Here is a 72,089-nt window from a genome sequence, read left to right on the forward strand (position 1 = left end):
ACAAAATCATAAGCATCTTCGTTCATGGTGGGCCAGTAGAATCCCGATTGCAATATCTTTTGAGTGGTCCTTTTTCCTTCAAATGTCCACCACACAGTGATGTGCGGCATCCTTGTAGATTATCATCTATCTTTTCTTCGGCTACGCATCTTCGGATCAGTTAATCTGCACACTATCGAAAAACATACAATTATTGCGAAATGTATTTTTTCAACTCATGTATAATCCTCTTCTTTTGTTGCCAAGAAAAATTTATTGGCAAGACCTGTAACAACCTTAACTCGTCTCCGTCATCGAATTAGGGTATAGCATTACAATACAATTCAAAACATTTAAATTCAAATAGAACCGATTATACGAATTAATTTATAACATTAAATAACTCATATAAATTAAGGTAGAAATACATTACTGGGCCCTAAAAGTAATTTGAAAACAATCAAGGGTCATTTTGAAACAAAACAAAAGAAATAGGAAAATTTGAAAACTAAGGGTCACACGACCTTGTGGCCTGGCCGTGTGATATAGCCCAGATCGTGTGAGTACTTGAAGTATGGACACATAACCATGTCCTAGCCCATGCGTTTACCCATGTGAATATTCTATCAATTTTCATTCATGTGGGGGATCGTTGGAAAAATTGTAATTTTTGGAAACTTTGAGGCATATTCTCAATTAGTAAAGATGGAAAGCTAAATCATAAACTTATGGTTTTATATTCTACTCCATGAGACCTTTACAATGGTATATCATATGCTCAAAGTAAGCTACTTGTGAATATTTGTTGAGGACAAGGAAAGCTTAGATCCCACATTGGTTAAATACCAAGTGTAAGATGCGTATATATATGAGAACCCACTTGAAGAATGATTGAATGACTAAGCTTGAAATCCTGCCTCGCGCAAAGGGGGTGCAGATCCAAACCCATCGGGATTGGGGCGAACCTGCATGACATGGGTGATGCGAAATGTATTGGTTGGGCTATTTTAGCCCAACATGAATTTTTTTTTCTCAACAAATATACAAAAATTTGATTTAAAAGGACTTATATCCTAATTTTATTTGATTCCAATCAATTTTATTTGATTTTAATCAAATTGATTTAATTGCTCATTTAATGCAGATTTTGTATCCTTATTCATGGATATTTCTAAAATTCCTCCATATTGAATGCCTATAAAAGCCTAAGAATTCTTCAGAATTTTTCGGACATACACACTCTCACATCAATTTTATTTTACTCTCCAAAATTCTTCTCTTTTCTTCTCCATATTTTCCAACGTTTCAGTGATAGAAAAAGGTAAGAGTTGTTCATTGATCACTTCAGAGGTGCTACTGCTTCGATCATCGTGTTGTTGTATCCTGGGATACAGTCAACCAACATTTCTCCAAGTACCATAGGAGTAACCAAATCTGTCTTAAGGAAACTATGTAAAACAGGCCTCAACATCTAGTAAAACTCGATTCTTCTTTTCGGTTTTTGGTCTCCATTATCTTATTTATTGGTTATTCATATATGATATTTTAAAAATAAATTATTCAATTTATTATTTTATTTTATTTTATATAAATATTTATTTATTTATATTTATATATTTATTCGCTAACGTGTTTTGTCTAACAAGAGTAGGTGGTGCACCATGAGCTATTGTAGATGCATTCCCAGATAGATTTGGATCTTGAACTTGAGAGCTAAGAGGTTGCAGTTAGTTAAAACAAAAATATTAGTATATAAAGTGCAATTAAAAAATTTGCACAAGTTAGTTGGATAAGTAGTACATATATAAAGTGCAATTAAAAAATTTGCACAAGTTAGTTGGATAAGTAGTACATTTGAAGTTTGATTTTGGGCTCAAAAATCTATTGGATCTTAGACTTGAGAGTTAAGAGGCTACAGGTGGTTAAAAAAAATACTAGTATATAAAGTGTAGTTACAAAAATTGCATGAGTTAGTTGAATAAGTAGTTACATTTGAAGTTTGACCTTGGACTTCAGAATTTGTTAGAATCTTAGATTTAAGAGTTGAGAGGTTGAATTTGTTTAAAACAAAAATATTAGTATATGAAGTGTAAAATTACAAAAATTGCATGAACTAGTTGAATAAGTAGTTACATTTGAAGTTGGATCTTGGACTTCAAAATGTGTTAAATTTTGGACTTGAAAATTGAGAGGCTGCACTTGGTTAAAATAAAAATTTTATAAATAGATTAAAGGTTTGACAAATGTATTATAGGGTGTAATAAAAAAATAAAAAATTAACTATATAAATAAATATGGCACTTGTCACACTCTCAACCTGCTTGTAGAATCTAAAAAACTCTACAGACAGTGTATTATTTAATTTTATATTTTATATAAGGATTAGTATTTAGTATATTAACATTGTATTTTTTTTATTTCACAAGTAACCTTAAAAAATTATCATGTGTCTTTTTTTAAAAATATTTTACTATACCTTATAGGACACTTGTCAATCCTCTAACCCTGTTTGTGGAGTCTAAAAATTCTACTGACAAAGTACCAAATATTATCCATTTATAAAATTTACCATAATCATTTTATTTTAACTTTGTATTCAGTTATTTTAAGATATTATTTTGTAAAATATATATTTAAATTATTTAGTATGAGTTTTTAAAAAAAATTATATTTCTTACCCACGTATTTTCTTTTTAGTATTTGATAGCTTTTATTTTAATTGAGTATTTAAAATAGCTGGCATGTACATTAACTCATAAGTTAATATAAAATTTTTATTCGACTAATTAGAAAAAAATTAAAAAAATAAAATTATTATTTTATATTAATTTTAAATATTATGTTTGAAATAAAAAAAATATTCAATCAATTTAAAAGTTATAACCTGGAGTCAATAATGTTCCAACTAAATTTTTTATTTAATATAATTTAATTTAAAATAGGTTTTTATTATTAATCAAATAAATTATAAAAACCCTAACGATAACAGGGTTTAAATACAAGCGAATAATGATAATATTAAGAGATAAGAGAATAAAAAAATATAAATTTTTAATATTTAAAAATATAAATTTCTAAATAATTTACTATTTAATTTATATTATTTTGAAATTTAAATGAATATTTTAAAATCTAAATACTTAAAGGCTAAAGGAAGGAATTCTTTTAAAATTAGACGCACCTTGATTCACGAGATTAATATGATGGTAGGAGTATTTTGATGGGGCAATAGGCGAAGGAAGCACATTGGTATGCGTTATGTGCGTGTGAGTTGGATGGACTTATGGCATAAACTATAAAAACTATTTCATTTTAAATTTATTTTAAATATTATCCAATTAAATTTTAAAATTATATTCTATTTTAAGTGCACATTAAATATTTAAATTTTACTTTAAATTTAATCATATATTAATTTAAAAATGAAATGCTTTAATTTATTTTTAGTTAAAATTAAAATATTATTATTTAGAAATAAATGGATTAAATAAAATTTTCTTTAATAATAAATTAAATTTTATTAATAATAAATATCACTGGAAAGGCTAAATTAGTAGTATATGCCCTTTTTTTTAATTAGCCTTTTAGATCTTTTTTTTTTAATTAGGGAAACAAGTCGATTTTGGAGAGAGGTGCTTTCACACTTTCTCTTCTCGGCCTTTTTTTTTTTAATTTTGTTAGGGTTAGGGTTAAGGTTTTTCTTAGGAATTAGGAATTAGGATTTTAGAAGTGAAATCGTGAAAGTTTATAGGTATATTTGAGGGGTTTGGATGCGATAACGCGTATCAGAACATATACATTTCATATGTCATGTCGGGATAAGACCATTACCTCAGAAACTCATCCTATAGAAGTCAAATTTCATGGTGATAGTGCTTCATACAATCACAGGTCGAAGTCTAAGTGGTTGCCCTAGTCGACAGTCGTGATGCGATTACAGGTTCGAGTATAATTGGGGGCCAGTTGACGGTCATTATGCGGTCGCAAGTTCAAGCTTTTTGGATACCCGCAAATGATGTCTTATACATACCATACATAAGATTGAGGCCATAATAATAGGGAAAAATGAGGGGATTTTTTATATGATCAATGTAATTTTTTTCTTTATTTCTAGGCGATTAGTATCTTTAACCTTTCATTATTATCCAAAGGTTAACACCGAGGTGGACACAAAAGGGCTTTTAGGTGGAGAGCAGATGTTCCGCAGAAGTAGAGGTTAAAACTGGGTCGATCTAGCAGCGGTTGTGGTTATTAATGGGTTATGGGTTATTTAATAACGACAACCATTGCCACCCCGAAATCAGCATCACCTTTACTCCAACGTCAGAATCGATGCCTGCTTGAGAGTTCTCCTACGTCCACGACAGTGCTAGCCTTCGAATAAGAAGGAAGGTTAAAGATACAGTTCGTATGGAAATGGAGAAAAAAATTTACGTTGATTATAGCGGGAAGCCTCACAGTTTTTCCTTATGATTATGCCATCAAACTTCTATATGGTATTTATAATGCAACATATTTGAGTATTCAAAAAGTTTGAGCTTGTGCCTGCATAACTACCGTCAATAGACTCCCCTGTTATACTCTGATCCATGACCTCATAACGGTCGTAGATCGAGACCTCTACGCAGACTTCCACTCGTGACCTTATAAAAAAACACCCTGGAACCCGACTTCCACAAGATAGGTTTCCTAGGTAGTGATCATATCTCAACAGGATATATGAAATGTGTGCGTCTCGAAGTGATATCGCATCACTGACAACTCAAGAATACCTAAAACAGGAAATTTTATTAGCGACAGAATTTTGTAACACTGAAGCAGGGAAGAAAACTGAGAGAAAGAAGTATTGTAAAGTGGAGGGATGGAGGCCGGGAGAGATGATGGGTTTAGGGATGATGAAGTATAGAGGGGGAACCCCCTTTTATAGGCGCGGGGGAGGGGTGAGTTTGCAAAGGAAAAAATCCTTGTGGTCGAAAATGCATAGCAAGACCAATGTTTTCATTGAATATCTTCAAAACGTACTTTAAATCTTACCTTGGACTCCCGAGATTAGTGTACTTTTTTGGCAAACTTTAGTGGAAATAGTAAGAAAACTCGTCCAACTGAGTGACCTTTCCTGCTGACATGGCAAGAAAGTGCGCCTAACTGGACGCGCTTTTTGAACACTTTCTTACCATTTCCACTAAAGGTCTATCAAAAATACCATGATCACGAGAATCTCGGTAAGATTTGAAGCACGTTTTAAAGCACTAAATACCCTTTGAAGCACGCGTCTGATGAAATTATTTGATATGTAAAATGTGTTTTTGAGCACTGAAGAGCGTTTCATTATTATTATTTGACGAAAACGCATATTTTGAAACACATTTTAAAGCACACATTCCCTCTCTCCTTGTTCTATTTTGTTATTAAAGTATTAAAATATTAGAACTTAGATGTGTAGTAAATTCATACCAAACATTGAAGAGTTGTACTGCAAGTGTCGTCTACATTTATTTGGATAACCATCTGAAGACCTTTTTTGTTCTAAATGTCTAATTCATTTTAAATTGAAATGAGTCGATTAGTGAAACCTAGCACTTACTACGACGATCAAATCTATAATACGAAAGTCAGGGTCGTATTTGCAAGAGCCCAATCCGTGGAATTGGCTTTCAATTGTACCATTCAATTGCTTGAGTTATACACTAGAATCAAGAGAAAAGTTGAGGGTTCAAACCGTGGAAGAATTTTGAGATTGTAATGTAGATATTTGGCATCGATTGGCCCCCTTTAAGTATGAGCTATTTGATGTGAAAGGCTGATGGAGCTTGTCCATCTTCAACTACTGTTGCAACTAATGTGGGAACCGATGCTGAAACAAAAAGCCTTACTACACAGTTGTCCGGTGGGTCTAGTTTGTTACAAAGCTCATATTATGATTTCCCCGAAGCATCAATAGGTAGACATTTTTTGGTTTCCAGCATCTTTAAACTTTGGCTGCCACTATTGTTTTGGGTGTGAGCGTAACCCTAACCTTGACACCCGGGCATGACATTCAATCAGTGCATTCAATTTTAACTTCGGTGGTTCGATATCCTATGGAGGAAGCATTTTTACCGATGGGTGATCAACTTATACCAATTCACAATTCAGTGCAGACTTTGTCGGGCACACAAGGTATAAAAGAACTGATGACCATCTCCCTATGATTGGATCCTGCAATGGTACATCAAACCCTTTGGTTGAAGATGACAATGAAGGCGTAGCTAAGGAAAAAGAGGTAGCGGATGTAGTTGACGGATCATAGTCAAACCTCGATCCAATTTGGTAGTCCAATCCAGATGGTTCAGAAGTAACACTTTTTTTTCTGAACCAGAATAGGTTCCAACTGAACCAGAACCTTACAGTTATGACAATGATGGTTTAAAAAATGCTTCTGATCCAGATCCGCAATTCAAGGGATATGAACTTTCACCCACATGACCAACATTAACCTTTACACCGTTGATGTTTTAGAGTTCTAATACCTACCGCACAGAATACCTAGCCATACAAGTTCTTCATCAGATGTTCGGGTACTAGAAGTTGGGATGGAATACCCCAAAAAAGATGATTTTCTTACTGTAATGAAGTATTACAGCTTTAAAAATGGCGTGAACTATCATGTCACAAAATCTCGTTCAAAAAAATTTGAGAAAAAGCGCTCAACACGCGATAGAAGGTGCAAATGAAAAATCATGGCATCTTTTTGGAAGAAGACAGGCTCTTGGATGATATATAAGTATTCCAGTCCACATACTTGTGTTGCAGTAGGTGCATGATACGATCACTCGATTTTCTAACATAATATGATGTAACCAGGGTCTTCATTTTTCTTCAAGAATGTAACTTTAAGTCATAATTTATAGGTGTAAGTCAGGATCATCCGAGGCTAGACTCCAACATGATATTTGACATTACTCTACCTATGGTGAAAGAAAGTTCCAAGATCCCATACCAGTGTTGATTGCGAACATCCATAGCCAGTATGATTACATACCATTGTACTACAAGGCATAGGTCGCAAAACAAAATATTATGGATAAGTTGCATCACGACTGGGACAAGTCGTACAACGATTTATGGCAATGGTGTTAGGTATTGGATGGTACGTATCAAGTTCCATAACTGATCTGGAAGCGTACCTAGCGTACTTCGACAATAATCTGGTCTTTAGGAAAAAAGTACTCCACCAATTCTTTTGGACCTTAGATCAATGTAGAGAAGTTTTTCGGCACTGTAAGCCTTTGGTGTAAATTGACGGTACTTGGTTGTACGAGAGGTATCAGCATTGATTGTTGATGGCCATAGCCTATGATGGTAATCAAAGGATTCTACTGATAGCATTTTCAATAACTCTCCTAAAACACAGATGATTAAGATTTCTTCCTTAATTGATAACGTCGTAGCGTTTTCTCGCAGCCTAACATATGTGTCATACATATGTGTCATATCCGTCAGGGAAACCAAAATCTTTTCTGCTATTGAGTAGCATGGTAGCTTTTGGGATCGCATCTACCATAGGTATTGTATAAGGCATGTTGGTTTCAACTACCACTAAAAATGGCCTTTGGAAAGTGAGATCAATTCATTGACATGGGTTACATAGTTTTCACTTTATCTGTTATCATGCTAAACCATATATCATCATATATTGTTTGCATTCATCGATATACTTTTCTCAACAAGGAATAAGCTCATCCAAACATTTTTTCTATGAGATGTTGGATGACTTGTGCGCCATCAATAGCGCCGGTGCGAACTACCTCGCCAACATACCCTTCAAACATTAGACACAATCATATGATGGGGGTTTATAGTATGGGCACATAACAACTAACCTAGCTGAATACGTCAATTTCATATTAAAGGTGATACGTCATTTGCTGATAACCTCGGTTGTCAAAGAAATATACTTTTGCCTGGTTGCCTTATTTCTAAAGTGGGCGGCGGAATAAGCTGGGCAGATAGTGGGCGGTCACATTTGGTGTGAAAATTTCATGAAAGAAATTATATGAATGCAGCAACAGTGAACACTATGTATGTAGTATGTCACTCGCATTGAAACTTGAGATTTTGGGTCACGAAGTATGCTAGGACCAACCAAGACATGTCAGGGGCATCATACCGTATTGACCTACTAGAAGGGACTTGCGATTGCAGGAGATTCCACTCACTTTGATTCTCATGCGCACATGTAATTGCCACATGTATGAATGTACAAATTGAGTACACGCCTTATATTAATGATGTGTTTAGACTGGAATGCATGCACAATATATAGATAACTGAATTCCCACTCATACCAGATAAGAGCATGTGGCCGCCACTATCCAATGCCCTATTTGAGTTTGCCCCAAACATGAACTTGCATCACGTCCCGGAAGGTCGTTCAACTTTCACTCGGGTATATACCAATATGGATGTTTGAGAGAGGGACAATCAATAGAGATTATACGGGTGTTGTAGAAATCTAGGGCATACAAAGACAACATGTTCTATATTGAATGATACATTGGGCCTTCAACGTCGCTAGCATTCAAATTTTTTTTTGCGAGATAAAATTGATTACAATGCTTCTTTTTTTTGTTTGAAATATGTTCATTTTTTTGTATTTCATTTGTATTTTCCACCATCTACTAACATTCATATAGTGGAAAATTTGCTACTTTAAGTGCTACTTTAAGTGCTAATTACAATTTCTCTGGCGATTGAAATTTTACCATTTTTACAATTTAGTCTCTGTATCTTTATTGATTCCTTTATTAATCAGAAGTTCAATAAAGGTACCTATCCAAAGTTACATATTTCATATCAAATATTAAATATGAAAAATTACGTATAATTTACATTAGAATTTAACAAAGACAATTATGAGTTGCAACAGAAATATAAAAAAATTGACCCATTTTTTTTTATTGATTTCATTTTCATTAACATCACAATAAGTAAATAAAAAATAAACCAACAACGTTGTCGGGCCAAACATGTGTCACAGGACAGTAGCTGACGGGTGCGTGTAGGACGTCGACATCAGGGTATAGTATATTGGGACGGAGGAGCCCCGAAAAAAGTACCTATGGAAGGTATAGATACAAGGTGCTACAATGGTGCATAGCGTGTTGCATAGTGTGGTGCTTGTGAAAAAAACACGGGGTTAGCGAATGAACAAGAATAAATGGAGTGAACTAACCAGGATGCGGTGTAGATATCGGTGGTGCTTGTTGGGTTAGACCCGAGGACGAACCCATCACGGCACCTCCTTCAGACTTATGCTACTGAGGAAGTTGGTGTGGCCTTTTTTGATGAAGTTGCCTACTCCTCGCCTCCACTGACAGTAGATATGACTTGTCGACGACTCTGAACCAAGGCATGTACTCCAAACTGGTAGTCGTGTTTGATGAGAAAAAGGTTCGTAGATGGGTAAAAATTTCATCCTACAATCCCAAATGTCGATAAAATCTTTGTGGTAATCTCGTCAATTTTCGTCAGTCTTCCCCCGCGGATCAAGCTTGTGCAGTGCTTTCATGTCTCGCGGTGGCGGTGAAATTTTTTGCCTCTACTCGAACTTTTGCATCACTCAATTTGATTTATGCATCTCCATCATTACATACATTATCAATGGCACCTTCGCATTCTACATATCAAGTAGGATACATTCTATGATATCTGAATCAACGTATGGCACCCATAAAAATTGCAATGCAGAATTATAAATTTTGTTATGTACGGAATTTTGAATTTTAAATAATTGTATAAATATTATAGGTTTGAAAAAATCAATTACTAACATTGGCTTTCGAGTGTTGATCTAACAAAAATCAGATATCTTCAAGCTGCTCTGATAGTACCACATAACTTGGCTCATAGTTCCACCTATTCAAGGGATATGTTAATTCAAACATATAATAAATAAATAACAGTTACTATATTAACTACATATTATTATCAAATTATTTTTACCATGTCACCAATGGAAACGTATAAGGGTCATTCACTCGAGGACGTAGAAATGGTAGCTGCCACCACGTCCATGACAGTAGTAAGAGTAGGCAACCACTAGTTAACATCTTATCCAATTTTGTTGCCCGACACAACTCCCGATACAACATGGCCAACACGGTCGATCCCTAAATCTGTCGTCTGCATTCTTTAAAGTTGACTAGTTGTAGTAGTCACCTTATGTATGCCAAATTTCAAGATTTATTAGGAATTAGAATACCTCCGATTAACTTCAGGATGAATGCTAGGGCATATTATTCTTTAACGACGTCGGGCACGTCATTAAGAATTTCTTTGAAATTATTCTCCAACCACTTCAATCTATTTGGCCACCTTGAAACTTGCTCGGCACTTTACCTAAAAACACCTTGCAAAGGTCTCTGTATTGAGAATGACCACTGACCCCGTAACGATTGGCCCATTAACCGATAAGCCGAGTTGTAAAACTACATCCTTGAGTGTGATTGTATACTCACTGTACAGAAGATAGAAAGTGTGTCTTGAGCCTCCATCTTTCCACCAATGCGCTGATAAGTGTAGGATCAAGTTTGCAGCCCTCGAGCATATGAAACGATGCAAGAATCCCTCGTCTTGCAAGTAACCACGAATTCCGGTGTCTGGGCTTTCTGAAAAATTATGTACGAACCCCTCCAGAACACGATCATCCACCTATTTATATTGAAAAAAATAAAACAATTAAATATTTTTTAAGATTTAAAAAAATTTAAATTTAAATTAATTGAAAATAAAAAAAAATTTAAATTTCTCCTTACCATTATCACTTGAGCGGCGGAAATGTGTTCGTTGTAAAACATAAAATCAAAAAGTTTGTCATTTGTGAAAATTTAATGGAAATGAATATACTAAATAATGAAATAAAACTATAATATATTTAAACAAGTGTATAGAAAAATTTTTAACAAAAATTGAGAAAATTGGTAAAGTTAAATTTGAGTGAAAAGAATGACAAATGACCTGATATTTATAGGAAAAAATTACCGTTGGGCCCTTTAAAAAATTTTATTGTTGCCAACATTTAAAAATCTGTGGAGAAAATAACTGTTGGAGGAAAGCACGTCTAAAAATTAAAATTCCTAATTTGTATTAAAAAATTGGCATATTTAGCTTATTTAGCCCATTGGAAAATATTAAACTAATAAAATTTGTATTTTATTTTGTGAGATAATTTCGAAATGTATTGTCACATTCCCGACAAACCTATTAATGTAAAATTTTCAAGATTTTAATTAGTATACATTCTTATGATTTTAAGATTTTACCATGCATACCACACATTGTAGTTTTATCTTCTTGAATTTCTGAAAATCATATTCTTTAAAATCTTATTATGGAATATTTATCAAATTGCAACTTAATTCCAAATAGATGTCCTTGCTTAAAAAAAAAACCTTCTATTTCTCTTATTGGAAGTCCATTTGTGTGCATTAATTCCAAAAAAAAATGAAGCAACAAATAATACTGACAACTGTAAATGGGTAAAAGAGAAGTAAAGAATCATCTATTTGGTTAGAATTTCTTCACCACATTATATAATAAGAGTAATACACGATACAAACAACCTTCTTCTACCTCTTCCACATCAATACCAAACTTACATCATAATTATCCCCCTCACCTTCTAATTGTATTTCTAGTACTACTCATCAAACCTTCCTAAATTATAAAATAACAATCACTAACATTACTACCAAAGCAAGTTAATGAGTAATATCAAAATGACAAAAAGTTTGTCCTTCTCAAAAGGGATGCTCAACTACTACACACTCTAAGTACTTATAAATTTTCCTTTTTGAGTATTCAATCCCATGCACTAGTAGTATCTGTGCAAATAGTGCCTCCGCTATACCACCTTCACTAATGTTGACACCCACCATACTAGTCTAAACCACCCCTGCTGAAAGATAACTCCCTTTGAAAGTCACGCCGACCAAATCGACCTCTCCAAGTCAATGATTCCTCCATCCAAATGGATGAGCTGCATATTGAATGAGCCAAGCAGGTACCTCTTGATTTGCTTCTTACATTAGGTCTACTAAGGACCTTGTTATAGAAACATTGTTATCATTAAAGAAGGTTATGGCTAACCCAGTTTTGCCTACTCACCATTTTCATCAAATTCGATGAACATAGTTATCAATTTCATTAGGAAGGTCAAAGTTCACCACATGTTCAATATGTGGTATATCAATACAATGGGCTACCACATTAGTTGCTACCAATGTAACACCCCTTACCCTTATTTGACGTCAGAACAGTGTACGAGGCATTACCGGACTTAAACCCAAACAAACATTCAAAATCGAGACACGAATTTCCTCTCAAATTTAAAACTTTTCATAAACAAACATTTCGTCCTTAAAAAAAGCCTACGAGGCTCAAAACATACTTTAGTGGTTCGGGACTAAACCGAGAACTTTAGAAAATTGTACAACATTTAGAAAATTTTTCACCAAAACAAGGGTCATACGCCCGTGTAGCTTGGGACACGCCCGTGTGGGCAGCCCGTGTGGGCAGCCCGTGTGGTCACACACACCTATGTCCCTAACTCGTATAACTCTCTATTTATAACGTCATCAACAAATTGAATTCACACAACCAAGACACACGCCCGTGTGCTTAGTATAACGCCCCCACGCCCGAGACCGTCGCTGGAGTTGAGTATGAGGTGTTACTAAGCTTAATTTAACATATTTAGAACTTTGGATTATTTATTTCTACATTCACAGCTTTTAAGCTACTTGCATCATAGTCACAAGAAAAATCATATCTCGAGTTACGAAACTCGAAATCAAGATCCGTAAATTTTTCCTAAATCTAGACTCATATATCTATCTACTAATTTTTTTCTAGAATTTTTGGTTGGGCCAATTAGTACAGTTTATTAGTTAAGTTACCCCTATTTGAGGACTTGATTGGTCTGACCTCTGTTTACCACGAACCACATTTCTCTCTATAAAAAATCTATATGACTATTAGGTTTATTTCTCCTGAAACTAGACTCAATAAGGATTCTGAGAATATAAAATACACTACCTAATTATATCTTTACAATTTATGGTGAATTTCTAAAGTTGGAACAGGGGATTCAGAAACTGCTATGACCCTGTTTCACTAAAATTCAAATATATTGTAACATATAATTCCTTTACCTGTTTCATTTGTTTCATGTGAAACTAGACATAATAAGCTTCAATTTGATATGTATTCCATCACCAAGTTCAATTTCTATGATTTTTAGTAAATTTTTAAACTCGCATCAGTGTTGCTGCAGTATTCTATTTATGGCAAATTTCATCCCTTTTATGAGTTTTTATGCACTAAGCATTTTAATAATTTTCCTTAACATCAAATATAATCTAAACTAACTATTTTCATAATTTATCATTATCAAGCATTTCCTCAACCATTCCATCACCATACCATAAGATCATTTACACAAAAAAGGTATATTGCTATACATGCCATACTTAAATTTACAAGCCATTACCAAAAGTCTTCCGGATAGTGTGACTGAGCCTTCGACCTATCCCGACTCCTGAGCTGGCTTGTCCAAAACTACAATGAGTAAGAAGGAGGGAGTAAGCATAAATGCTTAGTAAGTTCATATGCAAATAATAAGTAACATAACAAACAGTCATACCAATCAACATTAGCATGTATCACTAAAACACATATCACATTTTTAATCATTTTTTTTTATCATCTTATTACCTTATCGTGGTTGTATCAATACTCAACCCGAGGGTTAAATACATACCTGTCCAAAATATCCATTTCACATCACTTACCAATACGTCTCTTTACATCTCGAATATTCCTCCATTTGAGTAGAACTTTACCCGTTGAACACATCGGAATATAATTCGGATACACGGATAACTTGCACATAAGTGCCATATATGCAATCAAGCAATCATGTAACCCGCCCATAAGTGAACTCGGACTCAACTCAACGAGCTCGGGCGTTCGCATCCATAAGTGAACTCGGACTCAACTCAACGAGTTCGGATGCCTAGTTACATCTCACGAACTCGGACTCAACTCAACGAGTTCGGACATTCGCATCCATAAGTGAACTCGGACTCAACTCAACGAGTTCGGATGCTCAACCATCCTAGTGACATGTCACTTGTATCCTAATCTATTCCTAAGGTTCAAACGGGCTTTTTCCTCAAACACTTATCCTTGCCGTCTTCCGTAGAATGCCGAAATCAATACTCGGTAACAATTATATTTAACAAGTAGTTCACATAATTTACATATTATTTGAAATTAACCACAAAGCATACATTTCATAATAAAATTCAGCATAACATATAATTAACATCAATAACTTAAAAATAACCATTATGCTACATTATTTACACATGAACTTACCTTGGTACCAAAATACAAGGATTTTGCAATTTAGTCCACAATCTTTTCTTTTCCTCGATTGAGGTCGATTCCACGTCTTTCTTGATCTAAAATAACATATTTAGCTTATTTAATACTCACATTATCAAATTAATCCTTAACTCAAATTTTTGCAAAATTATAATTTTACCCCTAAACTTTTGCATATTTACATTTTTGCCCCTAGGCTCGGGATTAAACTTTATTCCTTATTCTTATGTTTTACAACATGCTGATCACTTTTCTCTTCTATGGCAACATCAAATTCTCACTCTAACATGTACTTGTGACTATTAGGTATTTTTACCGATTAAGCCCTTTTACTCGTTTTTGCTTAAAATCGAGTAGTACAAGTTGTCTAACATAATTTAAAACTTCATATTCTATCATAAAACATCAAAATACACAAATTTCACCTATGGGTATTTTTCCAAATATAAACCCTAGGTTAAATTATTGCTAACATAAGCTTTATCGAGTTATCGGGATCTCAAAAACGTAAAAATCATTAAAAACGGGGCTTGGAATCACTTACTATGGAGCTTGGAAGCTTGAAACAAACCCTAGTTATGGAGAACCCTTGAAATTTCGGCCTAATGAAGAAGATGGACAAAAATTGGCTTTTAATTTTGTTTTTAATTCATTTTAATAACTAAATGACCAAAATACCCTTACTACTAAACTTTCCAAAAATTCCTTCCATGTCCTAATTTTGTCCATGAACTTAAAATTGGTCAAATTTCTATTTAAGGCCTCCTCATTAATATTCCAAAACAATTTCATACTAAAAACTTCTAGAATGCAAGTTTTGCAACTTATTCGATTTAGTCCCTACTTTCAATTTAAGCACTTTAGGCATAGAATTTCATCACGAAATTTTCACACAATCATGCAATCATATCATAAACCTCAATATAATTATAAAATAATTATTTCTATCTCAGATTTATGGTCACGAAACCACTATTCCGATTAGGCCCTAATTCGGGATATTACACTTAGGCCGTGTGGTCGAATAAATTTTCATAGTTTTTCATAAAATAGGTGCAAACTTCACACGGCCAGGGCATACGCCAGTGTTCAAGGCCATGCCGTCCACAAGGCTGAGACACATGCCCGTGTCTCTGCCCATGTGCTCGATACTAGCATTCTGTTTTGCAACAATTAAGGTGTAGGAGACACACGGCTGGAACACACGCCCATAAGGCAAGCCGTGTGTCACACATGGCCTAGATACACGCCCGTGTGTCTATCCGTGTGGATAAAAATAAAGCTATTTACCAATCATTTTTGCCACCCTTCCATGCACAACCTACACAACAACATGTAATACCATTCTAAGTATAAACATACAACCAATTCAGCCATAACCAAGGGATCCACGCATCATTTACATACTTATTAACTCATACCATGCAATTTCCATATCCATGAAAGGTATCTTCATATGCATATAAATATAAACCAATGTAGCCAATTTCAATGGCCATTTACAAAATGTATCATCAACCATACTTGACACTTAAGAATTTGGACATACATTAACATCATACATGCACCACTTGAACATCCTTAGCCATTCCAATGGCTAAGTCACAAAATATTACTTACAAGCCTTCATCTATGCCAAGTAGCTTATACAAGCCATTATACCAAAATGAATCATTTAGCTATACCAAAAGGAGATTTGTGGATAGTTTGATCTTGCTCCGATCGAATCTTCCAACTTTTACGAGCTTTATGAGCATTATAAAACAAGGAAAAGTAAAACGGGGTAAGCATTTTCATGCCTAGTAAGTTCGCGTAATAGAAAGAAAACTTACCAGTCATAACTATTCAAATAAGCATACATACGCATTCATTCAATCAATAAATTTGACAAGTTACCTAAATACAATCACTCATTAAACAAGTTAGCCATACACATCATGAAGTATTCAAACCAACATAGATGAGCTCACTTTAACATAAACTTTCCTATTATTTCACAATTTTCATTTTTCAAGATATCTTTTAGTTGAACTATTGTAAATCTCGATGGAGACTCGGGTAGTATACTCGAGGTATACTTGTCAATCGTCTGTCAATTTACATTTAAAGTGTTCCTTGAGCACATATTCATAGAGCACACTCTCAAGCTGTATTTACATAAAAGGATTACCAGTCCAGTCTAAATACCGTCTTTTGCATTCACTCTCAAGAGCTTATTCAGGATTAGCAGTCTAGGCTAAATCCTTTTGATAACGTTAGCTCTAATGAGCATACTATGGATTACCTGTCCGGGCTAAATCAGTTCATAACATTTGCTCTAGAAAGTGTAGCTCAAGATTACCCATCCGAGCTAAATCCTTTCTACATCATTTTTGTTCAGTTCAAGGAAATTATTATAATCCGTCGAAATACAATGCTCAACCGGGACAATAACATTTTATTCATGTCCTCCATCTTATGGTTATTTCATAGTATATATTGTTACGTATATATTATCTCAATCACACACTTCAATTAAAACATAATAACATACCAAATTAAATTACACGAACTTACCTTGAGAATGGTTCGTATTCGAACTCAACTATTCCGAACCCTTTCGTTTTCCTCGATCTAGTTCTATAATCGATTGTTCTAGGTCTGAATGAGAAAATTCGACTATCAATTCATCATTTTACACGTACATTTACATTAATTTGCATCCTAAAAAAATTACCATTTTGTCCTTAATTTTTTAACATTTTACATTTTAGTCCCTAGGCTCGTAAAATGAAATTTGTTCAATTTCTATAACCCAAGCCTAGCCGAACCATATACATGCTCATATCAGCCCACATTTTCCATTAAATTATATTTTTACTACCCATTTTATAACTTTTTACAAATAGGTCCTTTTATGTATTTCCATCAAAAATCACCTAGTAAAAGTTGTTTATTATACCTTAAACATACCATATCTTCCTTCAAATATCAAAATACATGCATGTCACACATGCGTAAATTTTTAAACATGAACCCTACTTCAAAATAGTGGTAGAAATGGAAAGATCGGGTGAATACGACTTCAAAAACGTAAAGAGCATTAAAAACGGGGTTAGGGTACATTTACAATCAAGCTTGAAAGTTGAAGAAAACCCTAGCTATGGTGTCTTGAGAAATTCGGCCAATGAGAGAAGATAGACACCAAATTTTGACTTGATTTTCCCTTTTTATTATTTTATTTACCAAATGACCAAAATGCCCTTGAAGCCTTTTTTTAAAATTTTTCCTAAACATGTCTATTTTTGTCCACTAACTTAACAAATGGTCTAATTATCATATAAGGACCTCAAATTTAAAATCTCATAGCAATTGGACACCTTTAACATCTAAAATTCAAGTTTTGCACTTTTTATAATTTAGTCCTTAAAACTAAATTGAGTGCCCAAACGTCGAAATTTTCGAACAAGATTTTCACAGAATAGTTCCATAAAACTGTAAACCATAAAAATATAATAAAAATAAATCTTACTGCGTCAGATTTGTTGTCTCGAAACCACTATTCCGACTAAACCTAAAATCGAGATGTTACAACCAAGATTGGGGTAACAATAGTTTTAAATAAGCATAGCGGTTGCTCTCTTTCCTGCAATTGCACAATAATGGAGGAATTTTAATAACATGCCAATAATTGTAAGCCCAAATAACTAAAGTAATTCACCTGCCAAGAGTAGGAAGTAATAGGTAAAAATGCAGTAAGTTGCAAAAAGCAACATAAAGCACGGGTTGTTTTATGTATTACTTCTACAAATGTAAATGCTACTCATGTTTTTGCAAGGCCCCTTTCCTTCAGTGTACTCCTATATCATATTAAGTAGGGACCCATGCCAAAGACACGTTGATATGGCCCCTAAGGTGATTATTTAGCTTTCACAAAAAATACTTAAATAAAGAGTTTCGTTTTACCCATATGATAAGACTAAATAATTAGAGGATTCTCTAATTTTTAGATTATATTTAATCTTTAATAATACAAACATGTAACATAAGAACTGCTCAACAAAGCAAACTAACAAACATTAGGTTGGAAGCAACCTAACAATAATCCCAAAATAAGCTTTCATAATGACTGAAAATTTGACTCCTATATCTTAGATGATACGAAAGAAGCACTAATTTAAGAAAGATTCAAATGTTAAAACTTGTGAAAATATAAAATTATCAACCAAATGAGTGTTCTATAAGTGGCCTTAGTAAGACATCAAAAGGAAAACAGAACTTGAATAACCATTTAAAGGCAAGATGATGAAAAATATAAGTTTATAGCAACAATTTTTAAGACAAAAACAACCTCACAAAATTGGACAAATGGAAACTTAGGTTACCAAGAGAAAAATAAACTCTGTAATAGGGACCTTAATGCAATGCAACTATAGAAGAAAAACAAGCTATCTTGCAAGTATTTAAAAAGTCTTTCCCTGAGAAGAATCTGAAGTATCTTTGCAATTACTATCAACATTGCAAAAAGAAAAAGAGAACGAAACTACATGTTTTATTAGGTAGTTCACAAAGTTACCTAGAGAAAAACGGAAACTTATATTACCAAGAGAAAAGTAAACTTTGGTAATAGGGACCTTAAAGTAATACAACTATAGAAGAGAACAAACTATCTTGCAAATATTTAAAAAGTTCTCCCCTGATAATTATCTGAAGTATCTTGCAAATATTATAGTTTCATTCAGCAATTCACAAAGTTAAAGCATTTCTTAGCTAATAAGGCAACTGACAGAAATCCAAAAATCGAATGCAATAAATAGTGTACTCTATATAAATTTCATTCAATAGAAATTTAAAAAAAAAAAAACAATTTCTGCCATCATTTGCATGCATGAATAGTCAAATCGAGTTATGAACTTTCACTCGTTATTTAAATATGTTTTAAGATAATCCTTATGCATTAATTGAAAGAAAACCTAAAGGAGTTTGCCATTCTAGATTTTCTACAGTAACCGAACATAAGGAAGTCTGCGTTGACAATACCACCACACAGTACAGAGGCATGACAAACTAAAAGACTTACAAGATATATATAAAAATGGGTATCAATGTGGATAACTCTTAGGGGTATATTTGCAACAAAATATCATATCATTTCTCCCATATGAAGCATCTGAGAGAAATTGAAAGTGAGACCTAACCCAAAGGCTCACTATCCTCAAGATAGTTGATAACATAAGAATATCATTTGTATGAAAATAAAACCATCTCAAAATTTCTAAACTAGGAAAAGAACCATGTGTCAGACGTCAATTAATTATTAGATTAGTATATTATTTTATTAGTGAAAAATATTTTAGAGAAATATTAGGAGTCTTTCTTTATTTAGAGTCATTGTTTTAATTTATTTAGCTTATAAGTCTTTTATTCAAACAAGTAAACCCATGTAACCTCTAATTAAGATGTTGATTGCTAGAAATAAAATTAAGTCAAAATTTATTCCAATATTCAAAGGTTTAAGACTTTCTCTTAACAAGTTTGGAATTGCCTTTGATGAGTTTAACTTGTTCATTATAGGTTCATAGGTTCACGCAAAAGAAACAAAATAAGGGAAAAACCCAGCAAACGATTTTTCTACAAATCATTCAGTGACTTAATTCATAACTCAAGATTGTAACACCATGGTTTAAAAAACCCACAAGTGAAGATAAAAATAAGCAAGCTTAACCTTTTAAAACAATCACAAAACAAAAAAAAATGTCTATTACATAAGAAAGGTTATGAGCTTGCTCAGTAATCCTTTTTCTGTTCTGGCTAAGCCTTATCTTCCCTTCTAAGCATAGAAAAATGCAAAATTCCAACTCAGGCATCCGCAAAATCTTTACTTCCTTGGTTGAATGTTTTATGTAAGTTTAACCATTTATTTATTTACCATGCCATATCAGAAGCAACTTGTCCTAACTACAAATATAAAGGTAAGCAAACAGATAGCCAAAAGCAAATATTTTATGGCTTAAATACTCTTCTATCCATAAGACTCACAATTCAATGAAATATAAGTAGCGTGCATAAAGAATAGGAAAATAAAACAAAAATATGCATATTTAAATACAGGGTTCTATCACTGTGAATGGTAGTTGCAAGAAAACCATTTATGCATAGCCAATGTTCCAACAAAACAGCTCCCTTATTGTTTCAACAAAAACTAATATAAGAGCTTGCTGCAAGAATAAGATTAAAAAGTAAAAACAAAATGGAAACTATAGTCAAATTCACAAAACCATAGAGAAGACAAATGATTTACAAGTACATTTGATCTGAGTCATATAGGAATTTCCATTAACATCTTTAAAATGAATGTTAGAATTACAAATCAATAATATCTTACCCTAGACACCATTTGCTTTTTGAGCATAAAGAAGGTCCATACGGTGACTTCTTTCTTTAGGTTCAAGAACATATTCTACTCTATGCACAATGAAATCAGTACTAGATCCAACTCGGCTCATAGCCATGAAAATATATTTTGCAAGAAAATCAGAGGTCATTTTCTGCATGCACAAAAAATCGAAAGCCTGAATAGCAGTAGTCTAGACCCTAAAGTTAAGAGTGAACATAAAACATGATTGAAAACCAACAAACTAAAAAACAAAAGTATGCCAAAGAAATCAATTTTTTCCCTAAGAGCAAATAGAACATATAGTTTCACTCTGACCAGCAAAATTAGAGTGCAATATTTTTCTTGTCTGAGAGTTGATATTATGGCACTACTGTATTAGATAATTCTAATTAAAATAAAAAAATAATAATGAGGGGTAAAATGAAAGGAAATAGGAAGGATGGAAATGTACTTGTTGGTTAATAGGAGCACCTCCATAAACAACAACTACCATAACATCGATTTATAAGAGAACTTCTAGCCTTCATCATGTATCTGCAATAATAGTCATAAAACATAAATTCCAAGATATAAATAGAAGCACAAATTATCAATTTCAAAAATATGACACCTACTTGCATTGAGAGGCCTTTGATAGGAGAGAGAATAAGAGGTAGTAGGTATACTGTACGTGCCCCGGTAACAGTCTTTGAGGAACCTGGCCTCTCTTAATTCCACTAATAATTGGAAAACAAAAGGCGTATCTCTTTTCAGAAACAATCTGTGCACATGCCATTAAATCCCACCTTGCAAGTCAAATGGGGATGGCATACTGCAGAACAGGTGTTGGCTTCACATACATGCACCTTGGGATGTTTAGATTTAACGTTTCGCCCTAATCAATCCCCGCAAAATTATTGATAGGTGGCGGCACATTATCACTTCATGTTTCTACGAAAATGTCTTCAAAGGCATCAAAATTGATCCTGGTACTCTCTTGCTCACTAAATACCTGCTCTACATCGTCATCATTTCCAAATGAATTTGGCTTCCCTCCCTATACAACTCCTACCACCAATTCTGCCACCCCATCCACCAATTCGACTACCACCACTACCATTGTCATACCCTAATCGGTTGTTATAATCATCCCTTAGAGCAGTCCAAGGAGATTTATCATATCTAGGTCGATCATTACTTAAAGTAAGGCCAGATGAAATAGGAGCAGGTGGATTTGCAGAAGGTGGATGATTTCGAAGATGTGGAGGAACGTAAACAGGTCGACCACCAACGGAGGTGGTACCAACAGCTCCATTGCTAGCAAAAGAACCAACATCTACATTCTCAGCTGCAAAATCCACAGTCAAATCTACCTATGGTGTTCTTGTAGTCATCATAATTCACAAACACCAAGATTTCAAAAACTTTAACAAACCCCTTTTTTTGTCCAAATACAAGAATTCACTTCAATGTCCCATTAAAATCCACTAAAATATTTTCCAATATGGAAATTGTCAAACCTAATCAAATCATACAAATAAATTAAAAATAATCCATGATACAAATAATGATATCAAACTTACATCATCAGTCTCCCAAATGTAACATGTCAATCTAAAAAAAAATAGTCTTGTTATATTTAGTAGCATGATAAAATAGAATGTGGAATAAACAAATTAGTATGCGGAAAAAATGTTGATTTATTGCAACATTGATTGGCAAAAGACAAAACAATAGCCTATTTATCACATAATCAAACCAAAAAAAATCTCAAATGCAAAACTATGAAGAATATATATAACCCAAAAAGAACGGGGAAAAGAAAGAGATTTGATATGTTAAGACGAAAAACCAACAAAAGTAATGCTACTTCTCATAAAAGATTCAAATGAATTGATGAGTTGAAGTTTCATTTACAAAGAAAGTATGAAAAGGGACCAAAGCCTAAGCACGAGAAAAGCCTGAAATTTAATGTTAAACGAAGGAAGATCCCAACACCAACCAAGAAAAAAAACGACAGGGTGTAAAAAACACTCAAACTATTTAAAAAAAATCCTCAAATTTAAAAAAAAAGTAACTAAATTCATGCTTTTTTTTGTACTTAATTAGGTATTTGAACTGCCAAAATGCATAAAAAAAACTCTCAAAACTTTTTCAAAAAAAAACAATTTAACCTCTTCTTGTTTTTGTACTCAATTGCCAAAATACATAAAAAAATGTTCTTTGATCGTAAACTTTAACAGTTGATCATTAAAGTTAACTGCCCCTAAATTTTTTTGTTAAAGCCACCCCGTGTCACAACCACGACGTGAGATGTGGCAAAAAATTATAAAAAATAAAAATAAATAAAAGTTATTAAACTTTAATAAAAATTATAAAATATTTAAAATTTACTAAAAATTAAAAAACAATATAAAAATCATAAAAAATATAAAATAAAATAAAATTTTATAAAATCATAAAAAAATTATAATATGCATCAAAAATGCCTTTTAACCATTAACTTTAATCGTTGACTGTTAAAGTTAATGACCCCCCCAATTTTTTCCAATTAAAGCCATCACGTGTCGCAACACAGCGTGACATATGGCGAAAAATGATAAAAAATAAAAATCAATAAAAATTATAGAAAAATTATAAAATGTTTCTTTTGGTATGATAACTTTTATAATTCTTTTACGAATTTTATATTTCTTTATACTTTTATCATTTTCTTACGACTTTATAAATTCTTTATATTTTTTCTATATTTCTATATATTTTATAATTTTTTTACGATTTTTATAATTTTTTCTAATTTCTAATAAAAATTAATGTTGTAGGCCAATTTTAGCTCATTTACATCAAAACCCAATTTAGCCTTACCTAACCCACTAAAATTAAACCCAAAACCCAAAATCTTAACTACCCAAAGCCAAATTTACATCAAAACCCCAATGGCCCAAACCCTAAGCCCAAATCAAAATAAAAAAACCTAGCCCACAACTTAAACTTTTCTCAACTAGCCACACCTTTTCCACCACCAACTCCACTAGCCACTCTTTTTCCACCACCAACTCCACTAGCCACACCTTTTCCACCACCAACTCCACTAGCCACTCTTTTTCCACCACCAACTCCACTAGTCACACCTTCTCCACCACCACTTGTACCTACAAATGAAGACATAAACAATAAAAAAATATTTTGTAAATGGCTATATAAGCCTTCTCATATTTTGTATATGGGGGGAATTTTTTTTTAGAGAGTTTTTGGGAGAGAAAGTTATTGTAAAGGATTTTTGGAGAGGTTTCTTTTTAAAGTAATTAAGGAGAAGAGTTATTGTGAAGGCTAGTTTTTAGAGAAGCTAGTTTTTTTTTAAGATTAATCAAAGATCAAAGCAAAAGAGGTTTCTTTGTCTATTCTCATTTTAAGTTCTTTGTTTACTTATTGTTTTCCTTTCAATCTTATTTTGTTTCTTTTATACAAAAGTAAAAAATAAAATAAAAGGAGGAAGCTTACCCATTTTTACCGAAAAAGTTTTTTTGAGGTCCGGCTGCCGTGTACGGTGGCACTGGCGGCGGTCCGGCGACCGGACGATGGCCGACCTTGTGGCCGAAAATCATCCACCCTCTCCCTCTCTCTCCTTTTTTGTTATTATTATATTTCTTGATATTATATTATATATATTCTTTTAATATATTAGGTACATTTTAAATTCTATATTACGTGTATATATATATTTTATACTATTTTATGTATATATCTTTAATATTATATTATTTATATTTTTTTTTTTACATGTTATCTTATGTATATATCTTAACTATATTATCTATGTATTTTTAACACTATATTATGTACATTTTTATTTCTATTTTATTTTTTATTTGTCAATATTAATTATTATTATTCTAATATTTTGATATTTTAATATTTTATATTTTATATATTTTATTATTCACATCATTATTCGCATTTTTTTGACAATAATATTCTTGGATTTTTTTACTATCATTTTAAAAACTTTTTACATTTTAATTTTAAGAATAAGGCAATGTACCGATTTTAACATTAAGTCATCGATTTCATCGCTATGTTGGGTGAAATTAATCGGCTCGTGTTAAAAACGGGACGTCCTTCTAAAAAACAAAAAAACTTGCAACTTCTCATTTCCTTCAATCGGATCACACTTAAATGTCAAATTGAATTCGTATTTTTGAAAATCAAGACAACATGTGTTTAATAAGATACCAATTTTGGGCGTCACGAGGGTGCTAATACCTTCCTCGCGCGTAACCGACTCCCGAACCCTAAATTTTTTCTGGATTTTAACGTAGACCTAAACTCAACCTTTTATTTGTTTTAATAAGAGATCTAATAGGTGTCCGATCACACCTAGGAAAAAGGATCGGTGGCGACTCCCTGTTTATTTCAAAAATCAAACGTCAAATTTCAAACTTTTTTTCAATAAATCGCCACAATTAGCGACCAAGCTAAGCTAAAATTTTTACGTCGCTATAGCTGGCGACTCCACTGGGGACAGCCTTTTTGAGAGTCGTGTCTGGAATTAAACACGTTTTGTCAAAATTTTCAAATTTCCTTGTTCAAAGTAAATATTTGGTCGTGATCCGAAAATCTCGTTTTCAAAATTCATGCATTTGTATCGTGCTGTAAATATTTCTTCTAACTTGCTTATTTGGTTGTTTTTCAATTTTCAATTTTTATGGTTTTAATTTTGGTTTAGTTTCTTTAAGTGAAACGTAAAGGTTTATGAGTTGTTCCCCACACACCGTGCACTTACATTTTCGCATAACATGAGCTCTCTACCCAGGCTCCGTCCGTTTAAGTGAAAGTAAACGCTACGCCTTCGTGAGTTAACTCGTCCCTCCGCACAGGCTAGTGAATACTTTCGGGTTACATATGACTTATGCTTTCGTGAGTTAACTTGTCCCTCCGCATAGGCATAAGTAAATGTAATCCCTCGAATTGAACTCGTGAGCCTGTGATAGGCTATGACCGAGGCTCCGTGTTAATCTTAGCAGATGATAGTACGGGCAATTCGAGTACCTATCTAGAACCAAAACCGCATATAGTGAACCATACGAGCCATCCAACTAGAGCCATGCTGAACCTCCGTCCATTTAGTAGTCACCAAAATAAGTGCACGGGAGGAACGCCTCTTACCTTTTGCACTTTCGCTTTCTATGCAAGGGAATCGAGTCCATTGGAGAAAGTAGCTTAATTTGTTAGATTTTCCACAATTTTTCTCTGATCATATGTGTTTTGCTAACCAATGTTGTTTGTCTGTACTTCTATTTTTCATCATGCATCATAGACATCTTGTTAGGAAATGGTTGATTAGAGATTGGTTGCCAAAAAGGGGTTTTTGATAGAAGAGTCAATTACACGAGTGACCGAAACGTTGTGTAATAGACTCTTTTGATTAAGGAAATGCCTAAATAGGGGCTATCTTGAAATTAACACCAATTTCTTGCATTTCTTTCATGACTAACAGTCATTTGACATTCATGCATTCATTCATTCATTGCATATTCCATACTCATTCGCTGGGGTTAAAACATACAATTCGCTAGTTGTGCATACCATACGGGAAACCAGGGACATTCCACGAAAAACTGCCTAGCCTTTAAGAGAAGAGTTCAATGACTCATTGATGCAGGTATCCTACGATTCGATAGTGCCAGTAATGCAACTGGGAACCCATTCCCTAACCATATCGAAAGGGATGTGAGCATAGTGGGGAAAGTGGACGAATGGAAAGTCAGAAGATGTGTTTCGGAAATAAGGACGCCTCTGTAGAAAATCTGGAAGGTATTGGTTAAGAAAGGATTTCTTTGTCACCCCGATAGAATTCTCGGAGAAGAAGGTCAAAGTTTTTGCAATTTCCATGGAATTGTGGGACACGACATTCAGTCGTGTGAGGAATTTAAAAGGTTGCTTCAAGACCGGATGGATAATAAGGAGATTAAGATCCTTAACAAAAGGGAAGAGACCAATGAAAGAGAAGTATACGCCTCTGATAGCCAGTCATCAGGTCCCCCTTATAGCGCTGATCAACCGTTGGTAATTTATTACGATGCGACGAAAGAACCGGTGAAACCAAAAATGATAATCGAAGTACCATCTTCTTTCCCTTACAAGGACAATAAAGCAGTACCATGGAAATATGACGTTAATATCGTCACACCTGAAGATGAAAAACCCAAAGCCATGACTGGAAGCGTCGGGGAATTAGGTCATTTCACTCGTAGTGGAAGATGTTATTCGAAGGAGATAAAGAAGAACAGTGACTTGAAACAGAAAGGAAAAGCACCGATGCATGTGACCGATGATGAGCATGAAACTGCGCCTGAACAAGAAGCTAAAAATCCTGTGGACGAAGAGGAAGCACAGGAATTCTAAAATTTATCAAGCACAGTGAGTACAACGTGGTAGAACAATTGAGTAAGCAGCCAGCGCGAATCTCGGTATTATCTCTGCTGTTGAATTCAGAACCACACCGAAACGCTCTGCTGAAAGTGTTAAATCAAGCTTATGTGGCAAACAATGTATCCATTGAAAAATTGGATAGGTGGATGAACAACTTGAATGCGGATAATTTTATTTCTTTTAGTGATGATGAAATACCGCCCAATGGTAGAGGCTCAGTGAAAGCATTGCATATCACAACCCGTTGCAAGGGCTACATAATACCGAACGTGCTCATCGATAATGGTTCGGCACTCAACGTTATGCCTTTGGCCACGCTTTCCAGAATTTCGATGGATCTGTCCTATTTAAGGCCCTGTCATTCTACGGTAAGGACATTCGACAAGACAATGCGTGAAGTCATGGAAAAAATTGAGATCCCTCTGGAAGTGGGTCCCTACATATATGATGTCGAGTTCCAAGTTATGGATATTACATCCTCAATAACTGTCTTTTGGGAAGACCCTGGATCCATTCTGCTGGAGCGGTCCCATCATCCCTCCATCAAAAGGTGAAATTTATCATGGATAGCTGTTTGGCCACTGTCGAGGGAGAAGAAGACATTGTCGCATCTATCTCTGCTGATGCGCCATACCTTGAAGTGAGCAAGGACATAGTGGAATGCTCCTTCCGATCCCTTGAATTCGTCAATGCCACATTCTTCACTGAGGGAAATAAAATTCTTGTGCCTAAATTGTCGAGAAATTCTAGAATGGGTGTCAAGTTGACTGTAGGAAGGGGAGCTCGAGTGAGAAGAGGTTTAGGGAGATATCTGCAAGGAATAGTCAGGGCTCTAAAACCAGTGCATCATAAGGCCCGATACGGTTTGGGGTTCCAGCCGGACATGCGTCAAAGAAGAAGACAGTGGAAGAAAGATCAAGAAAGAAGGATCGCGAGAACCTTAGGCCGAGAACCAGAATGGGAGCCTATGGAATTCCCTCCTTTGTCAAGAACATTTACGTTTACGGAAATGATATACCCGAGGCAGGACAATGCACAAGGCACAATGTTAATGATCGAAAAGGGGTTTTCAGAACATCAGTATAAATGTCATTGACAAAGGAGCTGACACAAGTAAAGATGTCTCAAGGATACGCCTTTGTCCCCCTGGTTTCATGTTGAACAATTGGACTGCCGAGGACCTTCTTGTAGTTTATAAGTCTTCAGAGTAATGCTCAAACATTAACATTCTATTGTGTCCTTAGATATAATAGAATTCTTTTGTAGGAGCTTGCATTCGCTCTTTATCATTTAAGTGAATATCAATGAAGATGCATTTTGTCACGATTTTTCGCATTATCACTAATTTCATAATCATTTTCTCATTTCATAGCCTATCCTTACATTTGCCTCATTACCATGACATAACATTTTGTTTGTTGTTTCCAATACTTGGATGTCCCCCGATAGCTTCCTTTTCCATTCAACTTTCAGGTGCTCAGATATTGACGACATGAATAAGCCCGTTACGAATCTTGAAATTGATTTTGAGAAGGCTGTTTGCTTAGGAGAATTTGAAGCCGAAGAAAATGCTGAAGATTATGTCTCGTCTCCTGAATTGTTAATAATGGTGGAACAAGAGGATAAACAGGTTCTGCCTCATGAAGAATCTGTGGAAACAATAAATTTGGGCACTGAAGAGAGGAAACAAGAAGTGAAGATTGGGACTTCTATTTCAGAAAGTACCAGGCATAGTTTGATCACTTTACTCCGTGAATATAAAGATGTTTTCGCGTGGTCATACCAGGACATGCCAGGGCTAGATGAAGATTTAGTGGTCCATAAGCTCCCATTAAAGCCAGAATGCAAGCCCATCCAGCAAAAATTAAGACGGATGAGGCCCGAAATGCTGTTGAAAATAAAAGAGGAACTCAAGAAGCAATTTGACGCTGGCTTCCTACAAGCCTCCAAATATCCAGAATGGGTGGCTAACATAGTCCCGGTACCAAAGAAAGATGGAAAAGTACGAATGTGCGTGGATTACCGTGACCTGAATCGAGCAAGCCCAAAAGATAATTTTCCCTTGCCACATATTGACACGTTGGTGGACAACACAGCAAAACATTCATTGTTTTCTTTCATGGATGGATTCTCGGGGTATAATCAGATCAAGATGGCCCCTGAGGATATGGAGAAAACTACCTTCATAACAATGTGGGGAACGTTCTGTTACAAGGTGATGCCATTCGGGTTAAAGAATGCTGGGGCAACATATCAGAGGGCTATGGTAACGTTATTCCATGACATGATGCATAAAGAAATAGAGGTCTATGTCGACGATATGATTGCTAAATCCCGAGGGGAAGAAGAGCATGTAGTGAACCTGAAGAAATTATTCGACAGACTGAGAAAGTTCCAGCTAAAGCTCAATCCGGCTAAATGTACGTTTGGGGCTACCTCGGGAAAATTGCTGGGCTTCATTGTCAGTGAAAGAGGTATCGAAGTTGATCCAGATAAAATAAAAGTCATCCAAGAATTACCACCTCCGCGCACGCAAAAGGAAGTTAGAGGATTTTTAGGGAGATTAAACTACACCGCCCGATTTATCGCTCAACTTACCAACCAATGCGACCCAATCTTTCGGCTTCTTCGAAAACATAACCCGGGAGAATAGAACAAGGAATGCCAGGTGGCCTTTGATAAGATAAAACAATATTTGTCCAGTCCTCCAATGCTAATACCGCAAACTCCTGGAAGACCATTGATATTGTAATGGGTTGCGTACAGGGGCAACACGACGAGTCAGGAAAGAAAGAAAAATCGATCTACTACCTCAGCAAAAAGTTCACTGAATATGAGGCAAAATATTCGTCCATTGAGAAATATTGTTGCGCTCTAGTTTGGGTAGCTCGAAGACTCAGAAAATATATGTTGTATCACACGACATGGCTAATTTCAAAGCTCGACCCAATAAAATACATGATGGAATCGTCGACACTATCAGGAAGAATGGCACGATGGCAGATCCTCCTTTCGGAATATGACATTGCCTATGTAAGTCAGAAGTCGATAAAAGGGAGTGCAATAGCTGATTTCTTAGCAACTCGAACGACAGAAGAATATGAGCCTTTAAGATTCGATTTCCCAGACGAAGACTTAATGTGCATCACAAAAATAGAATCCGAGTCATCAAAAGAGAAGTCATGGAAGATGTGCTTTGATGGTGCGTCAAATGCTTTAGGGCATGGAATTGGAGCAATCCTGGTATCACCAGACGGGAATCATTATCCGTTCACTGCAAGACTGAACTTCTTCTGTACCAATAATATCACAGAATATGAGGCCTGTATCATGGGGCTTCGTGCAGCTATCGAACGAAACATCGAGATCTTGGAGGTGTACGGGGACTCAGCCCTAGTGATTTACCAAATCCGTGGAGAATGGGAAGTGAGGGACTCAAAATTGATTAAGTACAGCGATTTAGTGGCTGGATTGATCAAGGAATTCAAAGAAATAACTTTTCATTACTTCCCACGAGAAGAGAACCAACTGGCTGATGCCCTAGCCACTTTGGCTTCAATGTTCAAAGCAAGTAGAGAAGCAGAAATAATGCCCCTCAAAATGAGCATATATGAGGTCCCTGCACACTGTTGTAGCATTGAGAAAGAAGTAGATGGACGGCCTTGGTTCCATGATATCTTAGAATATATCAAGAATCAAAGGTATCCCGAACAAGCGAATGAGAACGATAAAAGAACAATTAGAAGAATGGCAGCGGGATTTGTTCTTGATGGGGATATCCTGTATAAAAGAGGAAAGGATCAGATGCTTTTGAGATGTGTGGATGATGTTGAAGCCAGAAAAATACTTGAAGATGTCCATGAGGGAATTTACGGAACGCATGCCAATGGTTTCAATATGGCCAGAAAGATCATGAGACTCGGTTATTATTGGCTGACAATGGAAAATGACTGCATCAATTTTGCCAGAAAATGCCACAAATGTCAAATCTACGGCGATAAAATTCATGTAGCCCCTTCACCCCTTCATGTCATGACTTCTCCGTGGCCTTTTTCTATGTGGGGCATGGATGTCATAGGGCCAACTTCTCCAAAAGCTTCAAATGGACATCGATTCATTTTTGTGGTTATCGATTACTTCACAAAATGGATTGAAGCCGCTTCGTTTGCCAACGTGACGAAGACTGCAGTGTGCAAGTTTTTGAAAAAGGAAATCATTTGCCGATATGGTTTGCCTAAAAGAATCATCTCAGATAATGCCACGAATCTGAACAATAAGATGATGAAAGAAGTGTGCGAGCAGTTCCAAATAAAGCATCATAATTCCTCGCCCTATCGCCCAAAGATGAACGGGGTTGTTGAAGCAGCTAACAAGAACATTAAGAGGATCATTGGGAAAATGACGAGACATATAAAGATTGGCACGAGAAACTTCTATTTGCTTTGTTTGCATATCGCACATCTGTGCGAACATCTATAGGAGCAACTCCTTTCTCTCTAGTCTATGGAATGGAAGCTGTGCTACCTATCGAGGTTGAGATCCCCTCTCTGCGAGTATTGATGGAATCAAAGTTAGAAGAAGCAGAATGGGTTCGAGCTCGATATGATCAGTTGAACCTCATTGAAGAAAAACGTCTAAGGGCAATTTGTCATGGGCAAATGTACCAAAAGAGAATGATCGCAGCCCATGACAAGAAGGTACGACCAAGAGAGTTCCATGAAGGAGAACTCGTTCTGAGAAAGATTCTCCTAATACAAAAAGACCTGCGAGGAAAATGGGCACCAAATTGGGAAGGACCATACGTTGTAAAAAAGGTATTCTCAGGAGGAGCTTTAATCCTTACCGAGATGGATGGGAAGGAGTTACCGAATCCGGTGAATTCAGATGCGGTGAAGAAATATTATGCTTAAGATGAAAACCCGAAAAGGGCATCTTAAAAAAAAGGGGATTAGGGCGAAAACCCGAAAATGGCGTCTTGATTAGTACAAAAAGATTAGGATGAAAACCCGAGAGGGCGTCCTAATGAAACAAACCTGGCGGTCGAACGATAGGTCAAGTAGTGAGACTACAGTATTTGAAACACTTCTGAAAGCTCGAAATTTTCTACGCAAGAAGCCATGCTCGAAAAGATTATTGATTGAGGAACGTGGAAGAGTTCATGTGTTGAATATCTAGAGCATTTGTATCCGTTGAATACGACCTTTTCTTTCTTTTTGACATTTTTACTCTCATTGGTTAACTTTCTTTGTTTGCCACATTTGAAATAAAGGAATATGAGATATCCTTTTTGTCCCTACCTGACCATTTTCATGCATCTCATTATGTGTTTATTTAATGATAAATAGTGAAATGACATACTCTAAACAAAAGAAATGTCAAGCATTACCCGGATAAGAATTTGATAAGTGCAAGATCTTCAAAGCAAGAACAAAGTTTAACCAAGGGCAAAAGGGTGATATCTGAGAAACGTCGATTACTCGTAAAGCTCGAAGACAGGTATGAGGCCTGAAGAGAAGGTCAAGAATCAAAGCAATGAACGCAGATCCTCAACAATCATGGCGAAAATGACATACGACCAATATGCTTAAGGAGCACTGCATAATCATGTAGGCATAAAGGCATTTAAGACAAACATGTGCATATCATGATGACATCATGCATGGCATATACAGGTAATCCAGTAAAGCAAGAAATCTTGAATGAAAGTCGCACTGAATCAAAGGAAAAGACACCCGAGTTCTACCAAAGGACTGGTTTTGGTATTTTGATGTTTAATATTCATGCTTTCCAAGGAAAATCAACTCATGTTGCGAGAGATGAGTTGAGCCTCAAGACACGTTGAGGTATTTTTAATTTTTTTTTAAAAAATCAACTCATATTGCGAGAAGTGAGTTGAGCCTCGGGGCACGCCGAGGTATTTTTAGTTTATGTTTTAAATTGACTCATATTGCGAGAGGTGAGTTAAGCCTTTTAATTTTTGTTTTTCAAAATCAACTCATATTGCTAGAGGTGAGTTGAGCCTCAGGACACGCTGAGGTAATTTCAATTTCTGTTTTCAAAATTCAACTTATATTGCGAGAAATGAGTTGAGCCTCAAGACACGTTGAGGTATTTTCAATTTCTGTTTTCAAAAAAAATTGACTCATATTGCGAGAGGTGAGTTAAGCCTTTTAATTTTTGTTTTTCAAAATCAACTCATATTGCTAGAGGTGAGTTGAGCCTCAGGACACGCTGAGGTAATTTCAATTTCTGTTGTTAAAAAAAAATCAACTCATATTGCGAGAAATGAGTTGAGCCTCAGGACACGCTGAGGTAATTTCAATTTCTGTTTTCAAAATTCAACTTATATTGCGAGAAATGAGTTGAGCCTCAGGACACGCTGAGGTAATTTCAATTTCTGTTTTCAAAATTCAACTTATATTGCGAGAAATGAGTTGAGCCTCAAGACACGTTGAGGTATTTTCAATTTCTGTTTTCAAAAAAAAATTCAACTTATATTGCGAGAAATGAGTTGAGCCTCAAGACACGTTGAGGTATTTTCAATTTCTGTTTTCAAAAAAAAATCAACTTATATTGCGAGAGGTGAGTTGAGCCTCGGTTCACATGCTGAGGTATTTTTAATTTCTGTTTTTAAAAAAAATCAACTCATATTTCGAGAGGTGAGTTGAGCTTCAGATTACACACTGTGGTATTTTTTTCAATTCATATTGCGAGAGGTGAATTGAGCCTCAGGACACGCTAAGCTATTTTCAATTTCTTCTTTTCAAAAAATCAACTCATATTGCGAGAGGTGAGTTGAGCCTCGGGTCACACGCTGAGGCGTTTTCAATTTCTACTTTTCAAAAATCAACTCATATTGCGAGATGTGAGTTGAGCCTTGGGTTTACATGTCGAGGTATTTTCAAAATCTACTTTTGCGAGAGGTGAGTTGAGCCTTGGCTCACGTGCTGAGCTATTTTCAATTTCTGTTTTTAATGTCTAGTTTTACAGAGTCAATTCATATTGCGAGAAATGAGTTGAGCTCAAGATCACATGCCGAGTAAAGAATCAATATTAGAGCTGATTGAAGACACCATATTTTGTCTCCCTGAAGTTGCAGTAGAGTTAATCGAGGATATCAGATCTTGCCTTTCTAAAGTGGCAGAAGAGAAGACCCAAAACATTATCTCACTGAAGCGATAGAAGAGCATATTGAATTACATTGGAACAGATTGAAGCTACAAGGCATATCTCCGAATTTGCAGTGGATTGAACCAAAGCTACAAGATGCGATGGACTGGAAAGAGACTACCTGGATGAGAAGAGCACCAAAGAAGTCCATACTTAGCAAGACCGGGCAAAATTGGCCTTTCTTTATATCTTTGCTCTATTCTCGTTACACGATAATAAGCAAAGAGGGGCAGCTGTTGTAGGCCAATTTTAGCCCATTTACATCAAAACCCAATTTAGCCTTACCTAACCCACTAAAAATAAACCCAAAACCCAAAATCTTAACTACCCAAAGCCAAATTTACATCAAAACCCCAATGGCCCAAACCCTAAGCCCAAATCAAAATAAAAAAACCTAGCCCACAACTTTAACTTTTCTCAACTAGCCACACCTTTTCCACCACCAACTCCACTAGCCACACCTTTTCCACCACCAACTCCACTAGCCACTCTTTTTCCACCACCAACTCCACTAGCCACACCTTTTCCACCACCAACTCCACTAGCCACTCTTTTTCCACCACCAACTCCACTAGCCACACCTTCTCCACCACCACTTGTACCTACAAATGAAGACATAAACAATAAAAAAATATTTTGTAAATGGCTATATAAGCCTTCTCATATTTTGTATATGGGGGAATTTTTTTTTAGAGAGTTTTTGGGAGAGAAAGTTATTGTAAAGGATTTTTGGAGAGGTTTCTTTTTAAAGTAATTAAGGAGAAGAGTTATTGTGAAGGCTAGTTTTTGGAGAAGCTAGTTTTTTTTTAAGATTAATCAAAGATCAAAGCAAAAGAGGTTTCTTTGTCTATTCTCATTTTAAGTTCTTTGTTTACTTATTGTTTTCCTTTCAATCTTATTTTGTTTCTTTTATACAAAAGTAAAAAAAAAATAAAAGGAGGAAGCTTACCCATTTTTACCGAAAAAGTTTTTTTGAGGTCCGGCTGCCGTGTACGGTGGCACTGGCGGCGGTCCGGCGACCGGACGATGGCCGACCTTGTGGCCGAAAATCATCCACCCTCTCCCTCTCTCTCCTTTTTTGTTATTATTATATTTCTTTATATTATATTATATATATTCTTTTAATATATTAGGTACATTTTAAATTCTATATTACGTGTATATATATATTTTATACTATTTTATGTATATATCTTTAATATTATATTATTTATATATATATATTTTTTTACATGTTATCTTATGTATATATCTTAACTATATTATGTATGTATTTTTAACACTATATTATGTACATTTTTATTTCTATTTTATTTTTTATTTGTCAATATTAATTATTATTATTCTAATATTTTGATATTTTAATATTTTATATTTTATATATTTTATTATTCACATCATTATTCGCATTTTTTTGACAATAATATTCTTGGATTTTTTTTACTATCATTTTAAAAACTTTTTACATTTTAATTTTAAGAATAAGGCAATGTACCGATTTTAACATTAAGTCATCGATTTCATCGCTATGTTGGGTGAAATTAATCGGCTCGTGTTAAAAACGGGACGTCCTTCTAAAAAACAAAAAAACTTGCAACTTCTCATTTCCTTCAATCGGATCACACTTAAATGTCAAATTGAATTCGTATTTTTGAAAATCAAGACAACATGTGTTTAATAAGATACCAATTTTGGGCGTCACGAGGGTGCTAATACCTTCCTCGCGCGTAACCGACTCCCGAACCCTAAATTTTCTCTGGATTTTAACGTAGACCTAAACTCAACCTTTTATTTGTTTTAATAAGAGATCTAATAGGTGTCCGATCACACCTAGGAAAAAGGATCGGTGGCGACTCTCTGTTTATTTCAAAAATCAAACGTCAAATTTCAAACTTTTTTTCAATAAATCGCCACAATTAGCGACCAAGCTAAGCTAAAATTTTTACGTCGTTATAGCTGGCGACTCCACTGGGGACAGCCTTTTTGAGAGTCGTGTCTGGAATTAAACACGTTTTGTCAAAATTTTCAAATTTCCTTGTTCAAAGTAAATATTTGGTCGTGATCCGAAAATCTCGTTTTCAAAATTCATGCATTTGTATCGTGCTGTAAATATTTCTTCTAACTTGCTTATTTGGTTGTTTTTCAATTTTCAATTTTTATGGTTTTAATTTTGGTTTAGTTTCTTTAAGTGAAACGTAAAGGTTTATGAGTTGTTCCCCACACACCGTGCACTTACATTTTCGCATAACATGAGCTCTCTACCCAGGCTCCGTCCGTTTAAGTGAAAGTAAACGCTACGCCTTCGTGAGTTAACTCGTCCCTCCGCACAGGCTAGTGAATACTTTCGGGTTACATATGACTTATGCTTTCGTGAGTTAACTTGTCCCTCCGCATAGGCATAAGTAAATGTAATCCCTCGAATTGAACTCGTGAGCCTGTGATAGGCTATGACCGAGGCTCCGTGTTAATCTTAGCAGATGATAGTACGGGCAATTCGAGTACCTATCTAGAACCAAAACCGCATATAGTGAACCATACGAGCCATCCAACTAGAGCCATGCTGAACCTCCGTCCGTTTAGTAGTCACCAAAATAAGTGCACGGGAGGAACGCCTCTTACCTTTTGCACTTTCGCTTTCTATGCAAGGGAATCGAGTCCATTGGAGAAAGTAGCTTAATTTGTTAGATTTTCCACAATTTTTCTCTGATCATATGTGTTTTGCTAACCAATGTTGTTTGTCTGTACTTCTATTTTTCATCATGCATCATAGACATCTTGTTAGGAAAGGGTTGATTAGAGATTGGTTTCCAAAAAGGGGTTTTTGATAGAAGAGTCAATTACACGAGTGACCAAAACGTTGTGTAATAGACTCTTTTGATTAAGGAAATGCCTAAATAGGGGCTATCTTGAAATTAACACCAATTTCTTGCATTTCTTTCATGACTAACAGTCATTTGACATTCATGCATTCATTCATTCATTGCATATTCCATACTCGTTCGCATATTCATTTTGATAATTGAGTGAAAAAAAAATACATGTGCTTTATTGTTTTTTTGTGAAAAAGTTTAAGGATCTTTTTTATGCATTTTGACAGTTCAAGTACTTAATTAAGTGCAAAAAAAAAGAGTATGGGCTTAATTACTTTTTTAAAAAAAATTTGAAGACCTTTTTGATGCATTTTAAAAGTTTAAGTATCCAATTAAATATAAAAAAAGACGATTTAATATATATATTTTAACTTTGAAAGCTTTTTACACCCTTAAAAAAAACTCTTTAATATTTTTCAGACAAGCTGATAATAAAATGAGGTGAAATATTGTTGTTTATAATAATACATATATCTATAATAAGAACTATTGTTAAAATCATTTATTAAGTATACACAAAGTTAATGGGATTTTTATTAATTGAGCGACTAAGGCTATATTTAATAGAGCTTTTTGAAGTACTTTTGAAGAAAAAAAAATGCTAAACAATGAATTTTTGAAAGAATTTTTTGGTTTTTCAAAAGCATTTTTCTTAGAGAAGTTATAATTTTTAACTTTTTTCTCCTAAAAATATTTTTGATAGTTTTATTACGTTTTCGTTTCTCCAACACATGATACTTTCCTTTCTTTGGTTAACTGCTTAAAGAACATTTAAAATTTATATTTTATATATTAAAATATTAACAACAAATTATAATAAATTATTTTTTATGTTCTTATTAAAATATTATAATATTAATTAATTTGAACATTATTTAAATGTTTATTTATTACTTTATAAATTATGTCTAAAATAGGTATTTTATTTTTCAAAAGTATTTTTTAACAGCAATACTAAATAACTAAATTTTAAACAAAATTTTTTAAAACTACTTCTTAAAATAACATTTTCAAAATACTTTTTATAAATATTTCTCAAAAACAATATTAAACTAGCCCTAACTACATGAAAGCAATAGTTGTCGTCACTTTATAATTTTCATTGTATTTGAACAAAAAAGGACCCTCTTCTGCGGTTATTTTCTTAACACGTGAAGTGTAATTATCATAATACATGCTGCTCAAGCCAAGCTCATTTTTATTGTTGAGTTTTAAAATGAAGAATAAATACAAACCCACAAGTCAAAAGGTGTCGACTAAAACTAAGTTTTGTGGTTTTAATGTTGGTAACAATCTCCCAATAATGAGAGATTAAATTAAGCAAGAAAGTTATAAACATCCCTTACAAAATTCAAAGTCCAAAACAAGATAAAATTTAGTTTAAAAACACAAAATTATAATAACTCCACTTAAAAATAACTTTAAAAATGCTACTCCCCTTTTTGGCAAAAATCAAAAGACGGTCTTCAAGGTTCTTCAATTTCTAAATCTCCAGTGTATTGTAGTAAGTCAACCTTCCTCTTGTTGATGCTGACAAGGAAGGAGTTCAGGAAGCCCAATTCAACATGAAGGTTCTTCGAGGTGCAAACTCTTTGTGCACGAGACAGAGTATTAATGACACCAAATGCGAGCACTTCAACCTCCTCTCCAGCTTCTTTAGCACCAGGAGCTTCAATTGGGATAGTGTCATCCATGTGTCTCCCAGTATCAATTTTGATATTATATTTTTTTTTATCAAAAAGGGAATTTCTAAGAGTAAAGCTGCATAATCAAATTGGTGACAGGGTAGGTGGGTACTCCAAATATTAAATAAAGAACAATAAACACATAAGACACAAGAAGATGATTACGTAATTTAGTTTTTCTACATCTGTGGAACTTAACTTAGTGAGAAATATACATTTTCTTCAATAATTACAAAGTGAATCTACTCAATCACATTTCCCGTGATCGTTTTCCTCACTCTTGCACTTCAAAGATACAATACCCTCACCACTATGATCACCCTTTGTGATCATAGCAAGTAAAACCACAACAAACCGTTTTACTATAAAAAATAACACTCTTACAAAATTATTCTCCTAAGAACAAATTAAGTGCCTAACTCTTATTACATTTTCTTAGGCAAGTCTCTCTCATACGATCCCAACAAAATAGTAAGAGCATAAGTAATACAATATAATAATAACATATTAATGAAAAATAGACTCAATGGTAGCTCATCAGAAGAATCACGATGCAATCCAAAGTTCATAATCCAAGGGGTTGCTTTGGGGGATTTCGATCCAAATCAGTTATCAATATTTATTTTCCCAAGCAATATAATCTTTCATAATAAGCTAGATATTCACCATGTAATCAGCATAGCCCAAATATAAGGTTCAATAAATTGCCAATACCTAAATATAAAAACTGTCTCCATACATATAAGCAGGGAAATGGGCACTCCCTCTGACACCAAATTGCTAGTGTAACAGCCCGAGTGGTACCAGTAACAGCAATTCTAAAACCTTGTATTCTGATGATTGAGTTAGTAACTTGAATCCGGTGATCAATTAGAGTGAGGAGTGTTATAATAAAACTCTCCACTATAATCTAAATTTATCTCTTGAATTAATTCCAATAACTATCACATAATAAAATCTTATCCACCAAGATAAATCGACAGCTTAATCACCAAGTAAATAGCTTAAAAGACAAGTATGAACGCTATGGGATAAGGCATATTGATCTCTAACTCTTCGATAGGCAAATTTGATAACCATTGTTACAGCGAGATAAAATACACTTTGCGAATCGTTTGCTTGTAAAGATAGCAATCATGAAGGTTAAAGTAAAAAATACCAACATCCAACTTGACTTGAGCTATCCAAGAGTCATGTCTAGACCGTTGCCTAAAGGTCTGTTTGGACATCTGTTTAAACATGCGAGTGAACACTAGTAGTTCAGCAAATTATTTTAACAAAAGTTGAAACATTAGCAATGAGACAAATAAAGTCCCAGCAATCTCCCCTTTGGCTTTTTTTTTCAAAACATTAGCAAATGATCAAAACTCCATTGTCATCATGCCATATAAACATATGAGATACTAAGAACAAATCAACATAAGTAACTCATAACAAATGTTGTCCAATACACCAGTAGTAAGAACATGGCAACAAAATCAAAAAACCCAACAGCAAGCATAAATCAACAAGCTCTCCTTAAAAAACATCAGTAGCAGGTAAACATCAACTTATCTCCCTTTTTCGTCAAAAGGCCAAAAGACTCCAAACACCATGTTGTACTTTGAAAGAAAATCACTCCCCTTAAGAGAATGCATCACAGTAGACAACCAGCAAGAGAAATTGGCAAAAATATTTTATGCTACCATTTTCTCACCTGATCTGTTCCAACAGCAGTTTGAACATCCATATCTGTCAAAACTGTTTCATGTATGAAATTACATTTTTACTACTTAATACTATTTTAATTATATTGATTAAGGTTGATATTAATGATTTTATAGTTTCATAATAATCTCTAATCTTGAAGGTCCAAGTGACGTTATTAGGTGTGGCAGCATGGATTTCGGTCCTCCATCAATTAACATAGCGGTGGGCAGCTAAATCCTCGTTTTGCATTTCCCTATTTTCGCATAAGACAATACGCTTTCAGGTGCATAGGATTAAGTAAATTAATTTTTGGTACTAAACGATTAGTAATTTATCCAACCAATTACTATATGTTATGTTAGTAAATAGTGTAGACTTAGAATAGACTGGCAGGCTATTGATGATTTTAATGTACTCATCCCATTAACCAATCAAATTACATAATTTTCTTCCTAAGAAGTATTGAAGTTTATGTATCGACCTCCTATTCATTTTATTAATAATAAATATTTTTTTAATTGGTATGCATATGCATCTGTAAAAGAATAATTACTCCGAATTTTTAGACTTTATATGTAGAATTGATAGAATAACACATGTTACTTTTTTTTAATTTTGTAGATAAAATAATTAACCTCTAGAAATAGGATTGAAACAGTGACATGTTTTCTTTTTTATATATTTAATTTTTGTACCCACATGTTATTCTCCTAATCCTACTTGTAACTCAAAAATATTATTATTTTTTTGGTACCAATTTAAAATTGTATTTATCTCATTTTTTTGGTTTTGACTTGAAAGTTTGATAAAATCTTTTAAGAATTTTTTTTTGTAAATTTTTTAGAATTTTTACATATATATTTTAAATTTTTAGAAATTTTTACTTTTAAATATATTTTAACATAATTTATTTTTATTTTTAAAATTTTTAAAATTTTTAGAATTATTATTAAGAAAAAAATTTTAAAAATCAAAATGATATTTTAGCTATAGTTTAGAGACCAAATTAGTAATTAACGTTTCACGTTATCATTTAAAAGAGGGGCTAATTTACACATTTCAAAATGTATAAAAGCTAATTTAGTCATTTTTTCAGTAGAGATGTCGAAATATAATCTGTCCCTAAGTATAGGTACTTTCCTAATAATTTTACCATTGTTATTATAATACTTCTACCAAATGTTGCATTAATTTAAAAAATTTCAATTATTTTTATTTTATTTCTTTTAATATTTAAAATTTTTAAAAAATCAAATTTATAAAATAATTAATTATATATTTTATTTTATTTTATTTTAAATAATATAATTAAATTTTATAATTTAGAGAAGATAATACCTCACATTTTATGGTCATTGTAGTAAAATATTGTATGGGTTATATGTTTGTACTACAGCTAGTATTGCCTTTTCTCTTTTATTGCACAGAAAGCATCCGAGCAGCTGAAAGGACAGAGAATCCAATTCCATTTATAATTCACACAAAAAAAAAGTGAAAAATAAATAAATCAATTTCAAAGAAGTTAATTAATAGTTGGACATTATTGTTACTTAGACAAAGCTGTAAATAATGGATGTATGTTTCAAAATCTTGCCCTTCCCTGCCTCTTTCTGATTTCACAAGCAAATTATATTATATATATATATATATATATTTAGTTTTTAATATATTTTATAAAGCATTGGTCATCATCTTAACCTTATTTACGAAGCTTAAAATTCTACTATTAATATATCAAATATTTTCCTTTAAAAAATTTATATCTAAAATTATATTATATTAACTAATTTCAATCCAATATCTTTAATAATGTTAAAAAACTAATTGACATGAGAGATAGTTAGAACATATCACGTGACACTTTTCAGCCAATTACAATATAACATACGGTTTCTTTGTTAATATATATAAATTTTCAAAAATTAAAAGAAAAAAAAGGAGGTTTTTATATAGAAAAATGTAAAATATATCAATATAATTTTTAAAAATTTTAAAAAAATATTGTTAAAATTTATAAAAATAAAAATTTTAGTTAAATTTTTAGAAAATTTCAAAGAAATACAAAATATTATAATTAAAAAAATTAGTTAAACTTTAGAAATTTGCAAGAAAATATATACACATATATAAACTCTAGAAAATTGTATTAATTTAATTTTTCGAAAGAAAAACCCAGAAATATACTCAATAATGCTAAAATTTTCATTCTCATCCAAATCAATTCTTAGCCTAATTAAAAGCGGAATAATACTAGAATCCCTAAAAAATTCTAATTCCAAAATTTAATATTTGTATTAATTTGGTTTTACGATAAATTAACGGGCTGTAATGGTTACCCAATAATTTTTATTAGAATATGTCAACGATTCAAAGATAAAAAAATAAAAGCTCCAAATTGTTTTTATCAAAATACGTCAACAAAATATGGTAGGTTATAATGGTTAACCAATACTTGAGTGACAGGTAATAAAATTTCACTTTGATCCTTTAATAAAATTAAAAATTATCAATTTAATCCCATGTAAATAATGACATTATATATTTATATATGGTATATTTGCATTTGAATCTTTAAATTAAAATTTTTTATTTTAAAAACAATAAAATTATAAATTCATTATATTTTTATCTCTTAAAATTTATAATTAAATTTCAACCTTAAAAATATTTATAAATTTGTCTGCTCTAGCTCTTGTGAATGACACTACCCCTTCAGTCAATAACAATCAAGGCTTGTTTTCGTAAAAATCAAACAAGTCCAGGAGTTTGAATTTAGGGCAATATCTTATATTCTTTTTCTAAATGCTTGTGAAGTCATGCTTTTCACAAAACCTGTAAGAACAATGCCGAATTTAGAAAAAAAATTTAAAAGGGATCGAAATTCTATCATAGAGATTAAAATATTAATTTATGATATTTTTTTTAAAAAATTTAAATAATTACTTTATTTAAAGAAATAAAGTATAATTTTATTATATATAAATTTATAACTTAAGGAAATTAAAATATATTTTTTTTATTTGTTAATTCAACCCCTCCACCCTTTGCAATCTCCCTTGGAAAGGCATTGAAATTATTTACCGACAATAATATAGAAATGTTCTCTTGCATTGACAACAATACTCATGACAATCAAGTTAACATTCAATTGACTAACTTCTTATAATTAATTAGACTTTTCAAAGATATAATTTTTTCTACCCGTAGATTGCAAAGATGGGCGGGAATTAAATAGGATGATTATTGTATTTGTAATATTTATGTTTATATTTTTTTTCATGCTTAAAATAGGTTATATTTATATAATTTTGTGTTATTTATATTATATATTAAATTATTGATCAAGTTAATATTACAATATAATTGGATATTAAATTAATTAAATAATGATTAGAATAATTTTTTTTAACCAAGTGAATTGTTATCATGTTTTTTTATCAAGTAAAGTTGACTTAATTTTTATATAATTTTTTTCATAAATATTTTTTCACTTGCATCATGGTATGCCATAATCTACTATGCAATAATATTATTTTTTTAGGTACACTATTTTCATGGTCATGAAACTATTAGTAAGTTTATATTTTGATTAATCAATTTTAAAAAAGTTACAAAATTATCAGTGAACTATTCGAAAGTTTTCATTCAAGTCATTGAGTTATTAATTTTTTTAAAGTCTGACTTTGTGAGCTTCAAGCTACGATTTGATAACCAGTACATTGGATCAGAATCCGTTAACAAGTAGAAGAATATTATTTAGATTCAAGTCAATCTATCAGTCAGTGTTGAAAATCGAAGAAGAAAACTATTTAAATTTTTGTTTACATATTCATGGTGTTCAAAATTGTTCCATGAAAAAAAAATTGAATTGTAGAATAGGAAAGGAAGGATAGCTTTCTATTGGTACATGCGGTGCGAATAGAAAAGACCATACAACATTGATTTTAACATCCTAGTGACTTAAATGAAAAGTTTTGAATAGTCCAATGACCATTTTGTAACTTTTTGAAGTTGACTGACTAAAATATAAAGTTCCTAATAATTTAGTAACCTTAGGTGGAATTTACCCTATTTATTTTTGGGTGATGTAATCACTTAAAAGATGCATTTGAATCACATTATCCAAAGAAATGGATATGATGCAGAGGTGGCAGAAGCTTAGTGGGAGGAAACATTGAGTTTCAGATAGTGAATATCAGATAATTCTCCAGAAAAAAAAAATGAAAATCCAATTCAATCAAAGCCTCTCAATCCAATCTTCCTTTCTTTCGTTTCACTTAAACTATGTATCTGCTGAACTTTTAACCTTTTTTCTATTTGCAACAAAGATTTGAATACATGGGTAGCTCCAGCATGGCATGATCAGTTGCTTCAAGGAACACAAGCTCAGCTTCTAAAAGCAACAACAATTCCAGGCTTGTTGTAGTAAAAAAAAAATCAAAGAAAATTGAAATTATTTTATGCATTTAATATGTATGATTATTTAATATAAATATATCCTTAAATAATTTATCATATATTCTAATTTAATGTACTTAAAAATTATTTTCTAAACTTAAATCCAAATGCTGTTAATTTTAAGCTAATTATTACAATATCACCAATTATGATAACTCCTTAAAATTTAATTTCACCGAACGTGAGGCCATACCATTCGAAATTACATATCCCCATCCAAGGGTAGGGATTTGGGCATGATTTTCCCTCATTAAACAATCAGCTTTACGTACAGGAGGAGAAGTCAGCTACCCCTTTCTTCATTGGATAGCTAGGAACACTCACATGTACAACCTCATTTCCCCACTCATTTTTGGGACCACACCATTTATCATTATTATTGTTGTTGTTTAAAATAATAATATGTATACCCTTCTCTAATTCATTTTTTATTCATTTGGGTGTTTTAAAATTTTGGTAAAATAATTTTTAGCTCAAAATAAAATTTAGGTATATTTTGAATTCATTAATCATATTCTGTAATATGTTAATTTTAAATATTTAATGTTCAAAATTTTAAAATATCATTGACAATTCAAGTTGACTTTTATTTATAACCACAAACAATTTAAATATTTGAGGTTTGATATCATTTTACATGATTAAAATTTATTTATAAAAATATAGTTGTAATAAGCTTCGGTAAATATTGAGGTTGTTTTAAATGTTTATAGCTTTTCTTTGGTTGTTTTTTTTTTTAACTTTTAAATAAAAAAATAAAATATATTTTAATATATTCAAATTTATGTAGCAACAATACCAATAATAATTGAGTTAAAATTTAATGGATATTTTAGATTTATTATTATTTAAATTTAGATATATTTTCTCCCAATCTGATCTGAGGGAGTAAAGGTGAACCTGATCTGACGGTCTTAGATATATTCAAATTTATGTAGCAATAATACTAATAATAATCAAGTTAAAATTCAGTCCATATTTTAGATCTATTACTGTTTAAATTTAGATATATTTTCTCCCAATCTGATCTGATGGTGAAAAGGTGAACCTGATCTGACGGTCTTGATCAAGGTGCACGTTCGTACTCCAGTTAACGAGTCAATTATTTTCTCTGAAAACATGTACGTGCAGCCGGTTTTAATTGTGGGGACTCTTTAACCTTTTCTTCTTTTTCTTTTTCAGTGCTAAAATTTACACAGAAAGAAGTAAAGAGAAGAGTCTAGTTATGGCTTACTCTTCTCCCAATCTTTCTTCAATTCCACACCTTCCTTCTTTCACTCTAAAACCTTCCCCGCCTCACTGTACGTTCTTTCTTTCCTTTCTATATATTTAGTTATGTATATTTGTGAAATAGATCTACGCCTTGTTTTTAATTTTTCATTTCCTTTCAGTGGAAGTTTTCACATATAATATTATGTTAATGGGGTTTTCTTTTTGTGCATTCAGCTAAACCTTTTTATCCAAATTCTGAAACTTTAGATAGTTATTAAAATTATTTCCATTTTGGGTCAGTTCCTTAAAGATATCTTATCCCTTTCTGTTAACTTTTAAAAAGATTAACAGTTGGTACATTGTTTATATGAATTAGCTGAGTAGCAAGTTGTGTAAGATGCTCAAGGATTAGAATATTGATTGTAATTAATCTTTTCTCTAAAGAATTTATGGAAAGTTTGTTGTAGAGATGATTTTTCTTTTCCAGTGAATTGGGTGCTGTTAAATGCTTTGAGTGCGGATGTAAAGGATGGCTCCATTTTAGCAACTGAAAATCAGATTAGAAGTCAAAGTAACTTCATAATATGAATTCTATGTTGAATTCCTGGATCAATTTATTTGGAAAGAAACATATTGAATTTATCTTGAGGTGTCGCACCTTTTGCTGCCAATGCATGTATTTTTGTTTTTATGGATTTTCTTTAACTATACAAGTGTTTTAAACCCTGCCTTTCATTGCTTTAACGACAGCAAGCTCAAGGTTGGTTTCAGCTCAGATAAGATCTAGTTTGGAGAATGAGAGCTGTACTGCTGGAGTTTCAAATGATTCATTAGAACCTGCTAAGAAGAAGGTTTCACTTATTTGTTTTCCAACATCTATTTTGTTAGTACTCTTCAAATTCACTACTCACACAGCATCTTTTAGTTGTTTCAGAAACCAAAAAGTCTAAAGCCATTTTACATGTCTGATTTGCACTAATTGGGTAGAATCTTCATTATTTGCTACCTTGTTTATAGTGTTGATAGGTTCCAAATTTTTCTGCAGGCAGGTGAGTTGCCAACATCGCGGCGTATGTGTCTTACATGCTTATGTTCAAGCCTGGCTTTAATCAGTAGTTCTAGCAGCTCTGCTTCTGCAGTATCAGCAATGGCTATGGATGGGAATGAAAGGGCTGTATGCCGGAATTGTTCAGGGAGTGGTGCTGTACTTTGTGAGTGACACTTTTGCAATTTCTTTTGTATGATACGTTGTTGTCTAACCAAGTGAACCACCCTTGTATGCATCTTATAATCTTTTTTGAGATTGTCCTTTACCCTGCTTTCTGACATTGGCGAAAGACATACGAACTCTTGTTTCTGATTTACGGGTTGCTTGTCTTGTATGATAAAAACATTAGTCTTCAATGGTGAAAAATTCCTCGCACCATTTATTGATTTCTATGTATTAGATAATAGCCACCTAACAAACCGGTTAGAGTAGTTTATTTTCTTTTTTGTCCTGCGGGGATTAGTTGTGCTGCATGGCTGACTGTCATGGGTCCCTTTTTTTCTAATCAAATTATATTGAACTTTTAGGGAAAGTGCTCGTTGAATGCAAGTATTTTGGCTTGATTTTAGCTTTTAGTTTTTTCCTCACATATAATTGTCTCTCTTGTTGTTGACATGTTAACATGCTCTTTCTGAAGTAGAAGAAGAAAAAACTTGCAGACATCAGTAGTGAAATTGTTAATCCTCCTTTTGATTCGCAAGATTTTAATCTGTTTTTTATTTAGGTGATATGTGTGGTGGTACAGGAAAATGGAAAGCTCTCAACAGGAAACGTGCTAAGGATGTTTACGAGTTTACTGAATGTCCAAACTGTTACGGTATGCAGTCTTCTTCCCCTAACATTACTTCTTAACTTGCTATATCACCAAATATTTTTAGTTTTTCTTGTTTTGGATTGCTATACAACTTGCCTTGAGCATGCACTTATCTGAAGATTATTCCATGTTATGGTTGATTGCCTAGGGGTTACTCTTAAAAGCAATGGGTAATCATGAACATGTGTTCATGTCAGTACCTCAGAATATAGCAGGAATTGCATTTCTTATGATACTTGATGACAAATAAGCTGAATACGCACCTTTCTGTGATCTAGTTGCTGTTATTGGCCAATTCTATTGAGTACAAACAAGGATGCATAAGCGTGTAGCATAGAAGATGTCTGTTTTTTGTTTAACATATACTGATTGTGTAGCTTGAGATTCTAAACTGTCATGAGATTTTCTTCTAAATTTTTATGTTCCTCTCCAAATTGTCCCTATACAAGAATTCTTTATGTAACTGATCACTGGCTGCTACTGTGTGCAGGTCGGGGGAAACTGGTGTGTCCTGTTTGTTTAGGTACCGGTTTACCGAATAACAAAGGTCTTCTAAGGAGGCCTGATGCACAGAAATTGCTTGACAAAATGTACAACGGTCGACTTTTGCCAAGTTCATAGACCCGTCATGCCCCTTGGACCTAGATGTTATTGTCATTGGCATCATGGTAATTTAGTTTACAAAACTTATCGGTTACTTTAGTGAAACTTGGAAAATATTTCCCGACCTAAATACTACAATCTGGTTTGTTTTGACAATACAATTTTGATCTTTGTAAGCAACTTATTGGCATTTTGTTTAATATGGAGAGGACAATAGACCACATTGTTAGATTCTATTTCTTCCTTTTGTTGTAATTTACATGTAATTGTTCAGTTCATAGCTAGCGAAGTTGCTAAGCATGATCAAGTAATAGATCAAAATATGAAGCAGAGCTGAAAATGAAAAGAAATCAAGGAGGACTTGAGAGAATTTTCCTCAGGAAATATTTGTTTGTTGAGAAAATATATGCTCTTCCGCTCAGAAAACAACCTTCAGTTGAACAGACTTCACACGTTAAGCTAACCTTGATCAGCTTAACTCCTATTTGTATTCCAATATTGATAGGGGCGGGGGAAATAAAGAGAAATACTGGAGTGATAAAATGGAAAATAAAGAATTCAAAATTTACTTGTAGGATCAGTCAGATTCGAGATGGACTACTCTCCCAAATAATACTTTTTAATAAAGACTCCTCTCCTATTAAAGAGTTTCCTAGGTTATTTATACTAACAATCCCAGGTAATAACCTCAACTAATAAGCTTAAATAAAGGAACATAAACTGTAACAGCCAAAGTGGTTCCTAATTTTCATATTAGTGTAACCAAGGTGGTTCCATGATTTCAGTTAACTGACTAAATGTGACTTCTTCCATATTTTTTTCATGTGCCCTAGATTTCCACCTTGAGTATATTTATAAGGGAGTTGCATCAATATTTCCCCCTCGTAAGATGACTTGTCCTCAAGGCGAAAGGATGGAAATTGTTCGACAAAGAGATCATAATTTTCCCCTGAAGCTTCTTCTAAAGGAATACTAGAGTGATAAAATGGAAAATAAAGAATTTAAAATTTACTTGTAGGATCAGTTCGATTCGAGATGGACCACTCTCCCAAATAATACTTTTTAATAAAAGGACTCCCTTCTTACTAAAGAGTTTCCTAGGTTATTTATACTAACAATCCCAGGTAATAACCTCAACTAATAAGCTTAAATAAAGGAACATAATCTGTAACAGCCAAAGTGGTTCCTAATTTTCATATTTGTGTAACCAAGGTGGTTCCATGATTTCAGTTAACTGACTAAATATGACTTCTTCCATATTTTTTCCATGTGCCCTAGATTTCCACCTTGAGTATATTTATAGGGGAGTTGCATCAATATTTCCCCCTCGTAAGATGACTTGTCCTTAAGGCGAAAGGATTGAAATTGTTCGACAAGGAGATCATAATTTTCCCCTGAAGCTTCTTCTAAAGGCCTCCCTTTCTATTCAATCAACAACTCCAAGGTAGGAACCCCAACTTCCCGGACCCACCGGTGAGATAATACTTTGGCAGGAGAAAGAATTATTTCCCAATCTGCCAAAATGGGCAAAGGAGCAGATGGTGAACAGGGCAGCTAGCCCGTGGCTAGTCGAAGTAATGATATGTGGAATATAGTATGAACTTGAGAAGAAGACAACAAGTTGAGTTCATACGCCACCTTACCAATGCGTCGCAAGATTTTATAAAGGCCAAAAAAATATGGAGACAGCTTTTCATACCATTTCTTGGCAAGTAATTTTTTTCAATAAGGTTGAAGACGTAGGAAAATAGAATCCCCAACCTCAAAAGAGAGGTCTCGACACTTAGAATCAGCTTGAGATTTCATATGAGACTGAGCTTTGAGCAAGTTACCTTTTAAAAGCTTCAGCATGTCATCCCATTAGATTAGGTGTTGATCCAATTCCTCAACTACAGTCTCGCCAAGAACATAAGGATAAAGCGGTGGCAGATCATGACCATAATCTGTCTTGAAATGAGTAGTATTTGCTACTGTGTGAAAACCAGTATTAAAAGAGAATTTAGCCCACGTAAAAAAATACTCCATCCGGTAGGTTGTTCTTGTGCAAAACAACGAAGGTAGGCTTCTAAACATTGATTGGCCACTTCTGTTTGGCCATCAGTTTAAGGGTGGTAACTTGTGCTCATCCGTAGTTTCGTTTTACTTAGTTTGAAAAGTTCTTGCCAAAAATTGTTGAGGAAAATAACATCTTGGTCAGATACAATCGAACGTGGAAAACCATGGAGTCTAACAATTTTCTTGCAAAAATTCACAGCAACTATCTTGACTGTAAAAGGATGAGCTAAGAGAATAAAGTGAGCATATTTACTCAAATGGTCTACCACCACAAGAATCATATCAAAGTGGTGTGACTTGGGAAAGCTCACAATGAAATCAATAGAGATGCCTTCCCAAATACGATCTAATATCAGTAAGGGTTGGAGGAGACTAGCTGGAGCCAAAGCTTGATATTTGTTTTGTTAGTACTGCAAACAGCTTTGGACATAGTGACGAACATCTTGTTTTAATTAAGGCCAAAAAAATTGTGCTGACAGCTATTTGAGAGTCTTCAAATATCCTCCATGGCCTGCGGTAGAAGTATTATGAGACTCAAAAAGAATCTTCTGCTTGAGGGTTGCATTATCAAGAATAACCAATCTGTTTTTACATTAGAATAGTTGCCTACAATAACAAAATCTAGGAAGGAAGCAGGATTAGACGCTATTGACAGCATAATATGGCTGGTGTAAGGATCCACTTTGAAGGCCTCTTGTAAATCCAACAAATCCAAGCTAAATGGAAGTGCTAGAGATAAAAAAAATACAGAATGTAGTCTACGGGAAAGTGCATTAGCTCCTTTGTTTTCTTTTCCTGCCTTGTAGATAATGGAAAAGTCAAATGGCATTAGTTTTATCAAGAATCGCTTTTGTTCAACTGTCGTAATACGATTTTCCAACAAGAACTTAAGTATATAATGGTCTGTTTTGACCAAAAAATGCCTCCCAATAGATAATGTTTCCATTTATGTAATGCCAACACCAAAGTAAGTAATTCTCGGTCATATGTTGATTCTATGATATTCGTAAAGGAACGCCCTTTATTAAAATTGGCTATTGGATGCTCAGCCTGCAATAGGATGGCACCTACTCATTCAATAATGCATTACATTCTACGGTGAATGGTTGTGAAAAATCCAGAAGGCGTAATATTGGGACTGTCGTTAATGCGCGCTTGAGGTTGTTGAATACTTATTCCACAATTGGGGACCATTGAAAACTATCTTTCTTAGTGAGTTGAGTAAGAGGACTTACTATCGGTCTATAGTTCCCGAAGAATTTGCGATAGTATCCTGTCAGGCCTAGAAATCCATGTAACTCCTTTAAATTGGTAAGAACAGGCTAAGACTAGACTACTTGGATTTTGGCCTGATCAGCCTATACACCTTGAGAATTTACCATATGTCCAAGAAAATTTATTTGTGGTTGGCCGAAGTGGCACTTGGAAGCTTTAGCATGATATATGTTATTGCGGAGTAGATCAAAAGATATAAAGAGGTGTTGTAAGTGTTGGTTCATATCATTGCTGTAAATAAGGATATCATCGAAGAAGACTAGGATAAATTTTCGCAAATAAGGCCTGAATAGATCATTCATAGTAGCTTGAAATGTTGATGGAGTGTTAGTGAGACCAAATAGCATGACTACAAATTCGTAATGCCCTGAATGCATCCTAAATGCTGTCTTAGCTATGTCTTCTAGCTTGACTCTAATGTGATGGTAGCTGGAACGCAAGTCGATCTTGGAAAAGATCATAGCCCCTTGTAATTCATCTAATAATTCATCAATATTGGGAATCGAATATTTATCGGGTATGGTGATTTTATTAAGTGCACGATAATCAAAACATATCCTCCAGGTACAGTCTTTCTTTTTTACTAAGAGTACCGGGCTAGCAAAGGGGCTGGTACTGGGTCGAATAAATCTAGTGATCAAAAGTTTAGCTACTTGTTCTTCTATTTTAGTTTTTTGGCTATAAAGGTAACGGTATGGTCGGATGATTAGAGGTTGGGTATTGGGTATAAGAGGAATAAAGTGAGTGTGAGACCAAAAGGGTGGTAAAGTACTCTGTTCTTAGAAAATAGCTTGGTATTTAGAAAGTAACGATTGCAGAGGGCTATATGATATCTGGGCATGGTTAACTTCAATAAAAAATACTGAAAAGTGGCAGTAACTGTAGTTTTCGAAGGCTCCCATTGTAGTTTATACTTTTTCCCGTCAATCGAAAAGATAAGGAACATTTCATTCCAATTTGCTTGCACCGTGTTGAGGGATGCCAACCACTAGATGCCTAAAACCATATCGACTCCTCTAATATTAAAAAGGTAGAAATCTTATATAATCTTCAACCCAGAAAGCTAGATCTCTACATTGTGACAAATATAATTACAGCATATGATGTCCCCATTGCCAATCTGGACCTTAAAAGATGGCATAATTTGTGTCTTCATATTCAATTCTTTGACAATGGTATTGACTATGAAATTGTGTGTAGAGCCATTATCAATAAGAATTAAAACTTCTTTCATAATGGTATCAACTATGAAATTGTGTGTAGACCCACTGTTAATAAAAATTAAAACTTGTATGGTCTTGATGTCCCCTTTAAGCTTCATAGTGGTGGTATTTGTCTTCCCCAATATAGCATGAAACTAAGTGTTGCTAAGTCATTTTGCTGAAGATTATTGACTTCCTCAGTCGAGTAAGTCTCTTGCTTATCACCTTCTTCATTAGCCTTCAAAAGTAAGAAAGATCCTATTTTACAATGATGGCCAGGACCATATTTTTCATTGCATCTAAAACAAATCCCCTTGGCTAATCTTGCTTGTCTTTCAGCATCCTAATTTCGACTGGGGTTGTTGAAGCGCGTATTCGCGACTAGTTAGGGTATGTTACCTTGTCCTTCTTGAGAGATGTGAGGATGAGATTGTTGTAGAGCGGGGTTGGGCTTCCTTGAATTGGACCAAGAGGTTCCTCTCGAACCACGTGTTGAGCCTAGTTTGGACTCATATTCAAGTTCCAGACTCATTACTTTGTAGACTGTCCGTGGTTTATAGATGCGTACATCAACCTTTAAATCTTCTCTCAATCCATTGAGAAAAACCTCAAACAGACAATGATCGGCCAATTTGTTACTCGAGCTGTCCTTTTTGCAAACTCCTGGCGATATTCGTAAACGGTCTGCTTGATATTGCAAAGATAGTTATCAGGATTCGAAATTCTGCTGGTCTGTAATTTTCATATAATGCCCGGACCAACTCGTCCCAATAAAAGATGCCTTGTTTAGAGTTGATCCACGAAAATAAATCAAGAGCATCACCTTCAAGGTATATTGTTGCTATGTCTACTTTAAGCTCTTCTAGAGTTTGATAATAGCAAAAATATTTTCCCGCTCTGAGAATCCACCCACGTGGGTCGCCACCATCAAATTTAGAGAATTCAATTTTTGTATAGGGACGGTGTACTAGATTTCTTTTCCACTAGGGTTGAGCACCGTCATCATCATTTGAAGGCTAATTATCGCGTCGTTACTCACGACTGCTCTGGTCCATCTTTCATCTTCCTTTGTCTCGAGAGTCAATTGTATTGGAAGCAGAAGGTTGATAAGTTTGGGATTGAATTTTCAAGGCTGCTACCTCTGCTTTAAGGGTTTCCACGACTTCCAGTTTGGATGCCATGGCGGCTAGTTGGGTGGCTATAGGGTTAGAAGTTTGGTTAGGTGATAATGAACCGTTTTCTTGTGTTTCATTGGAGGGATTAGAAGTACTTTGGGTGATAACTACCATCTTTATTTCTCGACAACTAAACCAAAATATGATAGGGGTAGGGAAATAAAGAGAAATACTGGAGTGATAAAATAGAAAATAAAGAATTGAAAATTTACTTGTAGAATTAGTCCGATTCGAGATGGACCACTTTCCCAAATAATACTTTTCAATAAAAAGAATCCCCTCCTACTAAAGAGTTTCCTAGGTTATTTATACTAACAATCCTAGGTAATAACCTCAACTAACAAGCTTAAATAAAGGAACATAATCTACAACAGCCAAAGTGGTTCCTAATTTCAAATTAGTGTAACCAAGGTGGTTCCATGATTTCAGCTAACTAACTAAATGTGACTTCTTCCATATTTTTTTCACGTGCCCTAGATTTTCGCCTCAAGTATACTTATAGGGAAGTTGCATCAAATATCCCCCAGTCACTTATCTCCTCTCGAATTGTTGTACACAATATTTGCCTGGTGATGTTCTGGAGAACATACCAGTATCCTGTTAAGGGTTTTGTAAAGATATCTGCAACTTGTTCCTTAGCTCGTACATTATTGACTCAAAAATTATCCTTGTACCAATTTCTCCCTAACAAAATGTACATCCAATTCCACATTCTCCATTGTAACATGCAATACTAGATTGGAAGCAATATGCATTACACTTGTATTCTGGCACCAAATCACAAGTGTTCCAATTAGTTTAAAGCTCAACACATGGTCACATCAGTTGTTGTGTTAGCTACTTGTGTACTTAGCTTCTAATATCGACTTGCACGTCTCATTCTCTTTCTTCAAAGACCAAAAAATAACTATTGTTTCACCGTTGGCTCTTGCATGAATTGATTCACTTTATCCATGCTATATATGATGTCAGATTGATTCAAAAAAACTTATGAAGAACTTTAACAGTACTTTTGTATTTCGTAGCTTCAGTTGGTGTTTTCATCACCTATGGCTATAAAGTACTAGTGTAGTAACCATTGGTGTCAATACTGATTTGCCCCAATACGACTTATTTTAATGCCAATAAATTAACTCAAGTCTTTTAGGTCTTTCTAGTCAAAGAATTATTTAATCAATCAAAACAGAATCATCTACATAAACAATCAAAAAGGCGCAAGAGTGTTGACCTCTTCTTACAAACAACAAAGAATTATCTATAGAGGTCTTAAATCCAAAAACAATAAAATTTCGCAATTTCTTGAATCAGGTTTAAGAGACCGTATAAGGTTTTATTTAACTTACAAATTAGAAGAGTATGCTTAGTTTATTAATAAAAGGCATTGCAATTATTACTTTCAGTCTCTATTCTTATATATTAAATAAATTGATTAATAATAAAATCCCAAGAATAATATGATTACTTTCAAAGCATCCTTAGTCGAATATTATTGTAAATTTTGACAATAATAATACATTGAGGCTAATATGTGGTTGATAGATGACAATGTGTTTTCATGGATATGAAATATCAAGTCAACGCATGAGTACATGTTAGAAAACAATGTAATGGACTGACCCACCATGAGAATACTTCTTGAATTATTATATATTAGTCACAACAATTCTCATAGTGATAACAGTGTGTATGATCCTTAAACTAAAGTCATCATAGTTCCAACAGCGGGAGTCGTATACTTTGACATAGTCTAATTTCTTCCATAAATGGTTGTACCATAAAGACTATTATTAGGTATACCACAAACTATGTGGTAAGATATGAATGGTTAATAAGCATTTTGTCTCTCTTACATAATGGAAGGATATCTCGGACTCGGACTCTTTGATTAAGTGAGACTAGAAATGCATGATCATGCTGAAATGAGTTAATATCTCAAATGAGTTGACATGAGATATCAAACTCATTTGTTTATCTTAGTCTACTTAAGATTCAAGAAATGAAATATTGGACTATACAAGTTTGATTGTTCTATGACTTGTAATTAATCTGGATATCATGGATAAAGGTTATGTCAGACATGACTATGACTTCCCTCAACTTGGACAAAAGGATATATACTATATCATGGATAAAGAGATATATAAAAATATTATCACAAAAAGGTTATGTCAGACCAGGACTTCTCTCAACTTAGGTAGCAATGATGCAATGTTAGATGACACACTCTTTGTAATATTAGGAATGTTTTAATATTATTGGAAACATTTATAGGATCCTATAAGGTTATACCCTACAGTTGTAACGGCAGAAACTAAAAAAAAATGTGACTATATTTAACCAATCACATAAGTTAAATTAATTATAGAAATGCTCTCATACTAAACTTAATTTGATAGAGTTAAAATTAAATATAGTATGTGCATATACTTGATGCATTTATATGGTGAGTCTAATTAAAATAATATGAATATGTTATATGAGCCTGATCACATCATGTATTAATTCGAGTAAGACTCATGAATAGGCCAAGGATCAACTTTCATTTGCAAACATGATTCGTTTTGGATCACTTTGGAAGAATGATGAAGATGATTTGGCCCATTGCGTAAAGCCCAATACTAAGATGAAACATTACTTTGGGTTAGCTATTTGGGCCCTAACACGTAGCCATTTAGCTTTTGGGTTCAAGACTTCATTGATTTAATTTATAATTGTTTTTAAAGAATGTCTTGTGTTTTTTGGTATCAAGTTTGTCTTTAATTTATGCCTTGTGTCATATTTAATTTTGTCCACAGCTTTTTTGTGTTCATAGCATTTATGTTGAGTCACATGTTTTTTTATTGTCCTCGTAAGATTAGCTTCCTGTTATGTTTTTTTAATTCTATAGCATGCATATTTCTATTTTGCATTATGTTTGATTTTTTATATATAGTGTCCTTAATTAATATTTGTTGTTTGTGATTTGTTTTGTAAATGAATTAATGGTCTCTATTTATAGTGTTTTGTAGGTATATGGCCGGTCATATAGGGTCCTATGACTGTTTGTATTTCTTTTCAAATTCATGCACATCCATTTCCTTAGTAAACAAGAGTTCATGCATTTCTTCAACCATCAAGTGACCATTTGAATTTTGTTCACAAATGCATTGTTCTTGTCAGATTCATGAATGGTCGAATTCATGCACTTGTCTCTTAAATGGATGGTTCATGAAGGGGAAAAGATGTGACTTTTGAAGCAAACATTGAATCTACAAGTTCATGTATAGTAAAAGGGGATTAAGATGTCCATTCATGGGTTTGTGCATTTCCCAAGTACATGCATGTCTAAGAGAGATGTTGTGACCTTTCAACTATTCATGAACATCAAGAAGAAATCAAGAGGGAATGCATGGTAAAGGAAGATGAACATGACCATTCGATTATGCACTGAACCTAAGATTTACATTCGTGAACGATCATATATATGTACGACATTAATTGTCGAATGTGGTCACTCATCTACCTAGGCTAGTCTATAAATAGATTTCATTTGTAAGCTGAAAGCATCTTTTGGACGAAATTATAATATTATGAGAAGTATTCTCTTTGTTCTTTAGAACACCCATTTGAACTTATCAAGACTTTGTCTTGTGGCGTTCAAACCATCCCGATCTTATCACTTCCCTTCTCATTTCTGTTTGGAGTGTAGCGATCAACTATACTGATGGTTCTTAACTTTTTATAGTTAGCGGGCTTCGGTCTTCCCTTTTTATACCTTTCTATTCCTTAACAACTTTATAGAAAACGGGTCACAATCTTCTATATCGTTGGCTCTTTTCTGGGTTGTCAAAGGTCCTATCTTCTGTTATGTTATTATTTTAATTTTTGTTTCAACCTATTCAAAGCGGCCGGGCACAAAAGTGATCTCATAATCATCTAAACGAGCTCACATCAATATGTTTTACATATTTTAATTTAATAAATGTCTTATCGAACTTATTAAATATGATATTTAATAAATTTTGGATAATAAAAAAAATGGTGTTGGATTTTAAAAGGAAACTGATATCATGTTTATGAACGGAGGATATCACAATTTGACTAAATCCCTAAATATCGTCTACGTGTCTACTATTATTCAAAGAGAATTTTGAATGAAAAAGAAGCAAATAGTGTATCTCTTACCCAAAATTCTAAGTCTAGCAGCAAAAGGGAATTTCAAAAACTCTTCGAAAAGTTCAAGAGTGCATTCCAATAGTTTTTGCCGGGTGGATTCAGTAGAGGTCCAAACAAGAAGTTGCTATTATGTTTTGATCATTGATAAAAGAGAGTTTTCAGCCAACAAAAGGTGTAGTTTTTTTTGTTAGCTTTGATGTACCAAACTTTTTGATGTAACAACATTTAAAATAAAATTTATATGTATTATAAGTCCTAAATCATTTGGTGAAAGTATGATTGAAAATTTTATCAAACATTTTTAAATACTTGCAAAATACTCAAAAATATGTTTTAATTTATCTAAATGTTTTTAGGTCAATACCAAAATATTCTAAGGTGTTTAAAATATTTTTAAGAGGCTTTGGTATGCAAGTCTGGAGATATATGATTATATATCTCGAGACATGAAAATTTTGAAGAAAAAGCCTGTTTTAGGAGTTATTTGTCTTGAGGTATTGTGCAATATGTCTAAAGACAATTGATATATTATCTCGAGACACACTATTCATGTCTCAAGACATGACCTGCCGACAGCTGTTTTTCAACCATGTCTCGAGACATACGTTGCAGGGACAATTTTTAAGCCCAAAATTAATGCTTCCAATTACCATAAATAGAGGTGAGCAAAACTCGAATCTACTCGAAAAAATAAAATAAAATTCAAATTTAAGAGTTATTTAAATAAAATTGTTCGAGTTATTCAAATTTTCAAGTCAAATTAAATAAATGAGTCAATTTTTTAAATTCGATTCGATTTGAATTTTTAAAAGTCAAATAATCGAAAAACCAAAACCAGGTGATTTTGGATTCTGGTGTATTTTTAAGCTTTGCCGGTTAAGCTCCCACTCGACGTCGTTTCAATTAGAAGTTAAAACTTAACATTTTAACTTCACCCCATTGTTGTGCTGTGCATTACCATTTTCTTCAACTTTTAACTTCACCGTTACTGCTATTTTCATCCCCAAGGACCCCAACCATGCTTAAACCCCCAAATTAAGAACCCTAAATTTTTTTAGATATAACACACCAAAATTTCTACTATTAAACATTTGCCCATTGCCAAATCGTCAAGTTTGAATGAATGAGTAATACAAAGGACATTAATCAACATTCATAAGCAAATCCGAGATATATATATACACACACAAATGGAGAAGTTGTAACCTCCAAAATATAATTCAAAAGACTCTAAAATATAACTCTTAAAAAATTAAATTTAATTAATTAGATATAAATAGCAATCATTAATTAACAATAAAAAATATTTAAAATATAATAATAATTTTTTTGATTCCAAATTAATTAATATATTTTTAAAATATAAGGAGTTGTACATGAATTAGAACAATATAAAAATGATAAAAATAAAAAGAGAAAGTTTAGAGGAAAAATAAGAAATAGTAATAGCATAAAAGACTTAAAACAACTAATAATATTTAATAATAAATTAAAACAATATTAAAATCGACTAAATTAATTAATAATATTTAAATACATATAATAGTTAAACTTTAAGATTGTTATCATATAAAAGATAAATTGTTAAAAAGAATCATTATTATTTTTAAATGAGTATTGCTTTTCCATTTCATTTATTTAACGTTCTTTTCCTTTATTATTATTTTTTTACATTTAAGGTTGACATTTTATTTAAATTAAACGTTTTCCTTACATGGAAGGGTTTATTTAAATTAAACGTTTTCCTTACGATCATCCGTTTTGAGTTCCTCGCCGACCTCATTGCAGTATGTAATGGCGCCTAAACCTCCTTATCAACCATCTTTATCTAGTTCAAGTTTGGGCCCAACAGATCTACGGTGCTTCCAAGCTTGATGCAACTTGCAATGTCAACTACGGCTAAGTCTCAACTTGTTATGTCATCTATGGTTTCTACCCATCATTCGTATCCACCAGATAAAGTACGAAAGCTTGACAATGCCAGTAACTTCATCTTCCACTATGATCGAACCGTCATTGCCTACTGATAATCCATCGTCATCAACTTTAATGACTAGCTTAGCACGGCCTGCTATAGGCACCTATGGGCTTCATTGAAATCATCTTCCCTTGATAAAATGCTAGGCTTGACACTGCCTGCAAAATCACCTTCTACTACATTTGTATTTGCCTACTGGTATTTTGTGGGTCTCCAACATGACACAAAGCTTTACGCCACCAAGAATTGCACCTATTGTTCCTCTCAACCATCAAAACTATCAAACTCAAGCTCAACACCAGGCTTGGACCACTGGTAATGTCGCCTAGTGCAACTACTCCACTTTCTTCACCTACTAATAAGCAGAGATAGATACAAGAATTTACTCTAAGAGGGCGAACTTTATAAATTCAAACAATTTTTTATAACGTAGAAAAGTGTCAAATTTACTTGGATACTTTTTTTTTCTTATCAAACAAATCAATTTAATGTTTTTTAAAAAGCATGAACGATTTAACTGTAAAAAGATTAAAAGAAAACAATCACACTATATAAAATTAAATAGTTCTTTCCAATATGCAAAAAGAATAACTAATATTATACTAAAATTTTCAAAAATATCATTTTAATTTTAAAAATTAAATTAAAAAAACTTGGAATTATTTCTATTTCTCAATACTAGACATTTTAAATTACACCCTCCGCTTTTTCATAAGATCAAACTCATCAATAATAGAATCTGTTAAAATTTCTCGAGCTATCTCTTTTTCGTTGTATGTCACCAAGTAAGTTGAAAGGAAATCATCCTCCATTTTGTTGCGAAGCCTTGTCTTTACAATTTTCATGTCTGAAAATGCTCATTTAGTTGTTGCAGTAGACACGGGAAGAGTAAGTACAAGACGAATAATTTTATCAAGAAGAGGATAAATACTTGACTTATTTGTTTTAGTTAGCACTTGACAAAACTCGACAACTGTAGAAACTTCCTGTAACTCCGTGCTTTGATGAACATCAAGTTGAAAATGCTTTAATTGAATCTTCATGTGTAGCTTTTCTTACTTCGTAAAATCGTTCGGATAAAAATCATTCATAAGCTTGCAGATATCTTCTACCCGAAAAGCTTTGTAATTATTGCGTAGATCCAAAGTGAAGCTAAGAAAAGTAACTCTACTACCTCATCATTAAAGCGAGAATTCATTGCTAAGAATTCATTTCCGTTAGCAATGAATCAATACCAGCAATGAATATGTCAAATCGATAGTGATGCTCAATTGTGAGGTTATCTCTCTGGATGCGAGACCAACCTCGACCAACTTTGTATGGAGCATTTAAATTGGGGACTTATCTCATGATTTTTACAAAATAGCTTCATTTTCTCAAACAAGGAATCACACCCATGTTCTCTGAATTTCTAGAGAAACGTTTTAGTTGATGACATCAGCTATATCATACCTTAATATTTGATTATTATTAAAGTTATATAATTAAAAACTGAATAATACTTTGTTTGTAATACCCCCTAACCCTTTTCCGACATCGAACAATATTACGGAGCATTACCAGTCATTATAGATTAAACACGAATAATACAAGAATATATATAATGTAGTTCAGTAATTTATCTTTTTGACCTTTTAATGGACTCTCGAGGCCCAAAGAAGAAATTAGAAACAAATCGGGATCCGATTAGAAGCTTATAAAATTTTTCATAAAATTTCTAAAATTTTCTTATGAACGGTACCCACACGCTCGTGTGGTTTAGGAGACACGCCCGTGTGTCTCCATGATACGCCCATATTAACTAACCATATGGCTCACACGGCCAGAACACGCCTGTGTCCTTTACCCGTGTAACTCTCTAACTTATTGCTCATAAATAAATTAGTTTCACACGGCCAAGACACACGCCCGTGTGCTTAGCCCGTGTGGATTTATTCTCAATTCAAATCTAATACAGTTTTCACATGGTCAGGGCATATGCCCGTGTGCTGTGGCCGTGTGCCTCACACGGTTGAGACACATGCTCGTGTCTCTACCCGTGTGGCTATTACTGGGCATTCTATTTACAACATTTAAGGTGCAGGGGACACACGGCCTAACCACATGCCCAGGTATAAGCTATGTGTCTCACACAGTCTGATCACATGCCCGTGTGCCAGGCCGTGTGGACTCAAAAATGAGCCTTTCAATTCAAGTTTACCAACCTTGCAAACCTTAAATAACAAGCAACTTAAATTCCAATCTTTCAATCAATCCAAAACATGATTAAATACATCTAAAACATGTCAAAACTGTTAATTCTGTTTACAACATTTAAGGTGCCGGGGACACACGGCCTAACCACATGCCCGTGTATAAGCCGTGTGTCTCATACGGTCTGATCACACGCCCGTGTGTCAGGCCGTGTGGACTCAAAAATGAGCCTTTCAATTCAAGTTTACCAACCCTGCAAACCTTAAATAACAAGAAACTTAAATTCCAATCTTTCAATCAATCCAAAAGATGATCAAATACATCTAAAACATGTCAAAACTGTTAATATAACGACCTAACTCATGTATATTTATAGAAATCCAGCATAAATTTTCTAAAAAATTTATTTAAATATCATTCAAATCAATTCAAACTAGACCATATTATAATACATATGTTTGTATATATATATCAACCAATATTATCTTATACATCATTAATATTCACATCTCAAAATGAAATCAACAGACAACCTAGGTACATGCCATTTTCAAAAGAGAAAATACATCGCCACGTATTTCAGTTCGGGATCGGCTTGGATGCTAAGTCGTTAGTCACTTTCGTACCTAACTTGAGCACGAAAATAAATCGTACGCTGAGTATGCACTCAGTGTCATTTGTATAAACCAACACTTAAATCAATTATTAACTCAAATGCATTTAAACCATAAAATTTCAATTTTGTAACAATAACTATATTCACAACTTATTCTCAATAAAACATTCAATTTTATTTAAAATCAATCAATATCAATGAGATATTTAGTATAGTAGTACAATCATTCAGTTGTTCAGTAGGTAGTTTACCCCTATTAACATAACTCGAACCTTGGCAGATACACGGATCTAACCAACACACGAGTACGGCACTCAGTGCCTCATTGGCTTTGCCGTAGTAAACAGTAACAGTACGGTACTTAGCACCTCATCGGATTAAACTGAAGTAACAATAACAGTACAACACTTATAGTGCCTCATCGACTCGAGGTCGAAGTATCCCTGAACACTTCCAATCCTATGGCATGCCAACTATATCCGACTTAGCCCGACACTGTTAAGAGGATATTCATTTCACTTTCAGTTTTCAAATAATAATGAATTCACACTTCGATTCAATATTCTCAAATATATAATTCGATTCAATACAAAAGTAACAATTCTTACCTCTATTTCACTTACCATACAATATATAATAAAAACAATAATTAATTATTAAGTTCGGTTTATAGAAATACAAACCATAATTCTCAGATTACTCTTCGTCAACCTTCTCTTTTCCTTTCTTAGTCGATGTCTCTGGTACTACGTTAGCTACGGAAATTAAACAATTTACACTATTAATACATCATTAATTCACAATAAATAATTGAATTTCTATTTAATTCAAACCTTAATTTCAATTTGATCCTAATTAACTCTTTTACTTTTATCACTCAATTCATATTTCATTTCTATTCAATTTCCTATCATATTCACCCTAACCATCAAATATTCATGGTAAAACCCTAATCTCAAGTTTTTTTAAATTTAGTCCCTCTAACATAAAACTTATAGCTTCTTTTACAATTTAATCCCTTAATTAATTCTAACTTGATATTCATTCAATTAAATCCCTAATTCAACAATTTGTTCAACATGAACAATGCTTAAAAACCTATAAACCTCCAAAACCTCAAGTTTATTCCAACAAAAATTTGTTCTAAAGCTTCTAAAACATAAAAATTACAAAAAAAGGGGACTAAATTGACTTTCCAAATTAAGCTTCAAACCCTAAAACTTAAATTTTCCCTTTTCTTTTTCTTTCCTTCTTTTTCTCCCATGTTCTTCTCTGTTTTGTCTCTTTACCTTCTCTTTTTCTAACTTTATTTCATTTATTTTATATTATGTTTTATTATATTATTATATTATATTTTAGTAATAAATATTATTAACTAAAATAATAAGTAAATACATACATGTATTACAAATGTATGTATAATATTTATTACACATGTATTTAAATTTTACCATACATGTGGCACTTATGGCTTAATTGCTAATTTAGTCCCTTAATTTTTCTTTATTCAAAAATTCAACTTTCACACTTTATTCAATCTAGTCCTTACACTAAATTAACCTTAACTCAAACTAATTCATCTAGCCAAAATCTAATTAATCACTCAACTAATATTCGTAAATATTTCTAATAAATATTTACGAACCCAATTTATGAGAACAGTAACCCAGAAACACAATTTCTGATACCCATAAATTTTGAGTCATTACATTGTTAATTTAAAGTATAATCTTATAGCATAAGGGGGCGAATTATATGAAATACAATTTGGCCAAGGAACGAATGTTATATAATGTGGATACCAAATTTAAAATACATAATAATTTATATATAAAACTCAAAAATCTAAAAATTCCAAGGGGGCAACCACCCTGCACCCCTTGGATCCATCCCTACTAATAAGTCCATCGTTATCAAACTTAATATTTTAACCTAATAAACTCCCAAGCTTGACACTGCCTACAGTGTCACGTTTAGCTCACCAAGCTTCCAGCCCCCCATTTCAATCCAACATAGCACCTTTGACTTCGGAAAGCCATCTTTGCCAAACCTGAATCTGAGATCGTCACAACAGTTGCACCGCCATCTCCTTCATCAAATACAACACCATCAGGGTTAAAACATCTTTGCCTAGGAGCTTATTTGCCACCAGCTTTTTCAATGAACTTTAGAGTCTGTTAGATTCTTATAACATATTCAACTTGCTATCCTCCTTTTTGTATGTGTATAAATACCCTCATCATGTACTCAATCAATCAAGCAATATTTTTAAGGATTATTTACAAAGTTTAGCATGTTCATGTTTACTTTTGTATGAGTTTCTTTCATGGTATCATCCACCGATTCCCAAGCTAATTTCCACTATGCTCCATGGCTACCATTTCACCGGATGTGTCCACAAATGAAGCAATGTCCCTGAGGAACTCTGCTCTTGTCCATAACTCGTCTTTATCGTGCTTTCCTGATAGAGAAAGAACCTGTTGAATGGTGTAATCCTTCCCTAAAATCAAGAAAATAAATCTTAGAGAAGATACTTTCGTTCAATGGCAACACCAACTAAAACTCATTATAGATGGATATGGCCTTACCGATTATGTTAATGACACTCTTTCAACTCTGTATCATTTTGTACCGGATCTAGAAAGGAAGTTGGTCTCTAATCAACAAGATAAACTTCTTACCTCTTAGCTCTTATCCACAATCAGTGGCAAAATCTTATTGTATTTTACAGGTGCTACCATTACACACAAAGTATGGAGCAAAATGACTCAATTATTTGTTGCTGTCTCTAGTGCCAAAATCTCACGGCTAAAGCATGGCTTGCACTCTTTGAAGAAAGGTTATTTATCTGTTAAAGAGTACTTGGCCAAAATAAAAAAAATGTATGTGATCTTCTTACTGCCTCGGGTCATTTTATTCCGGATACCCACCAAGTTGACATAGTGTTAGCAAACCTTCTAGTGGAGTTTGAGGTCGTGGCCACCATTACATCATTTGCGCCGGACCTCTGAGGATGGATCGCTTGGTTGACATTCTTCTTAAATGTGAGAATCAACAAAAGCATTTTGTGGTTTTGGTTTAAGCCAATCTTGTGTACCACACAGTTTTGCTTATTCCGGTTTCTCCTTCTGACTTTGTGCCTCCATTTCGCTCAGTGGGCTCTTTTTCAAGAGGTAGTAATAGTTTTTCTCGAGGTCGTGGTCAGAGTTCTAGGGGTTGTCCTCAATGTCAGCTTTGTGGTCGACTTGGCCACCTTGTTCAAAGGTGTTTCTACCAATTTAACAGAGATTTTGATGGTTTTTCAGCGCCTTCTTTGTCTCAAGGTTTGGAGGATATTTCGATGGCTGCACCAATGCTAGGGGGTTTTTTGCCAATAGCTTTTTAGGGTTTCCTTCAAGCCCTCATAATTTTCCTCATTTCTCTTATGACCCGATCTATTCATTAAGACCAACGACCCAAATAAATCGTGTTGCTTATGGGTATGGACTTCAGGCTGTGTTCGGGATTAGGGATTCATTTGTTGGGTCTGTTGTTGGGCTCTTGAATAATGCTAGGCCCGTGTTTTTGCATAATACTGTAGCTGGGTCTTCGGTGCTGCCAAGTACTACTGCTGGGACGTATTTGTCTCCTACCACTGGGCCTGTTTTGTCAACTAGGGTTGTTGGGTTATGCCTTTCTAGTGCTGCTGGGCATTTCGACCGAATGATGCTACTAGGCCCTTATTATCACATGTTGCTGGGCTTATCCATACCTTATCCAAATAGCCTGACTCGGGTGCCACCAATTATGTATGTCAGGAGGCATCATTATTGAATAATTTGAGTGAATATTCAGGGAAAATTCCTCAGCTTATGGGTGATGGTATAAGTTCCCAAAGATTCAAAAAAAATTACTCTCGATTTCTCAATTTGCTAGGAATAATAATGTGTTTTTCGAGTTTCACTCGTTTCATTTTCTTATAATCGATATACAGACCTAGAAAATTTTTCTTCAAGACCACACATATGAAGGATTGTATCTGTTTTCTCTGATGCCGTCTTCCTTCAATATGAGTTCTGTTCAAGGTGCTGAAATGTCTTTTGACAATGTAGAATTGGGCACTAGTTCCTATTTGCCTTCTAAGTGTAATTTGTTTAAGTTGTGGCATTGTCAAATTGGGCACTCGTTGTCGAGTATTGTCAGTTTAGTTTTAAAAACTTGTAATGTTTTTGTTAATACTAATAAATTTCAGCATGTATGTTCTACTTGTCAGTAAGGGAAGTCGCACAAGTTACCATTTTCAGCTTCTATCACAGTGTATCATCATCCATTTGATTTAGTTGTTTCTGACCTATGGAGACCTCTTGCTTCTATTAATTGTGGGACTAGTTGGTATTATGTTTCATTTGTTGATGTTTGTAGCCGGTTTACATGGTTCCTTCTTATCCCAAAAAAGTCTCAAGCTGTTGGTTGTTTTGTTCGTTTTCAGAAGATGATTACAGTTCAGTTTGGCAAAGATATGAGTGACTGGAGTGGTGAATTTCGCTCTTTTACTTCCTTGTTGGCTTAGCACAAAATTCTCCATTGTGTTGCGTGCCCACTCACATTCGAGCAAAATAAGATTGTTGAAAGAAAGCACCATCATATAGTGGAAGTTGGGCTCACATTACTAGCTTAAGCCCATTTTCTAATGAAGTATTGGGGATATGCCTTTTCATGTGCTATGCATTTGATAAATCGATTGCCCACTTCGGTTCTTCAAAATTAGTCTCGTATTTGGTGCTTTATGGTACTCCTCCGAAATATGATCATCTTCCTGTTTTGGGTGTTGTTGCTATCCGTACCTTCGATCGTTTAATCAACATAAGTTAGAGTTTCGATCTCACCCATGTACTTTTCTTGGCTACAATTCTCATCATAATGGCTATCAGTGTCTTGCTCCGGATGGACGTGTGTTTATTTCTTGACACCTGAAAGAAACTCATATAAAAGTAAATATGAACAAACTCATACAAAAGTAAATATGAACATGCTAATCTTTATGAATGAACCTTGAAAATATTGCTTGAAAGGTAATTGGCATATTCATGTTTACTTTTGTACGAGTTTCTTTCATGAATCATTCCAACCCAACAAATGCAATTTAATATTTTAAAAAATTGACCTTAAGCAACAATGAGTAACGTGGCCAAATATAGGGATGACATATAGACAAATAGAAAAACAACACATGTCTTACTTTTTAATTATTCTAAAAAATTTAAAATATATATATTCAAAAAATAAACAAATCTTTAAAATATATATAATATATTTATTATGAAAATTCTAAAAATTAAAGATATATAATTAAAAAATAAAAATTAGTTAAAAAAAGAAACATGGAAAATATTAAAAATTTTAAAAAATATTTTGAAAAATTTAAAAAAAAGTTAAAATTTTGGAAAACTAAAAATATAAAATATTCAAAAATTATTTTAGAAATTCAAAAAGCAAAAATTGTCTGGTCAACATTGGTCAACACCTGATTGGTCAACGCTAGTTCATTTTTAAACTTTTTTTTTCGTAATTTAAATTTTTTGAATTTTTATATATTTTTTATTTTTAAAATATTTTTTGAATTGTTTATATATTCAATTTTTATAATTTTATGAAATTTAAACTAATTTTTTAAATATTTTTTAAATATATATTAAAATTGTTTGTCTTTTTAATTTTAATTTTTTTAAAATTTAGAATAATTATATACAAAGACATTTGTTATTCTCTCATTTGTCCACGTGTCATACACAAGTAACAAATGTCAATCTTAAGGACCAATTTGATCTAAGAAAAAATTCAAAAAATTAATCTAAAAAAATTTATCAAATTCAAAGGCTAATCTATATATTAATCCTTTTAAGTAATAATTTGTTATTTGCATAGCACATATTCTTTAGATAAAGTTAATTACAATTTTAAAACTTGTGATGTGAAATTGTATGTAACTCATTACATGGCTGTATATATATATATACAGCATATATAGAAAATATAAATTTTAATTAGATTATATTCGTTGAAGAATTAGAAAAATAAATTTGAAAATATAGTTGACTTTATTTTTATATTAATAATTAATATATTCATCAATGTATAGTTATATATGTATTAATAAGTAGTTGTATTTATCGTATATTAATAATTAGATGCTTAATTATGACATATTCATGAAAAAATTCATGTAATAAATAAATTTTAAAAAAATTAGTTGAAATGATAAAAATTTAAAATTTATGGTGTTTTAGGTTTGAATATTATCAAGCACAATTTTATAAATTTCACTTAATTTAAAATAATAATAAAAATCTTTCGAAAAATGTTTATCATTATATAAAAGAAGGGTTTGTGATAATTGCTCAAATTGAGTTGAGACCCGATTGAAGAGTAACACCTATTTAATAAACCTCTTAAATATAATATAAACATATATGTATGCATGCATATGTGTGCATGCATATGTACATATGTATGTATTAATACTTATATGAAAAATAATTTTTATGATGAGATTATATAGATTGGCTAATAAAGATATTATAGTTAACTATTATGGTAATAGACCTAAATAAGAATTTTTATGAAACAATAATTTATGATGTAGATTTGGATTTTCAAAATATGTTTTATATTTTGGTCAAGTTTAGGTTGAGTTTTAATTTCATGATGGTTAATAGTTTTATTATTGTTTATTATAATTATAATTTATTAGTAAAAAAACATAAATATATGTATACGGCTGTGTAATACATATATTATAATAATATAATATAATATAATATATAGTTTTTATGTACATACGTGTGTAGGCGGTTGAAAGAGGGAGAAATTTTAATTTGAAAGTTAAAAGAACAAAAAAAAAAAAGAAAAAGATAGGAACGAAAGAAAACTGCTCCATTTTAACGACAATCATCACAACGCTATCATTTGGTTTTTAACCCTCCATTACCGTCTACGTACAACCATCGGACTCCAGCTCAAATACCACCAAGATTCAATTAGGCAGATTCATGGGGGCCAAGTGGGTTCCCGCAAACTTCGACGGTAAAGCACAAGTAGCAGCAAAGCTGTCATGCGATTCCGGGATTGATCGAATGTGAGCGGCACCGGAAATTGACGACATTAGCATCAGTGTTGCTACCGTTACAGTGGAAAGAAGAAAGAGATTGAGTCGTTTGTGCAAAATCGGCCATAAGTTGCGTGAGTACTGTTCAAAGCTGCCATTTCAAACTTACTTTGTTTAACTTATTTGTTTTGGGTGGGTCTTAATATCATGTTTTGGCATTTCATAGTTAACCTTTCGTTGGGTCATTGTTAGCTAATATTCTTTCTTATATTTTATTTATTGATCATGACCAATGTGAGGTGATCATGACCAATGGATGATGTCAATAATGATCATTACGGAAATCGTTGCTAAAATTATTGGATACTTATTATTCTTAATGTTGAAATGTTCTTCTCAAACACTAGTGAAAAAAATTATATTTTTTTAATTTCTAAATTTTAAAATGAAATTCACTCTATCAATATAAGCAAAACATAAAAATAAAATTTTAGAGATTATTTTTAAATATTGAAATTTGAACTTGTAAATTTCGAAATTCAGAGATATCATTTGTTGCGCACTACTTTCCTCACACATAACCAATTCCTAAATTCAAATTTAGCTAATTTCCAAACCTACACCAAATGCCGAGCATTTTAAAAATAAAATTTTTCATTATTTCTCACACATCATCATGCTATTTTTGTTGAAAAATAGTTTAGACACCATTATTTTTGTTGAAAAATAATAATTAATTAAACTACCAAAATACATAAAAAAATCTCAAACTTAAAAAAAATTAATTAAACTCCTATTTTTTATTTTACTTGTTTTTGCTCTCAAATGCTAAAAATCATCAAAATAACACGTAGTTTCCATGGAACAAGAAGAAAATGTAAGCTAGCAAAGATGAACCGTTACAATCTGCTTCCCCTCTGAACTACCACTTACATTATTAAACTACCACACAATGCTTGTTTGCGGATAGATCCAAGATAGATGAAGTGAACACTTCTTGTTTCCTTGTTTTAATGGCGGAAATAAAATCATCCTTTGCTTTAATGGAAGACCCCTTTTCGCTTCCTTCATCTTTCACAGCTTCCCTTATATGGTGTGCAATCTCTTCCAACTTTTCTCTTCATATCCCCTCCTTTCCCTTCCTTCTCCATCACAATTCCTATCACTTCCTTAACCTTGTCCTTGAAATACTGCTCTGAACCCCTCTTGTTAACTCCACTGACACACCCATTTCATCCACCAACATCTTGGAATTGAAAGCCTGTTCAGCCGCCATTGGCCACCCTATGATTTTCACACCTTGGCTTAAGCTTTCCATTATTGAATTCCACCCACAATGGCTTAAAAATGCCCCAGTTGATTTGTGTGACAATATCTCCAATTGTAGTGCCCAGTTTTTCACCAGCAAGCCTTGGTTACTCTCTTTCATTCGAGCTTCAAACCCTTCTGGTAACCATTCCGATCTGAATTCAGCTTTTAAGTCGAATCCAAGTGGAGGCCTAATCACCCAAATTAATGGTTTCCAACTTTTTTCCAACCCGATTGCAAGTTCCATCATCTGTGATCGACTCACAGTGTTTTGGGATCCAAAAGAAATGTATAGAACTGAAC

General features: G+C 33.3%; 1 protein-coding gene and 1 pseudogene across 1 annotated transcript; one reads left to right on the plus strand and one right to left on the minus strand.

The window, feature by feature from the left end:
* Positions 1-20,774: 20,774 nt before the first annotated feature.
* Positions 20,775-38,930, minus strand: LOC107959179 (DEAD-box ATP-dependent RNA helicase 37-like; annotated as a pseudogene).
* A 6,556-nt stretch (positions 38,931-45,486) lies between these two features.
* LOC107898609 (protein PHOTOSYSTEM I ASSEMBLY 2, chloroplastic) lies at positions 45,487-48,979 on the plus strand. Its single transcript, XM_016824112.2, has 6 exons — positions 45,487-46,139; positions 46,251-46,369; positions 47,031-47,131; positions 47,326-47,491; positions 48,053-48,145; positions 48,633-48,979. Exons 2-6 carry the CDS (start codon positions 46,294-46,296, stop codon positions 48,761-48,763), a joined length of 567 nt encoding a protein of 188 aa, XP_016679601.1. The 5' UTR covers positions 45,487-46,139; positions 46,251-46,293; the 3' UTR covers positions 48,764-48,979.
* Positions 48,980-72,089: the final 23,110 nt, after the last annotated feature.

The sequence above is a fragment of the Gossypium hirsutum genome, chromosome A11, assembly GCF_007990345.1.
Source record: "Gossypium hirsutum isolate 1008001.06 chromosome A11, Gossypium_hirsutum_v2.1, whole genome shotgun sequence".
In the NCBI taxonomy this organism is placed as follows: domain Eukaryota; kingdom Viridiplantae; phylum Streptophyta; class Magnoliopsida; order Malvales; family Malvaceae; genus Gossypium; species Gossypium hirsutum.

What these genes read in the sequence shown, in the direction of transcription:
- LOC107898609 (XM_016824112.2), top strand. Translation starts at nt 46,294, where the DNA reads ATGGCTTACTCTTCTCCCAATCTTTCTTCAATTCCACACCTTCCTTCT. An exon ending in AAAACCTTCCCCGCCTCACT is followed by an intron (nt 46,370 to 47,030) that starts GTACGTTCTTTC and finishes CTTTAACGACAG; the next exon opens with CAAGCTCAAGGTTGGTTTCA. An exon ending in TAGAACCTGCTAAGAAGAAG is followed by an intron (nt 47,132 to 47,325) that starts GTTTCACTTATT and finishes ATTTTTCTGCAG; the next exon opens with GCAGGTGAGTTGCCAACATC.